At 47.4% G+C, this 71,683-nt stretch overlaps 1 protein-coding gene across 1 annotated transcript; it reads left to right on the plus strand.

Moving 5' to 3' along the window:
* The first annotated feature begins 203 nt into the window (after positions 1–203).
* LOC125429202 (POU domain, class 5, transcription factor 3-like) lies at positions 204–23,510 on the plus strand. Its single transcript, XM_048490092.1, has 5 exons — positions 204–824; positions 19,714–19,825; positions 22,049–22,191; positions 22,588–22,749; positions 23,223–23,510. Exons 1-5 carry the CDS (start codon positions 204–206, stop codon positions 23,508–23,510), a joined length of 1,326 nt encoding a protein of 441 aa, XP_048346049.1.
* Positions 23,511–71,683: the final 48,173 nt, after the last annotated feature.

A 71,683-nucleotide genomic window follows, 5' to 3' on the forward strand; every position in this document is an offset into this window, starting at 1 on the left:
GTGGTGTCTTGGCTTTGGGGGACTGCTTTTTGGGGCTGGCTGCCTAGAAACCCTGTTGGTATTTTGCTACTTTTTTTGGGAGGGGGTGCGTGTGTGTAATTTTCTGGATCCCGTCTGTTTCTTCCTTTGCTCTTTGTTTTTTTGTGTCAGGTGTGAACTCTACTTCCTAGACGCCTCCGCGGCATTCTTTTTTTCCTGACACCATGGCAGGGCACTTGGGGCGAGAGCTGGGGCGTTCGTACCCCTTTCCCGTCCAAGGTCTCCACCTGAACCAACTACCAGCTGTCCCCCATCATGAACCGGCCGGGGGCTTCTTGCCTGAAGCCTTCAACGGGGCAACTCCTGGACAGGGCTATGTATTTAAGCCCGACTATGGGCCGCCAGGAGGGATGATGGATGCCCTCCCTGGTGGAGGAGATGCTCCCAGGGTTTGGTACCCTTTACCGACAGGTATGGATGCTTGGGGTCACCATCCGGGGATGGTGATGGGGCCTTATGGGGTCGTTCAGTCTGGGGAGGCCTGCCCAGGCCCAAAGCCAGACATCAAGGTGGAACGAGACTGTGATGAGCCGGGGCCCTACTTCGGGCACCCCTGGGCAGGCGGCTGCGTGCTGCCTCCCACTCCAACATTAGCCCGTACGGCACCCAGCAGCAGCCAGGAGACGGTCACCCCTGACTATGATATCCAGCCTCCCAGCAGCCCTGCGAGCGAGCAGGATGAAATTGGCAGTGCTGACAGCAGCCCCCAGAGCGACGGCAGCCAAAGTCCCGAGGAGCCCATGGTCTCTGGAGAGATCAAGGAAGAAGTGGGCAGTGGAGACGAGGTAAGGAAAGGCTGAGGCCGTTAAAAGCCTTCTTTCACCTTTACAGATGTGGAATTCCAGCTGCTCTAGAGGTTTAACAGCTCACTTCTCCAGAGGCACCGAACTGAGGCTTTCCCTAAGTTTTGGTAGCCCAGGCAATCCTTTCCAAGACTTCACTAAGAGGTTATCTGCCTGGGTTAATAATGGTCTGTAGCCACGTGCGTTCTTGACTTCGGTCTGTTTGTTTTTCTATTCAAGTGTGACCACGTGTTTGAGTCAGTGTAGTTTTTAGGAACATATTGCGGTTAACAGTTTTCTCCGTGCTGCGTTGCTATAAGGCTGGTTTGGTTTCTAGGTTCGTGATGGTTGGCAATTAAACTTGTAGGGCTGGGAGGGGGACGGAATACTAGGCCTGTATTTGCCAACCCGGAGCCCAAATCTCTGTTTAAATTGGGAAGATTTTGGGGAGGCCGGGACTGATTTGCCATCTCTCCTCCTTCGCCTGCTTCAAGGGGTTGTTGTCAGGGGAATCAAATGTATTCATCTGCAGCCAAACCTGTATTAAGTGTGGTGTGTGAGGGAGGGATTTGGGGTGGTTGTTTGTCCTAATTAGTATTTTAAAATGCCTCGAACCACAAGAAGGAAATACATTTTGCAGATAAAAATTATTGGGACTTTGAGAGGACTCTGGTAAGTCATATCAAGGTCCAATATCATGGATGCTGGATGGCTTCCTCCTGTTTGGGGCTCCAGTATCTGATACTACCTCTGGAGGCAGACCAGCTAAGAATGGTGTAGAAAGCCGAACTTCATCAGGTGCAGTTTTCCCCTTCGAACGGCTGCCATAACAGAGGAATCCACAGCCAGTGGAACCATGCTGGTTTCTAGACCTACTGCTAATTCTTTCAGACTGATTTTTGCCCCTCAGGAATTGGGATGATTGTGATCTACTTTGTTGGTTGGCTGTAAGGTGGCAACTTCTGCTAAGGAAACCTTGTAGAGACAGGATCTGGAAGGCCCCAGACTGTGAAAGAAGCTTGATGGCTGAACTTGGGCCAGTCAGACAGGGAGAGTGTGGTGTAGTGGTTAAGAGCAGTGAACTCTAACTGGGAGGACTGGATGCTTTCCTCTCCTCCACATAAGCGTCTGACTCTTATCTGGTGTTCTGGATTTGTTTCCCCGCTCTTGCACATGAAGCCTGTTGGGGTGACCTTGGGCTAGTCCCAGTTGTCTCGAGAACTCTCTCAGCCCCACCTGCCTCAAAAGGTGTCTGTTGTGGGGAGAGGAAGGGAAGGGGTTTGTAAACTGCGTTTAGACTCCTTCAAGATAGAGAAAAGCAGGGTATAAATCCAAACTCTTCTTCCTCAGATACTCTCAGGCTAACCGAGTTGTGAGGATAAAATAGAGGAGAGGAGAAGAATGTAAGCTGTTTTGGGTCCCCAAAAACACAGGACTCTGCACTCTGAGAAGTTTATAGTCTGAAAAACAGGAACGAGGGAGAGGTCAGGGTGAATGTTAATTTCATGTTTCAGATGACCAATGATGCAGTTATTCATCTTTTTTAAGTATTAAGATGCTAGCTACCATACAATGACAGCCTCAAAACAACCCTGCAAGGGTGGTGGTTCAATATATCCCTTTCAGCAGGGGGGCGGGAAACTGAGGTTGGGGGAATAATTACCTCAAGACTATCTCTTAAAAGTGATAAAGGGACTTAATCAGGGTTTCCTTGATTGACTCTAAAATTCAGATGCCATGCCTTTTCCTTCTCCTGTTTTAGAATAGGATGACCAGAATGGTATATATTGTATGGTTGGGAAATTATAACGCTCTCTTCTATATTTTGTGTCTTCTGGAGCAGAATTTTTGGGGATTTTTGTAGGCAGGTTTGAGCTCTGGAACCACTGTTTAGCCATTAAGCTAACTGTTCCTGCTGCTAACAAGTATTTCTAGATAGGAAGAGCTCGGCCAAAGTCCATCGAGTTAATCATCCTTTTCCAACAGTGGCCATCCCAGTGGCTCTGGGATGCTTGCAAGTGGGACAAAAATGATATAGCTCTTCCCTGTATTTTAGCCTCAGCAGCTGATATTGAGAGGTGCACTGCCTCTGGACATGGAGGTTCTACCAGGCCACCTTCATGGCTAGTAATTATCTTTCATGGAAGGTCCCTTGTCTTGGTCAACAGCATACATGCGTACGCTTCCCCTTCTCCCACCTCAAATCCTCTATTAAAGCCATACATTTGCCTACATCTGATGCTGGCTGATTCCAAAATCTGTGCTGGTGAACGAATATTTAATGCACTCAGTGAGGAGTCTGCTTTACTTTGGAAACCTTGAGAGTACACTTTAACAACATAATTCACTGTTCTACATTATGATTCCCCTCCCGCTCCCAAACTGAAATACTTGTAATGTGCTCCAATCCCTCTTGAAATTTAACCATGGGTTTGGAAGGGTGTCATTTTTTTAAGCACTGCAGTACAGGAAAGAGGAAAAGCAAGCGAACTAAGCTTGAAGAAGAAGGAGGAGGAGGAGTTTGGATTTATATCCTCCCTTTCTCTCCTGCAGGAGACTCAAAGGGGCTGACAATCTCCTTGCCCTCCCCCCCTCACAACAAACACCCTGTGAGGTGGGTGGGGCTGAGAGAGCTCCGAGAAGCTGTGACTAGCCCCAGGTCACCCAGCTGGCGTGTGTGGGAGTGCACGGGCTAATCTGAATTCCCCAGATCAGCCTCCACAGCTCAGGCGGCAGAGCGGGGAATCAAACCCGGTTCCTCCAGATTAGATACACGAGCTCTTAACCTCCTACGCCACTGCTGCAGTACAGGAAAGCATCTGTGTCTGCAGTTCTACTGGTACTGGCATAAACTGCATGTGTCCTGTGAAATTTACCTCAGGACTATGTAGCCTTGGAACCTGTTTTAAAGTTAGACTTGTCCTAGAATTCATGGCACCATGAGGAAGGGAGCATGCTGGGAGCAGAAGCCGGGTTGTGGTCCCCCCTCTCCTGCACCTCCCAGCATTTTGTACGGTGTATTCCTCCATCTTCCCTATACTCCCTGCTCTAACCCAGTCTTAGCATGTCAGAGGTTGGTAGAAATGATTTCCTAACTGAGGAACATGGGCTGAGTTCAGATTGCCACTCCTGGGAAGTAGTTTTTCCTCTTTCCTGCACCTCCACTATGATTCTGAGGGTGATACGGCTGCAATTTCCACAAAAACAGCTGGCTTGAAGTCCAGTAGCCCCTTACAGACTGATAACATTTTTTTAGGTATAAGTTTTTGAGAGTCAACGCTCTCTTCATCAGATATGTGATGAAGTGTCTGGTATGGGACCAAATCTTGTCAGTCTGTGAGCACGGGGTTCGAATCTGTTCTACTTCATACCAACATGGCTGCTGCCCTCTGAAACTGACAATGACATATCTCTGAAGATATGGAGCGGCAGGAAAAGACGGAAAAGAGTAACCCGAGCGGTTGTGGGATAAAACTAGAGGAGGGTGCGGGGGAAAGTGTCTGGAATGAAGGCGGGTAGATTGAGCCTGCCTCGAGGCAATTGGCTCAAATGTTTTGGTTTTAAAGAATCCCAAGGTATTCCACATGTCTTTTAGGTCATACTGGCTAATTCCTGAGACTGACGTGATGATTAGGAGCTCCCAAGAGAGTTTCGAGATACCGGGACAGCTGTGCAAATGTATTGCTGTTTAATGCTTAGGCTAGTTTACCTCAGAACTTGTGGAATAGGTGATTTTATGGAGAACGGCTCAGATTCTCCAATTTACATCCTGTGCAGATCTTTAAGTCTTTCTTACCATGAGCCAACTGAACCCTTCTTTTGTGTGTGCGGGGTGTGGGGTAGGGGTGATGATTTGCATTCCCTTGAGGGTCTTCAGTAAGCTCTGGGGAGCCCCGTTGGATAAGATTCTAAGGATCCATTGACTGTAAATATTTTGTCACCGTCCTGGAGTTCCCACTAGATTCCTGCTTATTAAAAATGGCAGCTGTTATTGAAGCCTGAAAGACTTGGACAGCCCATTCATCTTCGATCCATTCTACCTCTGCTTTCATCCAGTAGATGAGAACATATCTCTGAAGACTTGGAGCCACATCAACCATGATGGGGCTCTGCTCAACTTGGACTACGGTTCCCATCATCCCCTGCCAGCATCATGCTGGCGGGGGATGATGGGAACTGTAGTCCATGACATCTGGAGGGCCGCGAGTTTGACACCTGTAGAGAGACTGTAAAAGCAAGCTGGTTCAAATGATGCACATATCAGAAACACTACTACCACGGCCGGCAGACAATACAGGTCTATCAAAACTAGGACAAAGAGGCTTAGAGACAGCTTCTACTCTAGAGCTGTGGCTATGCTAATAAACTCCGTGGCTTCGTGTCGATGTGTTTGGGGCTGTGGAGGGATGGGTGGAGGAAGGGGAAAGTGAGGATGGGGTATGAGTCTGAAATTGTGTGCATTGAGGAATGCTGCTGTAAATTTCGTTGTGCATGCACAATGACAATAAAATGCTTATGCTTATAGATAAAGGTGCTTGATGGGTGAATATATGGACATGGTCTTACTCGCTCTGTTCTCATGTGTGAGAATCTATGAGTTGGCTGTAGAGATGTTGAACATTAACTGAGCAACACTGCTACCCTTTCTGTTCCCCTCCTCTGCTCCCTCCCCTGAGAGGGTTGCTCAAGACCTGTCTGGCTGCTTGTTTAATCTGAAGACCTGAGAGACACCTTCTCCAAGTAGGGCTGAGTTAAGATAAACCAAGGCACTAAGCTTTGTCAAGTTTAAGAACATTACTGCCCAAAATGATAATTCAGTAATTGTTAAAATTTTATCCAGAGCCCTCTCGTAATTTGCGGCCCTGAACTTCGCCTTCCTGAGCTTGTGCAGAAACCTCTCTGTTGTGTCCCCAGGTGTTGCAGTTAACAGAATTTGTTGGGGAGGGGGAGGAAGGGCTCTCCCAGCAGCCCCTTGGTCATTACCTTCTCCCCTCCCCCCTTTTTACGGGCGTCTTGCAACATCTCTCCTGACGCAGGAGATTTTGTGTAATAAGGGAAGATCCTCTACTGCATAGGTGTCAAACTCGCGGCCCTCCAGATGCTATGGACTACAGTTCCCATCATCCCCTGCCAGCATGCCGCTGGCAGGGGATAATGGGAAATGTAGTCCTTAACATCTGGAGGGGCGCAGGTTTGACACCTGTGCTCTACTGTTTGCCTGAACCCACTGAACTGACTTTTCTCTTTCTCTACTATTTATTTATTGTATTCGTTTATATCCCATCTTTCTCTGTAATGGGATCCCAAAGCAGCTTACACAATTTCTCCATTTTATCCTCACAACGATCCTGTGAGGTAGGCTAAGCTGAGAGTGTGAGACTGGCCCAGTGTCACCCAGTGATCTTCCGTGGCAGAATGGGAATTTGAACCTAGCTCCTTGTCCAAAGTTGTAACCACTTCACCCTGCTGGCTCTCTGTTTTCATGGAGCAGCAGTGGCGTAGGAGGTTAAGAGCTCGTGTATCTAATCTGGAGGAACCGGGTTTGATTCCCAGCTCTGCCACCTGAGCTGTGGAGGCTTATCTGGGGAATTCAGATTAGCCTGTGCACTCCCACACAAGCCAGCTGGGTGACCTTGGGCTAGTCACAGCTTCTCGGAGCTCTCTCAGCCCCGCCCACCTCACAGGGTGTTTGTTGTGAGGGGGGAAGGGCAAGGAGATTGTCAGCCCCTTTGAGTCTCCTGCAGGAGAGAAAGGGGGGATATGAATCCAAACTCTTCTTCTTTTGTTAAAATAGAAAGATGGAGCCTACCTAAAACTGAATCATGTGGGGAAATATGCACTCTTGCACATGTTTGTGGGTTAGATATCGCCGCCTCCATTCCATGGAAAATAATGTTCCTTTGCTGTTCTAGTTCCTGGCCATATTGACCATATTTGTAGCACCGTAAGTTTCACTTGAACAAAGTTCCCCTGTTCCTATAATCCAATCTTTCTTTTGCAGGGATTATTTCAACTTCCAGCATTTAGCAAAGGTGTATCTTGCTGTTGTTAATAAAGCAAAGCACAATGTTGTTCCATTTTTGTAGAACAGAAGATAAGTAGTTGAGTAACCAGCTGAACCTTGAACTCTGTGCCCATGTTCTTCTGAAAATGTATTAACCATTTTCCAAAAATGCTTTGCCTTCACACTGTATCACCAAAGACAATAAATAAGCTCTTGACTGATCACAAAACCAGCAAATATTAGCACAATTTTTGCAGATTCCAAATAGCCCTAATGGAGTCACATATATTTGTGCAACGTTTTTACAAAAAAAAATCTCTGAAAAGGAACCTTACTGAAAACAAGCAACCTTCTGCTAACAAAAAACCCCCCAAACACTTGAACTTAATTCATAACCCGGTGCTTTTCTTCCACTTACCGGTAATATATTTTGGAAGCTGTGAGAGGATTCTAGTAGGACTGAATAGAATTTAGAAAAGGTGTAATTATTATTTTCCCACAAATACTCTTCAAATGCACTTATTTTGTTCGTGATGTCACCCCATGAAGCTTAAAGGTTTGAAAACGCTGTAAATAAATTTGGTGACATTGAAATAATATTCTACTGTGTTGAATTGCTGCTTATTGTCGCAGTATCTGTGCTTTGTCAATTAACTCAGGTCAATGTCCTCCCTTTTTAAAACACTGTTTTGAACAGCTTTCCTTAGAGACCAGCTCATTACTGCTAAGGCCAACATGCAAACTTCAGAGATTAACTCGCAACACATCTTCTCCCAGATAATCAAAAGATTGTCAATAGTACTCGATCTGTAAGAATTTTTTTTTTGGCCAATTGGTCTTTTTCCAGAAATAACCAAGCCCCGTAAAGGTACTACCAAAAGCTACTTGCTCTAGCCTTACATCTCATTTTATTATTGCTATTAATTTTACCCAGTTGGCCAACTATCGCCATTTCGGTGCCTGGGAGTTCATGAACGGCCTTTTTCTTCCCTGCTCCACTCAAATAACAGGAATGCTGTTTTTTTTTTAAAAAAATGCGGGTTCTGAGAATTCTAGATCTCCACTTGCAAAGCTGGGTCAGAGATCTGGACCTGACAGCTGATATGGATCTGCGGCCATTTTGAATTCTGAGCGGGAGTAAAAATGGCTACTGTGTGGGAAACAGTGAAATTTGGAACCCCTTATTAGCGGTGCCAAATGGGGGCCCAGGTGGTTTAAGGCCAGAGTAGACTCCAGTACTTCATCTCACCACTATGTCCCGTCATCCCGTCAGAGATCTGAACTTGTTAACTTTAGCTATTGCCTCTGTTACACTTTTTGACTCTGAGCTCTCTCTGAATCTGATTAAAAAACGAACAACCACAACTCTAGAAGGGCGAGCAGTAGGTTGCAATCTGTCTCGGGAAAGCAGCCTTGAAAAGCAAGCTGGGTAGCTCTGGGGTTCTGAATCCAACCATCTCTGCCCTCTTGACCACCAAGAACTGCCTAGAGTGGCCTTTTCAAATGCAAAGGGATGTGGGGGTCGCCACATGTTTCCCAGCACAAAGGAAGGACTTTGGTGGGAACACATCAATGGGCAAACAGGCTTAGCTGCCAGAGAAGCTGTCAGCACGGGGCTTGTCAAAAGGAATACTTGCTTTCAAGAACAGAAAGGACTGCTTGCAAACAAGTTTTATGCTAACGGAGCCTGAGAAACTCCTCAAAACTTTCACGGCTTTCTCCTGGGGCATCCTAGCTCTATCCTTCACTTTGCAATTGAGAGAGCAGCTTCTCTTCCCCCAGCCCCCCTTCTCCAGCAGGTACCCCCTCCCAATCAATTTGTCGCACGAGGCAGATGCTTGTAGGTGATGGAGATGGAGCACCAGATTCCTCAGAGCAAAATTATATTTGGGTAGGGGAGCAAAATGAATGAAGACACAGGTTTATGACAAACTGGGGACCTTGAAACCCAGCCCTAGATATGTAGCAGCGCTGGTCAAAGCAACGCTGTACATGCTTCAAGGCACTTGTTACCTGATTTCAGTGTTCACGTGTTTAGCCTGTCTCATCCCTGTACATGCAAGATCTTCCAGTTTGTTAAATTAGAGTTAGACCGATGCCTGCTACGAAGAATTTGTAAAATCCTTATCTCCTAGCACAGCGGTGGCGAACCTATGGCACTCCAGATGTTCACGGACTACAATTCCCATAACCCCCCCCCCCCATCATGGCCATTCGCGGCCTTGGCCCTGCTTATCTGAGGGATCGTCTCTCTCTACACCGCCCTTCTAGGCCCCTCTGCTCGTCGGAGGCGGACCTACTGGTGATCCCTGGCCCCAAGGCGATCCGGCTGGCCTCTACAAGGGCCAGGGCTTTTACGGCCCTGGCCCCTACCTGGTGGAACAGGCTTCCAGGTGAGATCAGGGCCCTGCGGGACTTACAAAGTTTCCGCAGGGCCTGTAAAACGGACCTGTTCCGCCAGGCGTTTGGCCAGCCGGGATGATGTCAACTCCGCCATAAGAACATCTGGCCTCCCGTGGGTACATAAAGGGGGAAGGAGGGGTTGTTTAGTATTTTATAGTATAGTACAGCCATCTGTAGTTAGTATTTTATATATTTTATTGTAAATTATGTATTTGATGTTTTAAATTGTTTTTAGTGTTGATGGACACCGCCCTGAGCCTTTGGGGAGGGCGGTATATAAATATAAATAATATAATAAATAAATAAATGGCCAATTGGCCATGCTGGCAAGGGCTGATGGGAATTGTAGTCCATGAACATCTGGAGTGCCATAGGTTCGCCTCCACGGTCCTAGCACAAAAGTGTTGTGTGTATTGTTACTTCACGACCCTCTGGAGCTAGTGCTTCAGGACTGAGGACAAGGTTTGGAACTGTGAGTGTATGTTTTGAGGGGGCAGGGGAGGCTGACGCGAAGGGCGGGAGTCATGAAGTGGCAAAATGGGCAACGTATCTGTGGTGAGATTTCTTTGGTTCCTTCCGAGGCAGAATTGGGAGGAGTAAATTGTGTGCATGCCTCACTTGTGCTTTCTACTACCTTGCTTTTAAATAATATGTGAAGCTCCTTCTAGATTTTTTTGTGAGATTGGAAAGTGGAGATAGACATTTTGAGTTCAGTGGGAAGGTGGATTTCTTTTGGAGGCTTGTGGCCTTCTAGGCTGAAATACCTGGGGCTCAAGAACTTTATATTGTGTAATTTTTGTATTTACACCCTACTTTCCCCTCTATTGTTGTCCCTCCAGTTTATCTGTACAATAACCCCGTGAGGTAGGTTAGAGAGAGGTCCTCCACTAAGAGAGGTCCTTCACTAGAGAGAGGTCCTCCACTGTGAGGTAAATTAGAGAGAGGCCCTCCATATCAGAGTGAGGGTTTAAACCTGGGTCTCCCAGATTCTAGTGCCGTGGCATGGCCAATTGGCAGGGGCTGATGGGAATTGTAGTTCATAACAACTGGAGTGCCAAAGGTTCTCCACCACTGTTCTAGTGGGACACTCTAAACCCGTGGCGGTGAACCTTTGGCACTCCAGATGTTATGGACTACAATTCCCCTCAGCCCCTGCCGATTGGCCATGCTGGCAGGGGCTGATGGGAATTGTAGTCCATAACATCTGGAGTGCCAAAGGTTCGCCACCACTGCGTCTAAACCAGAATTGCGAGGAACCTCGCGGCTCTCAGATGTTCAGAACTATTCCCATCAGCTAACACATAACCAATGGTGGCCATGCTGACAGAAAAACTGATAGGGAATTGTAGTTCCTGAACATCTGGAGAGCCGCAGGTTCCCTACCCCTGGTCTAAACCAAGGGTCTCCAATCTGGCCCTCCAGATGTTCATGGACTGCAGTTCCCACCAGCTGTGCCAGTAGGCCGTTCTGGCAGGGACGGATAGGAATTGTATGAACACCTGGAGGGCCATAGGTTGGAGACCCCTGCTTTAAACACTGCATCCTGCTTTGTGATCTGGTCTTTCAGGCTTTGTGTGTTATGAGCCCCTGTAACTTTTTGAAAGTGATCTCTTGAATGGTAGCTTTGAAAACTGCCCTGGCTATGGAAACCCAGATTTCCCTTCTGTGGTTTGGCCACCTCTGGTTCTGGTTCCGTGTCTTAACAGCAGCCTGACATAGAGAAGAAAACAGCTGTTACCTTTCATGCTCCTTCATCTGTTGAACTTCTGTTACGGGACAGGAGCCGTGCCAGAATGTGAGGTGGCAACTCTCCATGGCTTTCATTCAAAGGGTTATAGCAGGGGTCTTCAAACTATGGCCCTCCAGATGTTCATAGACTGAAATTCCCATGAGCCCTACCACTTGGCCATGCTGGCAGGGGCTGATGGGAATTGTAGTCTATAGACATCCTGGAAGACTCCCGCAGATAGTTGAACTTTCCCTAAATTATAGTGAAGGCTAATCTCAGGCTGATCTGAGAACTTGACCTTATTTTATCCAAAACATTCTTCCATCTGTTCTGGGCAGCTGTTAACTGATACTCACCAAACGTAAGATAAGGAAGATGCCTTTGGGGTTTTGTGAAGAGCCGTGGAAGCTCCATTCTTACGTGGGCGCAAGAGATCTTATCAGCCCACTCAGAGATACTGGACGCCCACCCTCAATAGTGAATCCTTGGGCCGCAACCCACCCCCTGCAAAAACCCTTCATATCAACCCCCGTGCTGATTCTGAAAAGGGATACCTTCATCACTGATTAGCTCCAACAGTTTTGCAGCACTTTCTGAACTGTTCAGAGTTTTACTGTTCTTCAGTGTCTTTATTCTCTTATTTACCCTGTGTGCTTACTTAGGGTGAATTTAACTTCTTTGTAAAGGAGCAGCAGTAACTTCAACTTTACTTCTACACCATCCACACGCAGTAACAAGCAGTGAGGAAAAGCAGTGGCTGTCCCAGTGTTCCTTGCAACATCAGGACAGATGCAGTGATCACCCCCGCCCCGCCCCCAAGTCTTTCTGCCTGGAAGATGAATTTTCTCGGTTCCTGAGCTGTTCTTGCTGTCCATTCTAGCAGCTCTGGAGGAATTATGGCTGCTCTAATGGAGAAGTGTCAGTGTTAAGGTGGTGTTTGCTCCCCCATCCCAATTTTTACCTTCCAGTCGTTCCACCCCGCAGCCCCTGGGATTGGGCACAGATGCTGTATGACACCTCCCAGTCTGGGGAGTGTTGTAGGGTTGCCCATGGATCCTTCCTGATGCTGGGCCACATCACTGCCCACCTTCCCGTATTGTCCAGAGGTTGGGGCAGCCATCTTTCTAGAGCCTGGGGCAGCCATCTTGTTCTCCCCACTGGTAGCTGCAGTCTTGCTGGGACCCTCGACAGCAGGAGAAAGCCCTGGTACTCCCTGGCTCCCTCCATCTTCCCACCACCATCTTCCCACCACCCATGAGTGGGCCGGGGCCCTTGATTCGTTACTGTGAATCCCCTCTCTATCAGAAAGATACCTTGCAGTTGGTGGGGGCATGTTCAACCCCCATGGTGTTGCTTGGCGCCCCTCAGACAACTGAATGGTTGCTGTGTTCACTCTCTGGTGGCTTTTCACCTGCCAGGAGCTCCTGGTTGCCATAAGAACATAAGAACTAGCCTGCTGGATCAGACTAGAGTCCATCTAGTCCAGCACTCTGCAGTGGCCCACTAGATGCCTTTGGGAGCTCACGTTCAGGAGGTGAAAGCAATGGCCGCCTGCTGCTGCTGCTCAGAAGGCACCCTGGTCTGCTAAGGCATTTGCAATCTCAAATCAAGGAGGATCAAGATTGGTAGCCATAGATCGACTTCTCACTCCATAAATCTGTCCAAGCCCACTTTTTTTAAAGCTATCCCAGGCTAGTGGCCATCACCACACCTCCTGTGGCAGCATATTCCAAACCACCAATCCTGCGTTGTGTGAAGAAGTGTTTCCTTTTATTAGTCCTAATTCTTCCCCCCAGCATTTTCAATGAATGCCCTCTGGTTCTGAAGTATTGTGAGAAAAGAAAAATTTCTCTCTGTCAGCATTTTCTACCCATGCTTAATTTTATAGACTTCAATCCTTATCCCCTTAGACATCTCCTCCCCAAACTAAAGAGTCCCAAATTCTGCAGCCTCTCCTCATAAGGGAGGTGCTCCAATCCTTCAATCATCCTCATTGCCCTTCTCTGCACTTTTTCTATCTCTTCGATATCCTTCCACCCCATAATCCATCTCTCCATTTTCTACATCCATTAGTAACATGAAAATGCGCTCCCAGTGTGGATCCAACCTCTCCAAACGTCCCATGGAAATATGTTCTAAATCAGGGGTAGGGAACCTGCGGCTCTCCAGATGTTCAGGAACTACAATTCCCATCAGCCCCTACCAGCATGGCCAATTGGCCATGCTGACGAAACTTGATGGGAGTGCTGGATTCTATTTATCTAGTGGAAAACCCTATCTAATTCTAAACAGATAACAGCGTGAGGATTCCCAAAGTGTGTACTAGTCTGCCTTGAGAAATTGAGATGATAAATGGGAAATATGTGCCACTCTGCGCTGGTGCTACATCGGATGCTCCCTTGACGGCATGCTTTTCTCTGCTAATAGCGAATATAGCTGTTGAGAAATATACTCCGTTGCACATTTCCTTCCGTGTTCTTTCAATAGATGTGAGCTTGCATATAGTTTGGCTGCTTGTTATTACATTTCCATGAAGACATAGAGAATTCAAACTGTCCTGGGGAATTCATTGCCGTAAGTATGATTAGATGAAAAAAAAATTAGGCCAATTAAGAGGATATGTCTGTCAAAAGCCATGGCCTGTGATGGCTGAATTGAGCCTCCATGTTTGGCAGTAGCATATCTGCAGTGCTGGATGTTGAGGAGAAACGATAAGGAGTGTGCAGGAGAGAGCTGTTATTGTCATTGCACCCTGTTTATAAGCTGCTTTGGGGTGTCTGACTGCTTTTGGAGACTTCACAAGGCTAGATTTATTTGGTTGTGGTGGGTTTTCCGGGCTGTGTGGCTGTGGTCTGGTAGATCTTGTTCGTAAGAACATAAGAAGTAGCCTGCTGGATCAGACCAGAGTCCATCTAGTCCAGCACTCTGCTACTCGCAGTGGCCCATCAGGTGCCTTTGGGAGCTCACATGCAGGATGTGAAAGCAATGGCCTGCTGCTTCTGCTGCTCCTGAGCACCTAGTCTGCTAACGTTAGGAACAAGATCTACCAGACCACGGCCACACAGCACGGAAAACCCACCACAAACTGTTGAATCCGGCCGTGAAAGCCTTTGACAATACTAGATTTATTTGTTTATCCTACACCTTCCCCTCAGTGGAGACCAAAGTGGCTTCCTCTCTTGCTTCTGTTCATGCTCACAGCGACCCTGTGAGGTAGGTTAGGCTAAGCATATGTGAAGGACCCAGGAAGTTTCTGTGGCAGGAATGGGAATTTGAACCCTGGCCTCCCAGCCCAACACTAACTGCTACATTGGACTGGCTCTTGGTCTGATCTGAATCTTGAACCACCTTGATGTGAACCTCGGACAAAGAAGAAAGGCAGAATATAAACGTTTGCTCATGGGCCTTCTCCATCTCCAGAACACGGCAGAGACGGCAACTTTGAAGGCAACTTTGAAGTGTGAAAATGCGTCGGCCTTTGAACGTGCATAATCGAGGGGCGTGATTTCGTCTTTGCAAGAAACATTCCCTGCAAATGAAGCTTCGGGAATATGAGGAGATTGAGAAGCTGGTATCTCTTGGCCTTTGTGTTTTCTTGTTTTGGGTTTCTGCTGGAGAAGGGGCAGAGACTTTGATTTTTAAAAAATCCCAAATCCTGGGAGAGAGACTTCAATGGGCCATTAGGGTCAGACAGAAGTCATTGCTCAGTGCAGACTCTTGCATAACACACCGCTGTAAGGATTAGTTGCTGATGGCTTGGCCCGAGGCTGAAATTGAACAAGTCTGCTCAAATAGAGAAGATATCCTCTTGGATCTCGCAGGCATTTCCACCTGGCCCTTCTTGTTTACTTCCCTTGTCTCCCACAGAAAGAGAGGCTGGGAATTCTGTGTATTAGCTGGATTTTTTTCCAGACGATCTCCTCCCATCAGAAGAGACCAGTAGGAAGAACTGAAGCGCTGGGGTTCCAAGTAAATTCTCTTGGCTTTAGGGAGCTTTGTCTGTATCTTGAACATGCCTTCTCCTCTAGATCTGGTGGTCGGTCTGTGCATTGGGGGTTGATCATGTTAAGCTTTTAAAGTCTGAATTTCCTTTTGGTCAGGGTACATAACCTGAGAATTTGGCAGGAATGCAACAGTTTCTCAGATATGAGACACTGGATTTTTAAAAGGCTAGCATTAAATATTTTAAAAACCATAACTGGAAGAAGAAGAAGAAGAGTTTGGATTTATATCCCCCCCTTTCTCTCCTGCAGGAGACTCAAAGGGGCTGACAATCTCCTTGCCCTTCCCCCCTCACAACAAACACCCTGTGAGGTAGGTGGCAATACACCCCTTTCCCTGCAGCATGAATGTTCTGTGGGCAAAGTGGCTTCAAAAGCAAACAAAGCGAAGGTCCATTGGGGTGGGAAAGTGAGGTTCACTTGAGTATAGTCTGCTCTATCTGCTCGGAGTTGTTTCTCATGGAGTATAGTCTGCTCTACCTGCTCGGAATTGTTTCTCCCACACACCCCGGCTTCCTATCTAGGCATTCAGGTAATTGGGGTAAGCACATCGACTGTGTTCTGTAGTGGTCTTGGTGGCTGTCATGAAGACTTTCTATCACAGTGGTTCTCAACCTGGCAGTCGCGACCCCTTTGGGTGGCGAACGACCCTTTCACAGGGGTTGCCTAAGACCCTCTGCATCAGTGTTCTCCATCTGTAAAATGGATAAATGTTAGGGTTGGGGGCCACCACAACATGAGGAGCTGTATTAAAGAGTCGTGGCATTAGGAAGGTTGAGAACCACTGTTCTATCAGGTGTACACCTGGAGTTTCCCTCTGGTAATTCAGTTACCAAGTGTGTAGGGCAGTGGTGGCGAACCTTTGGCACTCCAGATGTTATGGACTACAATTCCCATCAGCCCCTGCCAGCATGGCCAATTGGCCATGCTGGCAAGGCTGATAAATTAGCAATCCACTGTATCTGGAGTCTGGGTCACTCCCTGCCAAGAATAATAGGAATACTCTGTTTGTGCTGCTTGTTTGTCCTGACTTAATGGTTGTTGATAACTACTGGCAAGTTTTCCCATTAGGCAAGTGAGAAGCAGATGTGGTTTGCCATTGCTTTCCTCTGCAGAGTCTTCCTTGGTGATGTTGCTCCCCCACCTGCTTAGTTTCAGGTATCTGGACAAGATCAAGCTACGCCATTCCTCGTTCCTTCCTTTTCCTGGCCTACCTGTGGTCATTTCAAGTTAAGAAATGGATGGAGATCCTTCTTACCCCGTTCTGTGGTATAAATCAGGCCTGTGCACATTTGGAAATTGAGTTTTTTCAGTAGGACGTACCCAGTGTTCACCTGACATAAATTACTTCATAGCAAAAGGAGTGGCCCTCAGGAGATATTGCTGTGTGTATGTGTGGCTGCATCCCCACTGTCAATGTCTGATAGCGGTTTTCAAAAGCATGCAAATTCAGAGCATGCATTATTGTTGTGGGTGGAGAGGTCTTGCAAGCGTGTGTGCGAGAATTTTATGTGCGAAGCAGCCCATACCAATCAAAGGAAACTCTCACAATACTAGAACCAGGGGGCATTCATTGAAAATGCTGGGGGGAAGAATTAGGACTAATAAAAGGAAACACTTCTTCACGCAACGTGTGATTGGTGTTTGGAATATGCTGCCACAGGAGGTGGTGATGGCCACTAACCTGGATAGCTTTAAAAAGGGCTTGGACAGATTTATGGAGGAGAAGTCGATCTATGGCTACCAATCTTGATCCTCCTTGATCTGAGATTGCAAATGCCTCAGCAGACCAGGTGCTCGGGAGCAGCAGCAGCAGAAGGCCATTGCTTTCACATCCTGCACGTGACCTCCCAAAGGCACCTGGTGGGCCACTGTGAGTAGCAGAGTGCTGGACTAGATGGACTCTGGTCTGATCCAGCAGGCTAGTTCTTATGTTCTTAAAGGAAAGCCATATTCACCCCTGAGGAGAAGTTACACTGTTGAATCCACTTTGGAAGGGTGAACTATCTGTTCTGATCAGACTTGGAAGAGTTTGGGGGGAGGGGGAGGATCTCGGAAGCCCGGGCAAGCCTCAGATCTCCCTACTTCTTGCTTGATTTCATTGACTTGGAAGGACAAACAGTCCTTGGCCAGAACTTAGCCTAGGACCATAGTGGCAAACCTTTGGCACTCCAGATGTTGTGGACTACAATTCCCATCAGCCCCTGCCAGCATGGCCAATTGGCAGGGGCTGATGGAAATTGTAGTCCATAACATCTGGAGTGCCAAAGGTTCGCCACCACTGGCCTAGGATCTCCCAGCCAGCGTTCCAAGGATCCAGGGGCTTCTTTGGAAGAAGGGTTGGAATTCAGGGCGGGTCTCTCATGGGCCCAGCCCTTCATAATTACTTTTAAGGGGTAGACCCAGCCCTCCCAAGCTCTTATCTAGGCAACTCCTTTAATCTTTTACTTGTGTTGGGTTAAGGGAAAACAATAGAAATTAACTTGCATTTACATCAAAAGATTGTTTTGCTGTTGTGGATTATGGCTGGTAAATAGAGGTGAGCTCATCCTTTGAGTGGGGGAAAGGACTTTGCCCTATCTTTCCCTGAGCTGGAATTTCACCCCTTCTGGCAAATTCTTGGGAGTGTTTCAACAACCCCACACCCCCAATGGTAGATGTTCTTCCCTTAGACATTTTATAGCAGGGGTCCCCAAACTACGGCCCGGGGGCCAAATGTGGCCCCCTGAAGGCATTTATCCGGCCCGCCAGGTAGCAACATGATGGCTCCATTCATGTGCAGTGGGGGCTCGAGGGAAGGAGGAACTGGCCCCAGGCTGTTGATTGCAGTTACATGATGGCACCCCAAATCTCCATGCATTTTCTGACCCAGAGTTGGAAACCTTACATGTGGCAACGCCTGCTCTGCCCTTCCCTCTCGGCTACTCCATGTGTTGCTCTCAGGCTTTCTGTTCCTCCTCACTCCCTTTGGCATCAGCCAGGCTGGTGAATCGCTCGCTGGCTCTAGGGAGGAAGAACCCAGGAAGATACCTAATCCTGGGTTAGATGGAATGCTTCATTGGGAAAGTTCTGCTTTTTTTTTTACAGGGGAAGTTATTGCACAGCCTCCCCAACAATATTTGGAGCCCACCCTGTACTTGACATACTTTGGTCACTGTTCTAAAAATAGACCATGACAGAAAGGCTGAAAGGTGAAATCAAACATTTTACAATCATTTGTGCATAGGAATTGGTTCATAGTTTTTTTTAGTCCGGCCCTCCAACAGTCTGAGGGACAGTGAACTGGCCCCCTGTTTAAAAAGTTTGGGGACCCCTGTTTTATAGCGTTGCCAGCACAGGGCTGGGGAATTTGTCACGAAGAGAACCTCGATAGTCGCTGTTGTGGGCTTTCCAGGCTGTGTGGCCATGGTCTGGTAGTTCTTGTTCCTAACGTTTTGGCTGCATCTATGGCTGGCATCTTTAGAGAAATGTCATGGTAAGGTGTGTTTTTGTATCACGGAGAGAAACATTTGTTACTTTGATATACCAGTAAAGATGCCAGTCATAGATATGGGCAAAAGCAGGGCTAAATAGACTACCAGCCCGTGTAACCTATGTGGCTCTTTAACCAGTTGACTGAGGCATGTTCTTATGTTCTTATGAGGCCTTGAAAGCCTTCGACAATACTTGGAACATTGATACTTGAAAGCTCATAACCTGGAAATCTTGTTGATCTTTAAGGTGCTACTGGATTTTAGTCAATCTTTTAAAAATGCTTAAAGCAGAGGTGGGATCCAGCAGGTTCTCACAGGTCTCCGAGAGTAGGTTATTAATTATTTGTGTGTGCCGAGAGAGGGGTTACCTGGTGGTGATTTTTGCCGCGTGATTTTTTGCCTTGAATTCGCCCCTCCTCTCTCAACAGTAGCCTTGAGGGCAAGCAGTCTAGCAGGAGGTGCACCGGTGTGCGTGGCAGCCTGTGCCTGCGTGCATTCGTTTCCCGCCCAAGGGCCGGCGCAGCGGCTGCGTCCTTGCCACAGCTCCGGAATGCCTGACCACGCTCCCATTGTGCCCCGCCCAGCCCCATTGGCGCTACGCCACAGTTTGAATCCCACCACCATGGGAACCTGTTACTAAAATTTTTGGATCCCACCACTGGCTTAAAGCATTATTATCTGTGAACAGGTGGTCCAGTTTTAGGGACGGGGTCTGGCTCATTGGCAGAGCCTCCGCTTTTCATACACAAGGGTCCAGCTTAAACCCCCAACTTCTCGAGTTTAAAAGAATGTAGCGGTAGGTGATGGGAAAGGCTTCGGCCTAAGACCCGAAGAGAAGACCTTGCTGACTTTGGTAGGCCAAAGGTCTGGTTCAGTATAAGGCTACTTCAAGTGTAACCGACCAAGGAACATGTCTGCCCTGTGGTGTTTCTCCTGCTATCATTGATAGCAAGAAACCTCTTAAAGATAGCAAGCATTAAAAGCCGAAATAGTTATAGGGAGAGTGTTAGGCCCTCTTGGAAGGAAGCTGTCCTAAGGCGGCCAGCTGTGTCTTTAAAAACTTACTGGCCCTTGAGCAGAACCACGGAGGAAATGGGAACCAACACAGTCTGTCGTAAACCGGCTTTGTTTAGCTGACAGAACACTGTCTTGCTGGTCAGGCCAATAAAATGCTAATTTCTTGTGCTAGAAGCTATGTGAGAAGTGGGGTGGTGGAGAGAAGCATTGGTTTTATTTTTATTTTTTAACCGAAGCCCCTTTTCCCTCTTTTCTTGATCCCCAGGACATTCCCACCTCAGAAGAACTGGAACAGTTTGCCAAAGAACTGAAGCACAAGAGGATCACTTTGGGCTTTACTCAGGCAGATGTAGGACTTGCCCTAGGGGTGCTGTATGGTGGGTAACTCCACAAGGTGCCGGAAGTAAAGAGATTTTGATTTCCCGGAGGAAGGGGCTGAATTGCTCTGGAGTAGTAGAAAAGTATACTGATAAATAAGCATCAAGTTCCCAGGATAATTCTTCTCCCTTTCCTAATAAACCCTCTTTTCTTCTGACTTTCTACACTTACTTAGAACCGCCTAGAGCCCTCCGGGGATGAGGCGGTCTATGAAGTCCAATGAAATAGATGGATGGATGGATGGATAGAGGATAGATGATGGATAGATGGATAGGAGGATAGATGGATAGGAGGATAGATGGGAGGATAGATGGATAGATAGGAGGATAGATGGAAGGATGGGAGGATAGATGGAAGGATGGGAGGATAGATGGAAGGATGGGAGGATAGATGGATGGATGGGGGGATGGATAGATGGGAGGATAGATAGATGGATAGGAGGATAGATGGGAGGATAGATGGATAGATAGATAGGAGGATAGATGGATTGATAGAGTAAGTAAATAAATAAGTAAATAAATAATTTTATAGTCAATGATGGATTTAATCTGAATATGAAGTTTATCTGAATGGAGTTTATCTGAATATCAGAGTGAACAACTTCGGGAATGGAGAGTTTAAAGTATTAGCAGTTCTGTCATTGATTGCTTTGCCTCTTCTTCCTAATAGAAATGTCGCAGAAGACAGTAAAAGTCAAGATTTAGTTCAAGTTTTCAGTAGGTCTCCGCATGGGGTTTTCAGATGCAAGGGTTTGTTTTTTTGCCATACAAAAATGTGATTTGTTTTAGCCAGATCTTGTATTTGTGTAATATCATAATATCATAATAAACACCTTTGGGGTGCTTTTGGATAATCTTTTAAATATTCCATATTTCATTTTAAAAAACAAAACAGCAGTGGGCCCAGATTTGAGCATGTTACATTCCTTTTGAAATCCATTCCTTGACCGACCAGGCGTTGGTTTCAATCTTTACAGCCTTTCTTCACCTGTGGCCTGCATAATTAAAAGAAAGTCTCTGTTGGCATGACCTTGTTCCTCTGGAATGCCTTGCCTGAGGAAGTGTCAGGGTTTTGGAAATGTTACAAAAAGCAGTTCCATTTAAGAAGTCTCTTACGAGAGAATAATTTTTGCTATGGCTTCTGCATTAAGCATTTCTTGGATGGACTTTTCCCTATTGAGCTGTATGTTTAAAACTACTGGAGATGTTAGTGATCTAGTGATCTGTGCCAATATCTATCTTGTTAAGCACCCCTTTGGGGGGCAGCAAGGAAACAAATGCTGTAAATAATAAATAACATATTGGTCTAATGCAGGGGTCTGCAACCTGCGGCTCTCCAGATGTTCATGAACTACAATTCCCATTAGCCCCTGCCAGCATGGCCAATGGCCATGCTGGTGTATCTGTGGGTTCTGTGGGGCAGAATTTGGAATGAGTTTGCAACAACAAATTTAAAAACAACAAAATGGTTTACTTTCTTAACATATAACATATAACATCAACATTTAACATCACACTTCAAGGTTCTGTTCAGGTTGCATTTTCAAGTCCTTATATTTACAGTCTACTGATACTGCCAAGTCCAATTCTTCTTTGCAAGTGCGTTGGCTCCTGAAGACTCCAAGGGCTTGATGAACAGGATTCAACATGATGAAGGTTTCCAGGAGAACTCTCACCCATTACGAACAAAAAACCCAAGGTCCGAGTCTGGTAGCCTTGTCTCCTCCAAACTACATGAGCTCTGCAGCCTTCTGCTGAGTCTCCACCCCTTTCTGGGTCAACCCATTCTGAGCATGGGGGTTACACTGGCAGGTGCTAATGGGAATTGTAGTTCATGAACATCTGGAGAGCCACAGGTTGCAGACCCCTGGTCTAGTGAAGAAGGGAGCTCTGTGGTGCAGCATGGTCAATTGCAGCATGGCAGCACACCTGAGTTCAATCCTGACGGAAGTTGGTTTCATGTAGCCTACTCAAGGTTGACTCGGCTTTCCATCCTTCCAAGGTCGGTAACATTAGTACCCAGCTTGCGGAGGGTAAAGTGTAGATGATGAGAGAAGGCAGTGGCAAACAACCCCATAAACACAGTCTTGCCAAGTAAATGTTGTGATATGATGTCACCCCATAGGTCAGCAACCACCCAGTGCTTTCACAGGGCTATGCCTTTTACCTAGCACATAACCCAAGCTGGATTTGTTGTTCCCAAATGTTCCTGATTTCCTGCAGGGAAGATGTTCAGCCAGACCACCATCTGCCGCTTTGAGGCCCTGCAGCTCAGCTTCAGGAACATGTGCAAACTGAAACCACTCCTTCAGCGCTGGTTGCATGAGGCCGACAGCAATGAAAACCTGCAGGAGGTGAGCTACCAAGTGGGGAGATGCGGGGTGTGCCTCGTGTGTTTGATCGGGGCATGATTGTGGGTTCCTTGTTTTGAGCTGGGGAGGGAATATCCCTCAGTGGTAGAGCATTTGCTTGGGATGCAGAAGGTCTCAGATTCAACCCCTTGTAACGAGAGAGGCCTGTTGAGACTCTGGAGAACCTTTGCCAGTCTGAGTAGACGGTGCTAACTCAGATGGACTGATGGAATAACTTAGTATGAAACAGCCTCGTGTTTTCATGAATCCTTTGACGAACCTCAGATATGGCGTCTGTACAGCTGCACGGGAGGGGGGGTGCAGGTGTGTAAGGGTCCATCCAACTATTTGCCAGTGGTGTTTGCAACATCAAAGCCCCGTTGCTTGACACAGCTCTCCTCTGTCTCCCAGATGTGTGCTGCCGAGTCCGCCATGATCCAAGCTCGGAAACGCAAGCGTACCAGCATCGAGACCACCGTGCGGGTCTCACTTGAGGCTTACTTCCTGCGTTGCCCGAAGCCCAGCCTGCAAGAGATCTCGCAGATTGCTGATGACCTCAACCTGGAGAAGGATGTGAGTGACACCCCCCCCCCACTCCCTTACACAGACAGATTGGTGTAGTGGTTAGAGTGTTAAACTCACAGGTGTCAAACTTGCAGCCCTCCAGATGTTATGGACTACAGTTCCATGCTGGCATGGGATGATGGGAACTGTAGTCCATAACATCTGGAGGGCTGTGAGTTTGACATCTGTGAACTAGACCGAGGTTCGAATCTTCACTTCACCACAAAACTGCCCTTCAGCTGGTCATCTGTTGGCCTGACTAACTGGGTAAAAATTAGCAAGAATCGTATGTGCCTCTCTGAGTTCTTGGAAGAAGGGCCAGATTAGAGGGAGGAGACTCCGGTTGATTCTTCTGTATACCAAAGGGGCAGATTTTGACTTTTTTTTTTGGCATAAAGTGGCACCTCCGTGCCCTGCAATGGGGAGGGGGTGTTGCTTTGGAAGTAATCTGTGCGTCTCTCCCCTTCCCCTTCCCTCCGCAGGTTGTCCGTGTTTGGTTCTGCAATCGCCGCCAGAAGGGCAAGCGCAACCTAGGAGCCGGCTCGCGGGAGGATTATGACAGCGCCGCTCTGCCGCCGCCTTTCCCACTTCAAGCTCAGGGCCCGGGGCTCAGCCCCACCCACCACCAACTGGCCGCCCCTCCTCACCCCCAGGGCTACAACACAGCTGCCTTCGCTGCCCTTTACCTCCCCCAGTTCCATGAAGGAGACCCCTTTGTTCCCCCCACATCTGGCTCCCCAGTTATGGGTCACACAATGCAATCGAGCTGAAGGGGTCCTCGGCCGACCTCTCTTTTTTCCTACTTTTTAAAATAAAGAAATAATTTTAATCACAGGCCTGGGTGTCATTTTGGCACCTTTAGATTCTTGTTTTTTTTAACCAGGGGGATATTTGGGGAGGGGGAGGGGCTTAGTTTTTGGGGGGTGGGGTTAGGGATGCAGGGCTTCTTGGTGTGTTTTTGTTAGTTGTCCAGGGAACATCTGTAAGACTTCCCGTCCCTCTAGAGCCGTGGTGGCGAACCTTTGGCACTCCAGATGTTATGGACTACAATTCCCATCAGCCCCTGCCAGCATGACCAATTGGCAGGGGCTGATGGGGATTGTAGTCCATAACATCTGGAGTGCCAAAGGTTCGCCACCACGGCTCTAGAGTATGAGGGGAATTAATATCTAATTTACTGTATTTGTGGTTCTAGACCGCTTTCTTATAACCACACTGAGCTGCGAGTTGCTTTTTCAAAAAGGTGTTCTTGATTCTTATCTGCTGTTCTTCATTGAAGCTCTGATAATTTTGCTTGGAGAGCGTCAACCAGGAACGTTAGGATTTCTTATCCCCGTATAGCAAAGAATGTACAGTGTTCAGGATATGGAACCTGTTCATTCTTAAGGGAAGAACTTTTAAATGACATTCTGCCGTTGAAGTGTGGAATTTAGAAGTACTTTAAGTATAGCCACCTCCACCACAAATGGCACAACTGTTTTTGAACTGTCCCGCTGTTAAGGTGCGGTTGGGAATGTTGTGGCCTGAATTGCTTACCCTGTGTGGGAAAATATAGGCTGCAATCTCTTGTCCCTCCTGACAGCTAGTTTTTCCCCCTCCTTTCTCTGTTGGAAGGCTATTCCAAAACGATGTTGTCCCGAATTGAATTCTGTCACGTGTTTAATGTACTTGCATGAACCTGTACTTGCATTCATTCCGACTATGTATTTGTCCCACGGAAGCTCTAGAATTAACAATGAGCAGAATCAGAGTTTGTTGGTTTACAGAATCCTTTTCGGCTCTCCTGTAACTCCACTGTTCCTTCTCAGTCTATATGGAGAAAGATCGATTAGTTTCGAAGCCAGTGTGTTGGTTGTGCGATTTTGAAAAGTGCAGTGTCTTTTCAAGGCTCATTGGCTGGATTAGGGAATGACTGAATCCACAATGCTCCTCGGAGCTGTAAAATACCTGCGTCACCTCTAAAAGGTGTGGCATAAGATACTAAAGCAGCGCATCCCTCCGCGGGTTTTGAATGGAATACGTTTCTTGCTCAGTTCATGGATCTCTTAAATCTTCTGCAACAGTCTCAATCCAGTAGGAAGTGTTTATAATTTCTTCCTCACTTCTTACCCACAACCCTTTACCTACCTCTTCAATATGTATTGTTTTCTCTGGTGTGTTAAGTGGGGAAGGTAATCTTTTAAAACGAAAATTAATGATGATTTACCTTGTGATTGTGACATTTAAATTTGTTCTTGGTACTGTTGTATGTATACAGCTCTCATAAGAGCCCCCGATTAAAATTGTTAAACCTTATATTGTGTGACAAGTTGATTTACCTTGTGATTGTGACATTTAAATTTGTTCTTGGTACTGTTGTATGTATGCAGCTCTCATGAGAGCCCCCGATTAAAATTGTTAAACCTTATATTGTGTGACAAGTTGATTTACCTTGTGATTGTGACATTTAAATTTGTTGTTGGTACTGTTGTATGTATGCAGTTCTCATGAGAGCCCCCGATTAAAATTGTTAAACCTTATATTGTGTGACAAGTTGATTTACCTTGTGATTGTGACATTTAAATTTGTTCTTGGTACTGTTGTATGTATGCAGTTCTCATGAGAGCCCCCAATTAAAATTGTTAAACCTTATATTGTGTGACAAGTTGTCTAGCAAATTAGGAGAATTCTTGGTGATGTGCAGTGGACACTGTTTCGTCCTTTTCTTCAGTTGCCCCATGAAATCAGGTTTTTATATCAGTCTAAAATCAACTTCTGCAACAGTGTCCTACAGTTCCACACGTCTCTTTCTTTGCCTTTCCCTTCTGGACTTCATGGTGACCAGTGGGATACCAACCAATTGAAAAATGGGAACCAAGCCTGCCCTGCTTTGTAATGCCTGTTGCCCTAGGAATGGCTTTCTCTTTGAAAGCAGCTGCAGGGCCTTTTTGGTGGTAGCATCCAACAGTTCTGTCCCCATCTCAAATCTAGTTGCATGGGTAGCAAAACAGCATGTCTTTTGACTGAGGAAAAGCTGCTATGTTCAACCAGCCTGAAAGCAAAGGGGGCAAGGAGAACGGTGGGTGCGTGGAGGGGAGTGGCTGCTTGCTATTGGCTAGAACAGGGGTAGGGAACCTTTAACACTCAAAGAGCCATTTGGACCCGCTTTCCACGGGAAAAGAAAACACTTGGAGCCGCAAATAATTTTTGACATTTAAAATAAAGATAACACTATATATATATATACGGGGGGGGGGGGTGGTTACCTTTTACTGTGCTCATTCTGAGAAGCACATGGATGCACCCGCCCTGCTGCCTGCAGGGCGGGCAAGGATGGGGCCGGCGGCTTGGCTCGTGGAGCCACAGCGCAATGGCAGAAGAGCCGCATGCGGCTCTCGAGCCACAGGTTCCCTACCTCTGGGCTAGAACCTCAACTGGGGGTTATGATGCAGGAATTTAAGGAGGAGGAACAGATGAGAGTTGCAAGGAAGGGGGATGGGTGGATGGGTTGGATCACAGACATTAAAGGCAATCCTTCATTACAGCCATACTTGAGCAAATATTCCCATCCTGTAGAGCAGTGGTTCTCAACCTTCCTAATGCTGCAACCCTTTAATACAGTTCCTCATGTAGTGGTGACCCCCAACGGATAGAGGAGCAGTGTCTCGGTTCCTAAGACCATTGGAAATATGTGTTTTCCGATGGTCTTAGGCAACTTCTATGAAAGGGTCGTTTGTCCCCCAAAGGGGTCACGACCCACAGGTTGAGAACCGCTGGTGTAGAGGATCTTCCTAGTGTTTTATAATTGAGCACAGAGGGCATCTGCTTCATGCTACTTTGGGCTTTTGCGAGCACATCTATATATATAAAAATCTTATCAGTGCTTTTTTCTGCTGACAGGTAATCTCCCAAACTACTAGACCGATTGCTTTGAAATTTTCACACAATGTCGCATTCGCGTGCGGCCAGGTTTCCATACTGTTTCTATACCTCCTGTTGTGTACATGTCACAACTGTGCCAGTTAATGTGTACATGCCACACCTGTGACAGTTGGAACCACAGTTTTCCACAACAGCGCCATCTGCTGGCCGTCAAAGCAACTCCCTCTGATACAAGGGAAACAACCATGCCTTCTTTGAAAACCACTGCCTTATGGAGTAAAAGGGATGAGGTGGGCCATCTTCACATGGCCCACCCACCCTAGCAGAGGAAGGGGAAGGTGAGGGAGGGTCCAGGGGTTTGCTGGACCAAACGCTCTGAAATTTGAACACAACTTAGCTCATGCCTCCCAGCGTGTTTTACGCTAGATAATTTGCCTGCAAGGGAAGGGAGTGGAAGGGACAGGACCAGCCACCTGCACATGGCCCACCCACCCTAGGGAGGGACCGGCCGGGTTGCCATGCAAGGGAATGGGAGAGAGGGAGGGGAGCGAGGGGCCCCTCCCCTCCCTTGCAATCATTGTGCAATGACACACGTTCGAACCGTTCGCTTCCCCTTTTCTTTTCCACTTCACCAGACTCAGCCACAGCAACGCGTTGCCGGGCCCGCTAGTCTTTTTATAATAGTGGATGGTTTCAGGCACTTTCCCCCTTCACAAACTTCTTCCTATAATGATTTGTCTGCCAAAGATGCTCTGTCCCATGCAAAGTTCTTTAGGGGTCTACCCATTCCACTGTCATGCTCCAAACACACACAGAGTCCGGAGCACATCTTGTCTTCTACTGAGGATCATGTGGTAAAAGGTGGTCAGTAATTGCATGCACGCAGTCAGATGTGTTGTTGAAGGCCAGAATCAATCGGTTGTTGTGGGTTTTCCAGACTGTGTGGCCGAGGTCTGGTAGTTTTTGCTGCTAACATTTTGTCCACATCTGTGGCTGGCATCACGTCTTGCTACACGGCTGATCTACTCGGTCTTCTTGCTGATGACTCCCAGCATTCCTGAAATAACAGTTTAAAAGTCTTTCTGAATAGCTGTGCCTCACATGACTGAACCAATGCCCAGTTGTGCAGTGGGAGTCCAAGAGAGGACAGACGAGTTGGGAGCTGGTCAGTGAAAACTCTTACTTTTATTAACATGCACCCTTGAGAGATGCTGAGTTTGCAGTTTGGGTTTATTTCGATTTATTTCACAACAGTAATGCCCGTTGTGAAGCAAGCGATGCTGTAGCAAAGGGGGAAAACACTCCTTCCCTCCGAAAGATGAAGCAACATGACGGAACACACCATTGACAACAAATCTTATTTTCCCCTCCCTTAGCTATAGGAGTCTTTGGTTATTATATCCATCGATCTTCTTGCTGGAGAGTTCCCTTGAGAACAATACACATCGCTTATTTTTGATTTCGGCATTTCAGAAAAGCAAAGTCTGTTGCAAGTGGTGGCTGGAAATAGCCTGAGAGTCATCCCCTGGCGGATCAGTAGCGAAGACATTTTGAAGCAGGATTTTTGTTTTTTAGTGTATCGTTTGCTCTTCCTTGGAGTGTGATAACAGTGGTCCAAAATTGCTGGGTCAGGGGCTGGAGGGCTAAAAAAATTGTCTTTTTCAAGCATCTCGCTTGAAGGAAAGGTGCTAGTTGTATTGTGTATGGGGGTGGGGGGGGAGTTCCCTCAGTTGTTTGCAGTGGGCCTCTGGAAGGCTTGCCAAGAGACAAGAAGACTTCTACTCGGTGACAAGGAGCAGCAGTGGCGTAGGAGGTTAAGAGCTCGTGTATCTAATCTGGAGGAACCGGGTTTGATTCCCAGCTTTGCCGCCTGAGCTGTGGAGGCTTGTCTGGGGAATTCAGATTAGCCTGTACACTCCCACACACGCCAGCTGGGTGACCTTGGGCTAGTCACAGCTTCTCGGAGCTCTCTCAGTCCCACCCACCTCACAGGGTGTTTGTTGTGAGGGGGGAAGGGCAAGGAGATTGTAAGCCTCTTTGAGTCTCCTACAGGAGAGAAAGGGGGGATATAAATCCAAACTCTTCTTCTTCTGCCTGGCCTAAGGCTACAGGCCGTGGTAACTGTGGATACATCTTGGAAGCAAAAACCTCAGCACCGTGAGGAAGAGAAAAGTTCCCTTAGAGAAGGGGCTAGTACGTACACGACACTAACCAGGTAGATAAAAACCCCTCCCGTTTTTGCAGGTGAGAGCATCTCGCTTGAAGGAAAGATGCTAGTTGTCTTGTGTATGGGGCCGTGGGGGGAGTTCCCTCGGTTGTTTGCAGTGGGCCTCTGGAAGGCTTGCCAAGAGACAAGAAGGCTTCTACTTGGTGACAGTTTTGTTGCTATTCCTTGCTTAAGGGGAAAACACATGAAAGTATGGGGGAGTGGGGAAGCTTATACATGTATTTGTATGTTTCCATCTCCAATTACAGGCTGGAAAGTTCTGGCAAGAACCTGTAGGGGGGAAAACACCCCAGGCTGCAAGGCGCCCTCCCTCCCCTCCCTTGCATGCCACCCCTCCCTCCCTTTCCCCCTTCCTCTGCTAGGGTGGGTAGGCCATGTCCAGAAGCTGGGCCCCCTCCCCTTCCCTTCCTTGCATGCCACCCCTCCCTGGAGTGTCAAGTACTGGGTAAAAATAAACCCCAGGGTGTCTTGTTGAAAACACCTGGCAGCGAGGTTTAAAACACCCCTGGCACCTTGAGGGGTGAGCATACATACTTGAAGAAGAAGAAGAAGAGTTTGGATTTATATCCCCCCCTTTCTCTCCTGCAGGAGACTCAAAGGGGCTGACAATCTCCTTGCCCTTCCCCCCTCACAACAAACACCCTGTGAGGTAGGTGGGGCTGAGAGAGCTTCGAGAAGCTGTGACTAGCCCAAGGTCACCCAGCTGGCGTGTGTGGGAGTGCACCGGCTAATCTCAATTCCCCAGAGAAGCCTCCACAGCTCAGGCGGCAGAGCTGGGAATCAAACCCGGTTCCTCCAGATTAGATACACGAGCTCTTAACCTCCTACGCCACTGCTGTTCCTTGGCAGCCAACATTCTTAACTGCTTTAGAAAGTCAGCGGCATAGTAACTACAAAGGCAGTTCTGGCAACTTACTTGTATTTGGATTCTGCCAGAAGAATGACACATAGTCTGAGTTAATTTCATGGTTTGTCAACCTGACTTGTCTGTACACCAGAGGACAGAGTCAACAAATAGCTCCCGTGTGGGTCTCTGGTCCATGAAATCTAATGCTGCAACAAACAAACTTGCCTTTAAGGTGCTCTGAGTTTCTGCTGTTGTCCTGGAAGTGATCCTTATTTGTGCATCTGCCCCAGGGTGATTTTTACATAAGGAGGGGGTGAGAGAGACGGCTTGCCCTCTACTTCTTCCTGTCAAGCATCCTACTTGTCCCAGAAGTGAGCCAGTCTGGGAGAAAAATGTCTGTGGTGGGGAGAGTCCAATTGGGACCCAATACAGGTCTCACCCAGACAATTATTAAAACCTAAAGGCATCCAGGAAGTGTGGCTGAGTGGATAGAGAGGGATAACGGACAGTTTGGTGTCGGAAAAGCTCCTGAGACCAGTGAATCCAACAGAACCTAGCCCAGGGGTCTGTAATCTGTGGCTCTCCCAAAACTTGTTTTGCTATCCACTGGCTCCTTTTTGGTTGGGACAATAACATTTTTTTAAAAAGAAGCCATGTGAACTCCTACCTCCCCCCTAATCAGGAAACAAGATCCAGAATTCAAAGCTAGGACTTCATACCAGAAACAAGAGTTCAAACAACGAATCTAACAGGCCTTGAACTGAAAATCAGACAAAATACCTTAACAATGTATTGTCGAAGGCTTTCACGGCCGGAATCACTAGAGGGCTGTGTGGTTTCCGGGCTGTATAACCGTGTTCTAGCAGCATTTTCTCCTGACGTTTCGCCTGCATCTGTTCATTTCTGACTACACAGAGAAGCCATTGAAATCCACAAGCATATGGACAACTTCAACAGAAAGGAAGAAACTATAAAAATGAACAGAATTTGGCTGCCAGTTTTGAAAAACACTAGAGTCAAGACAGTGACTAATCAGCTCCACACAGACACAGGATGACTACAGATAATCAAAGGGAACAAAGGCCAGGCTACTTCTATTCAGATCCCCTCACCTATTGACCTTGTTATCTTCATTGTCACTCACATGTTACACTTCATTGTTACTCACTTGCCAGGGCACTCCTATTCAGATGCCCTCACCTATTGACCTTTACTCACAGGTATATATAGTCCACTTGCTTTCCTTTCCAACTATCAGATCCTCTGAAGATGCCAGCCACAGATGCAGGTGAAACGTCAGGAGAGAATGCTGCTAGAGCACGGCCATACAGCCCGGAAACCACACAGCCCTCTAATACCTTAACAGTTTCCTTTTTCAGCCTTTTGTATCTGCCAAGGTCAGCTTTGGCTTCTGAAAGCTTATACCCTGGAAAATGCTGTTGGTCTTTAAGGCGTTGCTAAATTTGGATTTTGTCCTACCACTACAGTCAACTGATTTGAAACTTTTCCCTCCTTGTAGCCTTACAGGAAAACAATGAGCCAAAGCTTAACTCCCTGACTCTCTCATGTCCAATCCTGAAGTCAGTTCTTTTTGAATCAGAAAGAACAATGGAGAATGCTCTCAGGTCTACCGTTTTCAGGGACAGAATATGCACATCTTTCTCATATTCCTCTTGTAACTGCCCCAGCTCCTGCCTCGAGCTCTCCGCAGCCTCCTTGGCCTTCTGCAGGTTGGTGCATGCTTCCTCCAGCTGCCTCTCCATCACCACCTTTGCCTCTAGCGCCCCCTGCAGGCACTGTGCCGTCTCCCTCGTTTCCCTGAGATCAGACTCCGCTGTAGAACGGAAAGGGTCCAGGAACAGTGGTGTACCTAGGCAAACTGGAGCCCTCGGCAAAACCTGAGTTTGATGGCCCCCCCATGGGTGGCCACCCTCCCCCACCATGACCAAACAATGATTTTTTCCACCAGGTCGTTTCAAAGTCACCATCACATTATAGTACATGCCCCAACTCACAAATCTGAACACAGCAGGGGGTACCTGCTGTCAGGGGTGTCATTATTAAGATAGCAGCACCAAAATTTCAGAGTATCTTCGTGAGACCCTACTGATGATGCCACCCAGGTTTGGTGAGGTTTGGTTCAGGGAGTCCAAAGTTATGGACCCTCAAAGGTGTAGCCCCATCTCCTATTAGCTCCCATTGGAAACAATGGGGGATGGGGGCACTCCCTTTGGGAGTCCATAACTTTGGACTCCCTAAACCAAACCTCACTAAACCTGGGCGATATCATCAGGAGAGTCTCCCGAAAAATCCCTGCAATTTTGGTGCTGCTAGCCTAAAAACTGCGCCCCCTGCAGGCCTAAAACAGAAAAGCACTGAAAATACAAAACAATCCTACAAATGAACCTGCATTTTTGGCGCCCACCACAAGGGGGCGCCCTGGGCAACTGCCCACTTTGCCCAATGGGAGGAACGCCTCTGTCCAGGAAAGATACAGAGAAAGTGCTTCAAAAAAGAAAGAGGACCTCCCACCCTTCCTCCACCCCCACCCCACCCCACCCCAATGCAATTGTCCTGGGCTCCCGAAGCACTTAAGACTCTTTCTACACCCGGCTTCAAGGTGACAGAGAGAGTCTCATTGAAAGTGATCAGCCTGCTTCCATGCAGTGCTACTTCTGACCACAGGGGGGCACTCACACAGCTAAAGTCTTCTCTTAAGTAGAGAAGACAGGTACGTCAGTTAGAAGGCTGTGCTCTTTTTAAAAACACTTTCAACTCACTTTTCTCCTGAGGAAAAAAGGAAGCCAAACTGGGCTCAGAGCAGAGGTGGGATGCATCCTATTCGCACCTATTCGGTAGAACCGGTTATTAAAATTTTCTCGGTTCGGAGAACCGGTTGTTAACTATTAACTCCACTAGGGACAAGGGGGTAATCTCTGTCCCTGGGTACAACAAATCTCGTCAAGTGCGAAATGCAAAATCGCCCCCCAGGGCTCCCTGCGGCCCCCCTTCCCCCAATGGCACCCCACTCCACCCCTACCCCCCCACCCCACTGCGCCCACCCCCACACACTTACCTTCATTTCAGAGCGAGATGGGAATTGGCAGACAATCCCTAACTTGTCTCTTCTGCAGCCAATAGCTTTTGCCCTTAACAAAAATGGCTGCAGCAATAGCCAAGTAAAAGAGAACTCCGCCTTGGGCGCATGCACCCTGTGTCCTTGCCACAACCCCGCCCAGGAATGCCCCACCCCCGGAATGCCCTGCCACGCCCCCGTTGTGCCCCGCCCATCCCCATTGGCGCTACGTCACTGTTTGAATCCCACCACCATCGGAACCTGTTATTAAAATTTCTGGATCCCACCACTGGCTCAGAGCCTTTTTCTGTGACACACCAGATTTCTAAGTATAGGCCCTTTTCCAGCCATGTAATTCTCCCCTCCTGCAGCTTGCACAACACCTGCAAGAACGAGACCTAGGTCAAGTCACTATTGTCCTGCGCTCCAGCCACTTCTTTTCAATAATCTGTGCCCCCCGTTGAAGCTCCGTCGAGAGCCGGTCTTGTTCCTCATGCAGCACCTGTAACTCTGCAAGTCTTTGTAAGGTGGATGAAGCCCGAGGGGGAAACCACCACGAGAGGCCAGAAATCCAGCGGCAACCCTGTCAATAGTGGTTTGGCGGCACCGTTTTCAGACGGCGAAGGATCGGTCTTAATGACTAGATGTCTCCTTTCCTCCCCAAAGACCAGGAATCCTGGTTCTAGGTTCCATTACACAAAACCCAAATGCTTCCCCTATGAACTTTCCTCAGCAGCAGTTACCAGAATCCCAGGGACACCTTGAATTTCGGGTTGTGCTGTGTACCCAAAGGGTGTTCCATTCCTTCCCCAAATTCCCAGCAGGCACGCCCTGTCCCAGCTGAATGTTGCCCAAGTCATGATGTTACAGCAGGGTAACGGGTTCAAAATATGTAAGACAAAAAGCTTAAGCCGACAAAGGAATAAAATCAGATCAATATTTTATTCACACCAACAGACGGGCAAGACAGCATCAGGGGAGCACACTTTAAAATGGCTGCTGTTTCTTACTTTTATAGGTTACATCAGAATAGCAGTAAAAAGAATACACCCTAAAGTTCATCATCATCAATCAATCATTTGAAAGGGTGGGGATGGGGCAAACTAGTGCCCTCTCCAACCAAAGTTAAGCTCAGGACAGTGTAAGGTGAACCCCAAAAGGTGATTTTAAAGAGGCCTCTCTGCTAAGCCGGAACCTACAGAGTTAACAGCTCTGAAAACATTTATTTTTCTGAAAAGCATTGTTCTTGCGAATGTGCCAAAGATGCATGAAGCCTTAACCGCAAACTGCTTGCCTTGTAGAAAACAAGTTAAGCTATATCCTGCACCCAAAAACTTGCTAAAACCACCAAAGTTTCTCTTAGAAATACTCTTTGATGTTGTGTTCTTGTGATTCTCAGAAAAGCCACCTGCTCTCTTCTCCTCCTGACCCCCTCCCCAGGGAGCTTTGCTTCATGGTTATCTGTGACATGTATCTATCTCAAACTATAGCTAGAGCCAACAAACTGGTCGCTAACCACGTATACCGGAACGCATCCAAATTCAGACAAGACATAGACAGGAAGACTAATTAGCCAATCATTAATTCAATGCTGCTTGTTGACGTATCATTATAAAAATGAATGTATCGCTTGCAAAAGTCGTCCTGGACCCAACTAAGCCTAGTTGTTAAGAGCTCTGGTAATAAACTTTCACTGATTTTTCAACCATTTGCCTTTTTGCAACTGAATCGCGTGGTCTTGTGACTGACACTCAAGGGGCAGAGTTGTCAACAGCTCACAGTATTTTCTATTAAACGGCCAGATCTGACCCTTCCTACCCTTTCTCTGCTCCCTGGTGCCGTTCTCAGTACTCCCCACAAACAGCCCACAAAGAAGTGGCAGACATCAGACATTGGTTGAAGTGTTTGAGAACAGGTTTATTTCTGTCTGCGCCACCTTTCAAGGCCCAAGAGGCCAAACAATCATTTACAATGTATTGAGGATTTGGGCCAGGAGGTGGCTGATGACCACGTCTTAGAGATTCTCTGGAAAACGCGCAGCGTCAGACTCCGGGGAGGTTTCATTTGGAAGTGCCGAAGGTGACTTCCCATTACACAAATCCTCATCACAGCAGATTGCGTAGGGTGCAGGGCCCTTGGTTTTGGGGTTTTTTTTTAATTGGTCACAGGTCTTTTTTTTAGCACACATACTCCAGAAAATCTCTTTTTCTGCAGTGGAAGAAAAAACAAAAAATGTAAATACACAGACAGGTTTCCTGTAACTTTTTGAAATGGAAGGTATTCAGACCATTAGACTGGGTGAACAAATGTGCCTTTGACATCATGGATTCCGGAAGGAAAGGGTTAAGACAGTTGAGGCAGAGGGGAGCGTGTGGTATTGTCCACTGGTCCATTTCCAGCAGTTTATCTAGTGCTGGGGTGTCGAACTCATGTGTGACGATTGCCGGATATGATATAAATGTCACTTGGAAGGGCAAGGCTGGGGGGGGGGGGATGGGAGGCGAGGAAGGCTGCCTTGAAAGGACTTTTTCCTGCACCTGAACCAAGCTTCTTAGGAGGTGAATCCGAGGAACTAGCGAAGTTAGTGGTAGACAAGGAAGAAGTTCTGGCAGCCATTGATAAACTAAATGCTACCAAATCCCCTGGCCCAGATTGCATTCATCCAAGAGTTCTTAAAGAGCTCAAGCATGAAATTGCTGATCTTCTCACATTAATATGCAACTTATCCCTGAAATCAGGCTCCATCCCTGAAGACTGGAAGATGGCCAATGTCACACCAATCTTTAAGAAAGGGTCTAGGGGGGACCCGGGAAATTACAGGCCAGTCAGTTTGACATCTGTTCCTGGTAAATTAGTAGAATCTATCATTAAAGATAAAATTATTAAACATGTAGAAAAGCAAGACCTGCTGAGGAAGAGTCAGCATGGCTTTTGTAGAGGCAAGTCCTGTCTTACAAACTTACTAGAGTTCTTTGAGGGTGTAAACAGACATGTGGATAAGGGGGAACCAGTGGACATTGTCTACCTGGATTTCCAAAAGGCTTTTGACAAAGTTCCTCACCAGAGACTGTTGAGAAAACTCAGCAATGAAGGAATAAGAGGGGAAGTCCTCCTATGGATTAAAAACTGGTTGAGGAACAGGAAACAAAGGGTGGGTATAAATGGGAAGTTCTCACAATGGAGAGATGTAGGGATAATTGACTGGCCCTCCATACTTAGGGGAAATTCCCAAGGCTTGGGGTGAACAGGCTGCGATCTTGGCTGAGTAAAAGAAAAGTCTCTCATGATCTCTCAACCTATCACTAATTTGGGTCAAAACAAACTTTTCATTACTGTTTTGTAATGCGATTAAGTCAATTCCAATATTCCTAATTTTTTGAGTAATCACTTTAGACCACTTAATATCGTCTTGTTTTATTTTAAAATGAATCTTAAGCCAGTACTTTATTGTAGTAATCCAGGCCTTCGTCTCAATTAGGGATAAGCCAGATTCAATAGTTACACTATTGGGAACGCCCATAACTCTTCTCAGAAAGCACGATTGAACTTGTTCAATTTCTGGAGTGAAGGCTTCAATCCATATGGGAATTCCATAAAGGATCTTTGGTATGACCTTGGTTTGAAAGATCTTTAGAGCAGCCTCCAGTGATTGACAGCCCTTCCCATAATAGAATTGACCAATACCTGAGGAGCTCTCTTTACATCATTAGAGGGCTTCATTTTTATAACTAGGCTGCCCACACTGCAGTCTTTGCCCTGTGTGTCTGGACTGCCTTTGGTTTGGTTGCGCTGCGTGTCACCTGCTGAACCTCTCTTCTTGGAATTCAATGTGGGCATTGGACTCTGCCCTTTTGGGCCCCTTTCTCTACAAGACAGGTAGCCATCACCCTCCCTGCGATGACCTGCTCTTTTCCAAACTTATCACCTCATCACTTTCTAGATCCTCGAAATCTCCCGAATTCTCCCTGCGTTAGTGTTTTACCAATTGTCCATGTTTATGCTTATCATTTTATTTTGTCATAATAAAAATGGTTAAACTTCACTTTCTGATCTCCTGTCATTTTCTGATGGAGACAGACCCCCAGTAAACATTTGTGGCCTTAGCAGACCAGGTGCTCAACAGCAGAAGCAACAGAAGGCCATTGCTTTCACCTCCTGCATGTGAGCTCCCAAAGGCACCTGGTGGGCCACTGCGAGTAGCAGAGTGCTGAACTAGATGGAATCTGGTCTGATCCAGCAGGCCAGTTCTTATGTTCTTATGTTCTTATAATAAGATTGTTCCTTGAAAAATAACTTCTTAAGGAAACTAAAGTGGTTTAGAGCGCCTACTAGTGTACTGATTGAAGGGAACCTCCCTACCAAGTATATATTTATTATTTGTTATTATCATATTTATTATATTGTATGATCACCTTGAGACTATGGTAAAGGAAAGGGAATAAATGCAAATAAATAGAAATAGAAATTGTATTTATAGGAAGGAAATCTCTGAAGACCAATGCTAGGAGGCGGTTTCACGGGCACACCTTGGGCTCGCTGCCCTATTACTTGGCCTTCCAGGGCGTACGGTTGGCCACTATGTGAAACAGTATATTGGACAAGGCAAACTACTGGTTTGATCCAGCAGGGGTCTCCAGATGCTGAGCCCAGGGCCCCACTGTGAACTCCCTCTCAATTCAGTCAGCCTTCAGTATGTATTCTTGCTTTGTACAAAGAAATGACATTGGATAATAGGAATTCTGCATCTGTCAGTACACCCCTGGTTGAATGTCACAATGGGGAGGAGAAATACATATTCAGGAGATTCTGAGACACAAGCTCAAGACCACTTACAGGTTGTTATTCTGGGATGTATATGGGAAGGGGGTGGTTGTGGAACTTACTGAATGAGAATAGATCTGCGCATCTCCAAGTTTTATATTTGGTCTTGCAGACACCGCCTCCCTCTACACACTTGCCCTCTTTATATGCTTCGCATTTTTTACACATCAGACTGTTTACTGTGAAAGAAAAACAGATATTTTTAGACAGGCAACATATACAGTGCTTAGAGAGTTGCATGAGGATGATGGACAGCCAGAGTTCAATCCCATTCAGCTCTGAAGCTCAGATGCCCTTGGGACAGTTTCTGACACTAATCTACCATACAGGGCTGTTGTGAGGATAAAATGAGAAAGCAGAGACCACCTGAGGCAGCTTGAGCTCCTTGCAAGAGCAGTGGACCAGATGTGGTCAATGAAAGGCTCTTAGACAGCGTAGAAGGGGGAAGGGGGGGAGAGTTACGGGCAGACAAGAGAAAACAAGTCCATTCTCTTTTCTCAATAAATGTGAAGTTCTTCTGTTCAAGACTGTACCCTCCACCTCATCTAACAGCATAAATATCCCGTTTCCCTCACGTAACTCACCAGCAGTCAGGCAGAATAGAACAGAAAAGACCAAGACCAGAATTCTCTTCATCTTTGGGTTTTTTTGCCAAGTGCAGCTGAGGATATGACCAATAAGGCAGGCGGAGGACCTTCGTCTGACCAGGGAGCTGCCCTCTAGCATGAGGACTACTTGAAGGAGAGAATATATCTCCTCATGAAACTGGAAAGAGCCAACAGGATGAGGCAAGAAGCAGGTGTGGAAATATCTTCTATCTGGAAACGGATAATGAGATCCTCTTGTGCCCTTCCTGTCACAGAAGGAGTTGCATTATTTTTTGGGAATACTTGCATGTGTTAACTATCTTCATGAAGAAACCCCCCCTTCACACACATACATTTAGTTTTAAAAATCAGTCTCCCTCTTAGCAGAAGAGAACTTATCCAGGTGTCCTTAACCAGGGCCAGGAGTTTTTCAGTCTTGACCCAGCCTGGTAGACCTCTCAGTCAAATGAGGCCAGGGCCCTGTGGGACTAAGCACAGCTCTGGAGATGTTCAGCCAGGATTACTGTTGAAGACAGTCATCTTCTTCTAGTTGGCTTCCTCTACCCCCCTCCCTCACTTTCCCCTTCCTCTCCTTTCTTCTCTTTTATCCCCTTTCTCCTTCCCGCTCCTACGTTGGCTAGTTTTTTCGTCCATTAAGATGTTGTGGTTCCCCACACTGCATATGAATTCAGAAATCATTCATAATCCGGGACCCCGTGATCGGGGTGCTACTATCGTTTATTAAGAATGAAAAGCTTTAAATGTATATGTATGTTATTGATGGCTTTAATGACAATAATTTTATACTTTTAGCCACCCTGTGCCCAGTTTTAGTTGAGAAGGGCAGGATAAAAATATCAGTAAGGAAGGCAGGCAGGCAGTGGCGTATCTACCTAGGGACAAGGGGTGCCTCTTGTCCCCGGGCGCCACTCTTCTGGTCACGGGGGCCCCCGCAAAATTGGCCCCCCCATGACCAGGAAGTCCTGCTGCCTCGTTGTGACCAGGACTTCCTGCTGCCTCCAAGCACCCTCAACCCCCCCCCCCGGACTCCCTTCTCCCTCCCTCCCCTCCCCAGTCAGAAGAGACTGAAGAGCCCAGCTGGCAGAGGGAGGGGAGGTGGGCACCCTAGACCTTGCCCATGTCCATGGTGACCCCATGTCCATGGTGACATGGGCGGGGTCAAGGGGTGGAGCCTGGGGGCATCAGGGGGCGGAGCCGGGTGGCGGTGGGGCAGAGCCTGGGGGGCATCCTGGAGACAATTTGTCTCCAAGCGCCACTTACCCATGGTGCGCCTCTGCAGGCAGGCCCTGCGGAGAGCAGGAGTTGGCATACAACTTTACAATGCTGGACTACTGTTATTCCCATGGCCCTCTCAATGGCAGCTAGCATCATTACGTAGCATCAGTAAAGGCTGTATGATTTAAAATGCTTTGCTTAGTAATAATTTGCAATTATCCCAGATGCCTTATAAGGTGTTGGACGTGGATGCTTTCAGTACCTGATGTATGTCAAATGTGAGATTAAAAGACACCAAATGTTAATTTGGGTTTCCTTGATGCTAAGCTCTCTTTCCCTACTCAGGCACTGGTCAACTAAGTCCCTTTACAGTGCCTGTCAGGCCTTAGCGTTAGTGACACTGAAACCCTTTATCCATGCAGATTAGTGCAATTTCATATTATTGTCTTAGCGGCAATCCTATCCATAGCTGAACAACGGAGCTGAGTTGAAGACCAGGTGCTTGGGAGCAGCAGCCGCAGAAGGCCATTGCTTTCACATCCTGCAGGTGAGCTCCCAAAGGCACCTGGTGGGCCACTGCGAGTAGCAGAGAGCTGGACTAGATGGACTCTGGTCTGATCCAGCTGGCTTGTTCTTATGTTCTTATGAAGGCTTGAACATAATTTATTTGTATTGGCATTTAATTGTTCAGTTGTTAATTGTTTAGTTTTGATTGTGTTTAGTTGTATTATGATTTGATTTTGTTGTACACCGCCAAGAGCCCTTTGGGGATAGAGCGGTATATAAAACTAAACAATAAAATAAATAAATAAATAAATATGTGCAGGGGGGTCAGGGTCTGCGGGGGGGGAGGTGCCGGCGCTATACCCTCCCGGAGCCCCCGGAGCCCAGCTTCTTCCCTCCCCGGGCCTTGTTCCCCAGCGCAATTTCCCCAAAAAACTCCTCCGCCGGGTACCATCCATCAAAGTTTGTAAAGTCCTATTGGCAATCCTGGCCATAAACAAGGAAATGTCCAGCTAACACCTTAGCTAGAATCTGACACCTAGAAGGGACACAATATTGGAGATATAAGACTGTATCTTCTTGAGTTATGACCAACAAGGGGGCTGGAAAACAGAAGAATTAAAATTCCTTGGCGCGGTGGGAGAGGGGTCCCTATTGAGGGTCTGGAGGAAAGAACAGGCACATCGGAGCTCTCTCGTGATGTTTGCCATTGCCGTGTGGAGCTGCCTGGACAAAGACTCAAAGGTGAGCAGCAGTGGCGTAGGAGGTTAAGAGCTCGTGTATCTAATCTGGAGGAACCGGGTTTGATTCCCAGCTCTGCCACCTGAGCTGTGGAGGCTTATCTGGGGAATTCAGATTAGCCTGTACACTCCCACACATGCCAGCTGGGTGACCTTGGGCTAGTCACAGCTTCTCGGAGCTCTCTCAGCCCCACCTACCTCACAGGGTGTTTGTTGTGAGGGGGGAAGGGCAAGGAGATTGTAAAGCCCCTTTGAGTCTCCTGCAGGAGAGAAAGGGGGATATCAATCCAAACTCCTCCTCCACCTCCTCCTCCTCCTCCTCCTCCTCCTCCTCCTCCTCCTCCTCCTCCTCCTCCTCCTCCTCTTCTTCTTCTTCTTCTTCTTCGTCTTCGTCTTCGTCTTCGTCTTCGTCTTCGTCTTCGTCTTCTTCTTCTTCTTCTTCTTCTTCTTCTTCTTCTTCTTCTTCTTCTTCTTCTTCTTCTTCTTCTTCTTCTTCTTCTTCTAAATGGGAAGCTCTTGGAACACTGTGTCCACTAAGAACAAGACCAGCATGTACAGAGTGAGAGAAGGTAGAACTGCATGTTGGCACCTTTCTTTTGCAATTCTTGCTCAGGCCGTTGCTGGGCAGAGATAATGTGTGTGGACTTTTCACTTTTTATAAACCCTTTACTATTTGAATGCTGGTGGTTGTTTGTTGTGTTGCTAAACTTGCCCAATGAAGAGTCTTTGTCGAAAAGACACCTCTTTCTTGGCTGCTTTGAGCCAAGTTGGGTTGTTATCTTCCTGTTGTGGGCAGGAAGCCCCTGCTTGTGCTCCCAGATCTCCTGTTGGCACACAATATTGAGGGGGAACTGTGTGGAACACTGCTATGCAGCACTGCTACGTCACTTCCTACCAACAAATAAGATGTCACCACATTGAGCAACGTTCTAGGAATCCTCCACATCTCTAAGGCAAAAACCATAGAGATCTAGAAGTGCCCTCGAACATCACATAACACAGTGGCCTTATTTCCAGTTTTGTAGCCAGAAATGAAGTTGCAGCATCAGAACACACCAGCTCCATTGGAGTCACATCCTCTCTCCAGTTACTAGGTCAGGGCTGGCAACCCTGAAGGTAGAGCTCATGCAGACTCTGTAGCCTGACCGGAACCCAGTCCAGGAAGCAGCAAAAGGTGTACGTCATGCCCATCTCCTCCTTCCATCTGGGGACCCTTGCCAGTTTGGTGCCCCAAAGTGACCCCATGAGTTGCTTGGCCAGCAAATGGACCATCCTACACAGGGCTTTCCCCACCACACATGCAGCCAGCTACCCCCCAATGTGCGCCAATCTCTGAAACCAAAAAGAAGCCACACAGAGAATTCAGGGGTCAGTTAGGCAGCAATCTATCTATCTATCTATCTATCTATCTATCTATCTATCTATCTATCTATCTATCTATCTATCTATCTATCTATCTATCTATCTATCTATCTATCTATCTATCTATCTATCTATCTATCTATCTATCTATCTATCTATCTATCTATCTATCTATCTATCTATCTATCTATCTATCTATCTATCTATCTATCTATCTATCTATCTATTTCCTTAGATTTTTATATCGCCCCATCCCCGAAGGGCTCTGGGCGGTGTACAACATATATATATATATAGATAGATAGATAAAACACCGCCCAGAGCCCTTATATATATATAATTAAAACATTAAAAGCAGTGATAAAACATTAAAAGCAGTGATAAAACCATAGAAATTAAAATTAAAATTAAAATTAGAAGTTAAAACATTAAAAGCAGTGATAAAACCATAGAAATTAATTCTAGTAAGTATACAACAGATCTCAGTAAGATGGAAGTGTGAGTGGCGTCCAGCATTCCAATTTTAAAATTCCCTCTTCACCAATAAGGCGGGGGGGAATGGCAAGTCTCCTCGGATGACAGACGGCAATGTCTCCTCGGATGACAGACGGCCCAGATGTCGAGGGCCAGAGGAGGGGGGGCACAATCAGTGGCTGGTTCCTCCGGCGGAACAGCTCCGTCTTGCAGGCCCTGCGGAACTCGCTAAGGTCCCGCAGGGCCCGGACAGCTGGAGGGAGAGTGTTCCACCAGGCTGGGGCCAGAGCCGTAAAGGCCCTGGCCCGCGTGGAGGCCCGCTGCATCGCCGAAGGGCCAGGGACCACTAGTAGATTGGCCTCAGCTGATCTGAGAGGCCGTACAGGGACAGATGGGGTGATGCGGTCTCAATTGACCATCCTGCCTGGACTGTTCCCTCAGCCTGTAAAGGGAGGGGACTGAAAGGCCAGATGGGAAAGTGGGTTGTGAGCTTTATGTGTGGGGCTGCGAAATGGTTTATTGCTTCCAGAGTGCAGAAGGGAAAGCCATAGAGGGCACTGCCCATGGTGTTTGGAGCTTGCACACGAGTGTAAAAGCTTTCGTTCTTTTCTTCAGTCGAGCGTGCAGAAAATCCCGGCTGCAGGAGTTACACAGAGAGGGTCAATTAATGGGGAGAAATCCAAGGACATGCTGAACTGCACAAAATTATGACTTGGACAACTTTCAGCTGGGACAGGGCGTGTCTGCTGGGAATTTGGGGAAGGAATGGAACACCCTTTGGGTACACAGCACAACCCGAAATTCAAGGCCTCACTGGGATTCTAGTAACTGCTATTGAGAAACATTCAGTTCCATCCATCCAGAGTGCAGAAGGAAAAAAGGGGGGCAGCTGAGGTCCCCATTGAACGATTTGCTGGGGAGACCAAAGAACTTAAGCAGAGGAGGAGGGAATGAACTCCAGTGGGAAAAGAGGCCCCTTCCGCACATGCAGAATAATGCACTTTCAATCCACTTCCAACGCACTTTGCAGCTGGATTTTACTGGGTGGAATAACACAATCCACTTGCAAACAGTTGTGAACGTGTATTGAAAGTGCATCATTCCGCATGTGTGGAAGGGGCCAGAGCAGTGGTGGGATTCAAATAATTTAACAACTGGTTCTGGTGGTGGGATTGAAATAACTAAACAATGTCTGGACTACAAGTCCCAACATGCCCTAGTCCCCACCGGGGCGCTGTGGAAGCGGGACACCCCCGCGAATAGGAACCCAGGGCAGGAAAAGGGATTACAGCGATTGGGTGACACGAACGTTTGAACTTGCCTTAAATGCTGGAACTGAGGGGGAGATCCTCAATTCCAGCACCCTGTAGCTAGGGCGATGCAAATCAATAAAGTTTTCCGGTTCAAGTTAACGTTGTCTGAGGGTGTTCAGCCTTACAAACAACTGTTTACAAGCACCATTTGAACAACCGTTTCTGCCGAAGTGGTGCAAACCTGTTGAATCTCACCACTAGGCCAGAGTGATGCCCTGTGAAGTCTCTGGAGGCAAAACACCACCATCCTGCTTCCACACAGACATGGTTCTTCGTTGCTCTCATTGTTTCTGCCTGTGCTGGGGCCAGAGGCGGGATCCAGCAGGTTCTCACAGGTTCCCGAGAGTAGGTGACTAATTATTTGTGTGTGCCGAGAGGGGGTGACTAATGGGTGATTTTGCCACCTGATTTTTGCCTTAGTTACGCCCCTCCTCTCAGCAGTAGTGCGCAGAAGTTGAAACAGTCTAGACTCTAGCAGGAGGTGCACCGGCATGCGTGGCAGCCTGCGCCTGCGTGCATTCGTTTCCCGCCCAAGGAGCGGCACAGCGGCTGCGTCCTTGCCACAGCCCTGCCCAGGAATGCCCCGCCCACGGAATGCCCGGCCATGCCCCCGTCATGCCCCGCCCAGCCCCATTGGCGCTACGCCACTGTTTGAATCCCATCACCATGGGAACCTGTGACTAAAATTTTTGGATCTCACCACTGACTGGGGCCTCAAAAATGGAAACGGAAAAGTTGGGAGGAAATCTTCCGCATGCTTTCCAGGCCTCAACTGTCTTCACCTGACATTTCCCCACAAGACACCAAAGTGTTTTTTTTCCCTTTTCAACAACTGGCAATAGCAATAGTTCCCAACCGTTGTTTTAAAAGACAAGCAGCCTAATCAAGAGCCCTGTGGGGCCAGGGACGGCACCTTCGTGGCACTGCTATGCCACCTTCACAAGACGATTTGCCCCGCCAACATCTGGACTGGACTGTATGTCTCTGGCACTTTTAATGTCAAAGTTGGTTAGTTATTAAAATATTAAGGGTTCCACACTCACAATATCAAATCGTAATTCAAATATTGGCTGAGCAGGGCTCCCTCGTAGGTTGGATTTTGGAGATCTTCCAGATTTATAGCTGATCTCCATACTCATTCTGGAATAACACAACCATTCTGGACAGTGGTGGGATCCAAACATTTTAGTAACAGGTTCCCATGGTGGTGGGATTCAAACTGTGGCGTAGCGCCAATGGGGCTGGGCGGGGCATGGCGGGGGCATGGCCGGGCATTCCAGGGCAGGGCATTCCTGGGCGGGGCTGTGGCAAGGACGCAGCCGCTGCGCCGGTCCTTGGGCGGGAAACGAATGCACGCAGGCGCAGGCTGCCACGCACGCCGGTGCACCTCCTGCTAGACTGCTTCGAGTTCTGCGCGCTACTCCTGAGAGGAGGGGCATAACTAAGGCAAAATTCACGTGGCAAAATCACCAATTAGTGACCCCCTCTCGACACACACAAATAATTAGTCACCTACTCTCGGGAACCTGTGAGAACCTGCTGGATCCCACCTCTGATTCTGGAGGATGGTCCGCAGTACTGTGCCCCACTGAGGTCTTTCCCTCCCCAAACCGAACCCTCCCTTGACTCAAACTCCCAAATCTCCTGGAATTTCCCAGCCTGGAGTTGATAGCACTATCCCTTCCTGTTCAATAGAGCAAGATTGACATCCAGTTGCATCTTAAAGGACAACTAGATTTTCCAGCTTATAAGCTTTTGAGGGTCAATGATCCTTTGACTCTCAAAATCCTATAAATCCTGTTGGTTTTCCCAGTGCTCAGGAATTCAAATCTTGCTGTTCTCCTGCAGACCAGCACACCAACTGACTTGAAACGATTTTGACAAAAGAGTTGCATTAATGCCAGATGAAGCCGCCGCCTCATAAATTACCTTTACTTGGTAAACTAATAAAAAGGATTTTTTAAAACAAAGGTCAACCTCACCAACATGGCTTTGATGTTGTTCCTCCCTGCATTATCTCTTTGAAACAACTCTGGGGAGTAGATTAAGCTGAGGTTGTGTCATTGGACCGCGATTAGCCAGTGCCTATCATGAGCAAAACCACAATTTGAACCTGCACTTCCTAGATCCCAGTCAGACACTCTGCCAGCTGAATCCCACAAGTTCTGAGAGGAGTGGCTAAGATCAGGTGCACTCTGATCTGGAGGAACTGGGTTTGATTCCCTGCTCTGCTGCTGAGCTGTGGAGGCTTATCTGGGGAATTCAGATTCGCCTGTGCACTCCCATAAACACCAGCTGGGTGACCTTGGGCTAGTCACAGCTTTTCGGAGCTCTCTCAGCCCCATCCACCACACAGGGTGTTTGTTGTGAGGGGGGAAGGGCAAGGAGATTGTAAGTCCCTTTGAGTCTCCTACAGGAGAGAAAGGGGGGATATAAATCCAAACTCCTCCTCCTCCTCCTCCTCCTCCTCCTCCTCCTCCTCCTCCTCCTCTTCTTCTTCTTCTTCTTCTTCTTCTTCTTCTTCTTCTTCTTCTTCTTCTTCTTCTTCTTCTTCTTCTTCTTCTTCTTCTTCTTCTTCTTCTTCTTCAACCCCCTTGGTTTCTAAAAAGCCAAGATTGTTTCTGTCCTCTGTGTCTGTGCTTCCTTTAACGACAGTGAGGACGCAGAGGAGTTCACACTGTTCTTCTTCCCTTCGTTTTATCTTCACAACAACCCTGGGAGCCAGCCCAGTCAGCCCGCAACCTTGTGTAACACAATTTGGATTCACACCCAGATCTCCTTGGTCTCCTACTTTCACAGATTGGCTATATCCCCACCCCCCGTATGTGCAGCTGGCACTTTTTTGCTTTATTGTGAGTAAAGGAGATACAGATGCCCTATCCTGGTAGACAATGAAATAGAAAAGGTCCACTGCATTCTTTGCGGGATAAAAGGCCATTACTTAGCCTAGGGCCGTGGTGGCGAACCTTTGGCACTCCAGATGTTATGGACTACAATTCCCATCAGCCCCTTCCAGCATGGCCAATTGGCCATGCTGGAAGGGGCTGATGGGAATTGTGGTCCATAACATCTGGAGTGCCAAAGGTTTGCCACCACTGGCTAGGGGAATGTTCAGAATCTGGGGGGGTGGGGAGTGAGGGCCCCCACACAGTGGTAACAGACGTCTCTCTGTGATTCCAGTGAAACCAGTGCGGTGAGCCTTTTATTTCTCTGTGGATCCTGCCTCAGATAAGTTGCGTTGAGGGTTTCTCTATTGTTGAGCCTCTGCTGAAGAAGACTTTTTTCTCTTCAGGTTGTTGGCAGCCCAAAGGCATGGTTAGTCACATGCCAAACGGGCTCGGGCACTACTTTCACTTAATCCCTCCTGGTACTAGATCAGAGGTGGGATCCAGCAGGTTCTCACAGGTTCCCAAGAGTAGGTTACTAATTATTTGTGTGTGCCGAGAGGGGGTTGCTAATGGGTGATTTTGCCATGTGATTTTTGCCTTCGTTATGCCCCTCCTCTCAGCAGTAGCGCGCAGAACTTGAAGCAGTCTAGCAGGAGGTGCACCGGCGTGCGTGGCAGCCTGCGCCTGCGTGCATTTGTTTCCCGCCCAAGGACCGGCGCAGCGGCTGCGCCCTTGCCACAGCCCCGCCCAGGAACGCCCCGCCCCCAGAATGCCCGGCTACGCCCCCGTCATGCCCCGCCCAGCCCCATTGGCCCCACACCACAGTTTGAATCCCACCACTATGGGAACCTGTTACTAAAATTTTTGGATCCCACTGTACTAGATGTCTCACTTGCAACACATCCAAGACTGCAGTTCTATTCATTTTTGTGGCTATGGCAGATGGAGCCATTGGTACATAGAAACACTATGATTACCAACAGGTGCAGATATAACTGCCACGTGTCTTCATTAAAGGATGAATGAGGTTTTGGGATCTTTAGGAGGCAGTTGAAGAGAGTTTTATTTAGGATTCCGTTTGACTCACACAGGGTTTTCGAAAAAAAAATTACTGGAAGTTTAAATTGTGGTATTTTCCTTCTATCAGCCACCTCGAGTTCTGCAAGGTAAAAAAGCAGCTAATAAATGTTTTAAATAAATGTTATTTAACTCCATGCCAGTTGCCCATTTCCACACATTAAGCACCTATTAAAGGGACAGGGCATTTTTCTCTTTCTCCAAGCCTACTGGCAACTCTAACAGACGCATTCCGTAGCACATTTGCATAATTTTCTTGTCAATCGGTTGCAGCAAAAGAAAACAGAAATCCGGTGGCACCTTGAAGACTAACAACATTTATTCCAGTATGAGCATTATGTGTGTCAGAGGGGGAAATGGATCCCATGACATGAAACAAGAAGGATTTTTGCAGGATTTGTGGCAAACAAGTCAAGTCTCACAGAACCTGGTGACATGTCCCAGCGAAGAAGAGTTGAAACACTAATATCCAAGCCACTCCTCCTTCTAATACTGAGGTTGATGGTTGAGTGCCTATTAGTTGGAAAGCCAATTGAGGCCATCCCCAGGTGCTCACAGGTAGAGCATTCGCTTTGCATGCAGAAGGTCCCAGGTTCCACCTCCAGCATCTTCAGATTAAAAGAATCCTGTAGTTCGGGTTGTTGTGGGTTTCCCGGGCTGTGTGGCCATGGTACCCATATCTGGTTCCCATATCTTTTTGCTGTGGTGAAACCAGCTGGATGTTGGGCAGGGGCTGATTTCCATGACCTTTAGCAGCAGTGACCTCTGGGCTCTTGTGACATCACAGTCCCAGCTTGGCAAAGGAGGCCTTGTTACCATGGGAGCACTGCTAACTTCACAGGATGGCAAGCTCAGGGGCATTCAGTCCAGCAACAGGAGGAGGTGGGAAGAGGAGGGATCCACGAATGGTCCTGGGGTATGGTCTCTCCAGCCTGGAAGGGTCAGTGTGGAGTGGTACCCAGGGGGTCAGAACAGGACGTGGTGCAGGTGGGCTTCCATCCCCACTGAGCTGTAAGACTTAAACTGTGCTGTGAGGACTGAAGATAAAATTCTGGACAGGAGACCCCAGGACATTGTGGAGGAAGTGTGAAGATCAGTAGTAACTGATGAAAGAATAATTAATGTATTTTGGTGTGTTGCCTACAGGGCTCGTTGTGTGCTCTTCCTTCCAGAGAGCAGCCAAGGGTCCTGGGAAGGAGAACCCAATAGGCTGAAGTCAAACTGCCCCTGAGTTCTCAAACAGGCTCGTAGGTCCTGAATCTCCCTCTGTTTCTCCACCAGGCAACAAGCGTGTGGCTCAAAGCGGACAGGGGAGGAGGCGAGTGGAAGCACAGAAGAGGAGGGTGATCCTGTGGATGGGAGGAGATCAGGAAGGCAAGTTCTCCTGCGGGTGCGGAGACTTGTAATGTAGGCAGCTGGTGACTCATGACCTGAAGCCTGGATGAATGGATGAATGAATGTTTAACTATAAGTTTAACTAACTAACTAACTAACTAACTAACTAACTAACTAACTGAATGAATGAATGAATGAATGAATGAATGAATGAATGAATGAATGAATGAATGAATGAATGAATGAAAGGGGGATGGATGGGGGTTTTCCATTGCTGCGAAGCTTTGCTTCCAGCGTAGATTACTGGCGTGAATGGATGATGAATGGGTGAATGGGGGATGAATGGGTGAATGGGGGATGAATGGGTGAATGGGGGATGAATGGGCGGAAGTGATTGTAGAAGCCAGTCTGCTTACACTGTTGCCACCCTGCAGGGTTGTGTGAAGCTGGTCTTTTGGAGAAGCCGGGCCATGAATATCATCAAGAGGACAACAGTGCTGCTGCGGCGCTCCTTCCTTCCTTCCCCTCTGGATTCCCTTTTTCTTGACAGAATGCAGCACAGAGTGGCCGTGACACCCATCGTAGCTGTTTGTCTTGCCAATCAAGAATGTCAGAAACTGGGTGTCATGGACATTATTGACACTGAATGGCATTTCATAGTGGATTGTGGGAAAATCTCGCCTGCCCCAAAGGATGAACATGGGCATCGGTACCCCAGTTCCAGATTTACCCAGCAGATGCACTCTGTCATTTGTGGACTTCCATATTTTTGTTTTTCATTAAAACAATATCTACTAATGATACTGCAGTATTATATATGTCTAATAAAGCAACTATGTACAATAAATTCCTGGTTTTCTACTGATTTTTGCCATATTCCTCTGACACATTTTGAGTATTTTCTTTAAGGGTTTCTAGTGGAAACATGAAGTAGCTGCCCCCTGGGGTTTTGCAGCGCAAAGGGCTGTGTGAACTAGTCCAGTCCTTCCTATCCAAGGGATTTTTCCACCAGATAAGATTCCACAGCTCAAATGGCTGAGTGGGGAATCAAACCCGGTTCTCCAGATTTGAGTGCACCTGCTGTTAACCACCACACCATGCTGGCTCTTGCCAGAGCGTCTGGAGGATCCCTAGGGTGTCATGACTTTGCTCTACCGCCCCATTTTTGCTCCAACTGGATGGTTGAGGCTGGCTGGCAACATTCACCAAAGTTCCTCTTTTTGCCGTCAGCATCACCATGGAAACATGCAGAGTTCCTTTTAAGAATCTTTCCCCCCAATTGTCCTGCTAGAATTTTGAAAACAGAACTGAGATGCCCTTCTAGATGAACTGGCTGGCATCCAGCAGGATAGTGTCTTCCATCCCCTTGGAACGAGAGATTCTCTCCTGCATCCAATTAAAGGACACGTTGAAAGGCTTTTTCTTGTGCAAAACTAAACAAGTTTCCTGTGCAAAACTAAACAGCAGTTCTCCTGGACTGATCTGTTAAACAGCCTTTAATCCTGATAGTAAAAAAAGAACGAGGGGTTATGAGTTAAGAACATAAGAACTAGCCTGCTGGATCAGACCAGAGGCCATCTAGTCAGCACTCTGCTACTCGCAGTGGCCCACCAGGTGCCTTTGGGAGCTCACGTGCAGGATGTGAAAGCAATGGCCTTCTGCTGCTGCTGCTCCTGAGCACCTGGTCTGCTAAGGCATTTGCAATCTGAGATCAAGGAGGATCAAGATTGGTAGCCATAGATCGACTTCTCCATAAATCTGTCCAAGCCCTTTTTAAAGCTATCCAGGTTAGTGGCCATCACCACCTCCTGTGGCAGCATATTCCAAACACCAATCACACGTTGTGTGCAGAGGCGTTCCTCCCATGGGGAAAAGTGGGCAGTTGCCCAGGGCGTCCCCTTGTGAGGGGCGCAAAAACTGCAGGTTCGTTTGTGGGATTTTTTGTATTTTCAGTGTTTTCCCATTTTTGGCCTACAGAGGGCGCAGTTTTTAGGCTAGCAGCACCAGAATTTCAGGGATTTTTCGGGAGACTCTCTTGATGATATCACCCAGGTTTGGTGAGGTTTGGTTTAGGGACTCCAAAATTATGTACTCCCAAAGGGAGTGTCCCCATTCCCCATTGTTTCCAATGGGAGCTAATAGGACAGTGGTGGCGAACCTTTGGCACTCCAGATGTAAGGGACTACAATTCCCATCAGCCCCTTGCAGCATGGCCAATTGACCATATTGGAAGGGGCTGATGGGAATTGTAGTCCATAACATCTGGAGTGCCAAAGGTTCGCCACCACGGTAATAGGAGATGGGGCTACACCTTTGAGGGTGCATAACTTTGGACCCCCTGAACCAAACTTCAGACTTGGTGGAAAAAATCGTTGTTTAGTCACGGTGGGAGAGGGTGGCCGCCCATGGGGGGGGGGGGGCATCAAACTCAGGTTTTGCCCAGGGCTCCAGTTTGCCTAGGTACGCCACTGGTTGTGTGAAGAAGTGTTTCCTTTTATTAGTCCTAATTCTTCCCCCCAGCATTTTCAATGGATGCCCCCTGGTTCTAGTATTGTGAGAAAGAGAGAAAAATTTCTCTCTGTCAACATTTTCTACCTCATGCATAATTTTATAGACTTCAATCATATCCCCCCTCAGACGTTTCCTCTCCAAACTAAAGAGTCCCAAACGCTGCAGCCTCTCCTCATAGGGAAGGTGCTCCAGTCCCTCAATCATCCTCGTTGCCCTTCTCTGCACTTTTTCTATCTCTTCGATATCCTTTTTGAGATGCGGCGACCAGAACTGGACACAGTACTCCAAGTGCGGTCGCACCACGGCTTTATATAAGGGCATGACAATCCTTGCAGTTTTATTATCAACTCCTTTCCTAATTTTTGCCCCTATGTGCATCACTTTGCATTTTGCTACATTGAACTGCATTTGCCATTTCTTAGCCCACTCACCTAATTTATCAAGGTCCACTTGGAGCTCTTCGCAATCCTCTCCCAGGGGTTGCCAACTTTTCCTGGGGAGGGCTAGCTTTCTCTCTGGGTAAACCACTGCCAGCACCTGACTGGGCTCCCCAACTTCCTTTCCAACCCTGAGGCCTAGCCTCAGTTTCCCCTAGGTTCCCTCTCCTGGGTTCCTCGGGGTAGATTGAAGGTCCCTGGAGGAAAAGCTGCCTGACAGCTGACAGCCTTCCTCTCCCCTCCAAGATGGTTGGGCATTCGTGTTACAGAAAACAGTTCTCCACCTCTAAGGTTTAAAAGTATTTATTAAAAAATAAAATGGTTACTAGTATATTTTAGCACTGCACCAGATTGAGCAAGGGTTTCCAAAACAAAGGAGATGTAAACACAAATCCTCTGTCCCTCTCGCTAAACAGACCCTTGCAGTTGTTGTAAATAGGGTAGGCCCTTGAAGCTTAGAAGGTTGCAATTCTCAAACCGTTCTCACTACCCTGGCAGGCCGAGTGAGCTCCCTGGATGAGCACATGGTTCAAAAATGGCTGCTCTCTGCGCAGCCCCAGCAAGAGGTCTGTTGCCTTCAGTGACCCAGCAGAAAGGGCGATTTCCCACTGACGATTAATCCTGGGATAGTCTCCTGAAATGTCCAGGTTTCCTCGTGATCTCCCCGCTGCCAAACCATGGAACTCAGATCAGTACCGTTTCTGGTGCTCCCCCCACCCCCCCGCCTTATCCCTGGATTTTCCTGAACCTGTGGGTATGTGCAATGGGAGCTCATAGGAAATGGGGCTACACATTTGAGGGTCCATAACTTTGGCCCCCATGAACCAAACTTCACCAAACCTGGGTGGTATCATCAGGAGGGTCTCCTAAAGATACTCTGAAATTTTGGTGGTGCTAGCTTAAAAATTGCACCCCTGACAGCAGGCACCGCCCTCCCCCCGGGGGGGAGCCTTGACATCTTCCCTAGAACCATGCTCCAGTGAGGATGTTGGAACCTGGATGAAAAGGTGCCGATTCTTTTGAAACTTGGTTGTATCTAGATAACATTTTCAGTGGGAATTCGGTCAAAGAGAAGAGAAAGAGACCTCGCCCCTCTCTTCCAAGCAATTTAGAAGAAGAAGAAGAAGAAGAAGAAGAAGAAGAAGAAGAAGAAGAAGAAGAAGAGGACGAGGAGGAGGACGAGGAGGAGGAGGAGTTTGGATTTATATCCCCCTTTCTCTCCTGCAGGAGACTCAAAGGGGCTTACAATCTCCTTACCCTTCCCCCCTCACAACAAACACCCTGTGAGGTAGGTGGGGCTGAGAGAGCTCCGAGAAGCTGTGACTAGCCCAAGGTCACCCAGCTGGCGTGTGTACAGGCTAATCTGAATTCCTTGCCCCACCCTCTTTTGACCTGGTCAGGCTGGGTCAAGATATATTTTCCCCCTAGGTCAGGTAACTCTTCCTGATGTTCCTCTGGAATTTCTAAGTCCTCCAAATCTATGATACCTGATTGGAGAAGGGGAGGAGAAAAAAGGGGGGGAGGAGCTATTTTCCACAGAGATTATATTCCTTTTATTAAGCAGGACAGAAAAAAAATACAGGCGTGAAAACCCCACAACTACTGTGGAGTTAAATGCTAAAATTAATCACTGCATAATCATATTACGTCAAGAAATGGCTTTAAAAGCAAATGGGATTTCAGTTTGCTGTTTCACTGCTTTTTGGGGGTGGGGGAGGAATCAAGTTACAGCCCGTTTATGGTGACCCCTTGTGCGTTTATTCAAGGCTAGGGATGTTCAGAGGTAGTTTGCCATTGCTTGCCTCTGCATCACGACCCTGGTGTTCCTTGGAGGTCTCCCATCCAAATACTTGACAGGGTCGACCCCGCTTAGCTTTGGAGAGCTGACAAGATCAGGCTCGTTGGGGTTATCCAAGTCGGACCCTCCCCGCTGTCAGGGATTATCAAACGTCCAAGCGACCCACTGAAAAAACATCACCCAGACTTCCTCTGAGTCATCCCTCCAGAGAAATCTGATTTGCTTGTCCAATCCAATCCAAAAACTTTTATTAGGCATAAACCAGAAGTACCATACATTCCAAGTACAAAAACAGGATCATTGTTATATATCGTGTAGAACGTGGATTAAAAATGTAGCAACTGCTTCAGAAATTTCTACATTAGGGCTGTTCAATTGCTTAGACATTTTTAGTTTGTCGGAGAGAAACATAAATTCTAGAGGCAGTAAAGCTCCCAGATCGATTCTAATATCATTATGCCTCGAACAGTAAAGCAGGATATGAGGGATTGAGTCCGTAGCGTTGGGGCAGTACCGACAACAACGCTCACTTTGTGGGATGTTAAGGAAACAACCTTGAAGATAGACAGAGGGGAATGAGTTGCACCTTGCTCTTGTCATGACCCATCTGCACTTATAATTAACAAGCTGTTCTAAATATACAGCAGGGCTAGATTTTGGGGGTGTGATCCCAAAGTATAGAGGGGAACAGGAGCTTTGTGCAGCACTCAGGAGAGATTGGTATTCCTGGTCGTACAGTCTGATCTTTAGATGATGGTAAATTTCCGTGGCAGTAAGCATATGAAGAGACTCCCATGAGAAACCCAAGGAGAAGATTTTTTTTTTCAATATGGAGCCACCACTTCGAAAACTGAAGTTCCCTCATTTCTAGCAAAGATAAACTTTTTGGATCTGTGCAGAAGCATAGACGCAGCCAAAACTTAAATGTTACAGCCCATGCCCTAGTTTCTAATAAATGTTGCCCTGATTCCAGACAGAGCACACCATAAGGGACACAATGTGGGGTGCCAGATTTGCTTGTCACAGGACTGTGTATTTATATATATATACAAATCAATCTTCTCTTTCTCTAAATCAGTTCTATCACAATCATGTGGTTATTATCTAAACCGATTTTTTCATAACTAAATATGAGATTGTCAGTGTAAGTGCAAGTAAGCCAATAAGCGTGTGCGTATCAGTTCCATCTGACAAAGCAAGATGAGGAGGCCTGCCTCGAAGGAAGAGCAGATCTGAGAGGCTTCTCTAGATCAGTGGTGGCGAACCTATGGTACGGGTGCCAGAGGTGGCACTCAGAGCCCTCTCTGTGGGCACGCACAAACAGAGTGCCCCCCTCGCATTTAGGCTGGCCTGGGCCGCTGGGCTTGATTATTAGCATTAAACCTAAGACCTAGTTTTGGGGAAGCAGTGTAGGTAATCCTGTTAAGCGCTATCTATCTATCTATCTATCTATCTATCTATCTATCTATCTATCTATCTATCTATCTATCTATCTATCTATCTATCTATCTATCTATCTATCTATCTATCTATCTATCTATCTATCTATCTATCTATCTATCTATCTATCTATCTATCTATCTATCTATCTATCTATCTATCTATCTATCTATCTATCTATCTATCTATTTCGATTTATAAACCACCCCATCCCCAAGGGGCTCTGGGCAGTGCCCAACATTGATATATACACAATTAAATAGGGTTCACAATAGTGACCACACAACCATCGGTATAATAACGAAAATCCATTAAAAACTATTAAAACAGCGGTTGACACATCAATTACAGGCGTCCTATAGCCCAGTTCATTAAAATCTCCCCAAAAAGAAGGAGAGGCCAGACTCCTCTCTAGAAGGGTAACATAGATGGAACCAGTGGTGGAATCCAAACATTTTAGTAACAGGTTCCCATGGTGGTGGGATTCAAACTGTGGCGTAGCGCCAATGGGGCTGGGCGGGGCATGATGGGGGCGTAACCGGGCATTCTTGGGCGGGGCATTCTTGGGCGGGGTTGTGGCAAGGACGCAGCCACTGCGCCGGTCCTTGGGCGGGAAACAAATGCACGCAGGCGCAGGCTGCCACACACACTGGTGCACCTCCTGCTAGACTGCTTCAAGTTCTGTGCGCTACTGCTGAGAAGAGGGGCGTAACTAAGGCAAAAATCACGTGGCAAAATCACACATTAGTAACCCCCTCTCGGCACACACAAATAATTAGTAACCTACTCTCGGGAACCTGTGAGAACCTGCTGGATCCCACCTCTGGATGGAACCCAAATTCAGATGGTAAAGGAATGCATAAAGCAAAGAACTAAAGCATGATCCTTTACCTGGGAGTAAGCTTGGTTGCTGGCAATGGGGCTTGCTTCTGAGTAAACCCTCCTAGGGTCATGATTCACCCGTTGGAAGAGTTGCACGGTTGCTTCAAAGCAAAGCCACTGACTACCACCAAGCTTACTCCCGAGTAACGCACACCTCGGAGCCAACCTTTTTTTTCTAAACTAAAACCTCAGCATTCGGGTTAAATTGCCATGTTGGCACTTTGCTACAAATCAGTGGGTTTTGGGTTGCAATTTGGGCACTCGGTCTCGAAAAGGTTCGCCATCGCTGCTCTAGATAAACTGGTTGGCATCCTGCAGACTCAGTTCCCTCATCCCCTTCTGTACGGTATCTTCAATTGCTTTTTTCTCGGATTGAGACACCTCCGGCAAGGCCGCCGTCAGCCCTGAAGAGATCTTCTGCACTCTGGCCTGGATGTTGCTCTCAAATTCTCTCTTCTTCTTGACCACCAGATCCTCTATGGCTTGTCGAGCGTCATCGCACCCTGAGGCTAACTTCAGGCGCTCGGCCTGGAATCTGGAATCAGAAGGTTCCATAGAGATAAGCCTGCCGAGACTGCTAATCTTGTCCATCAGGTATTTGGAAGATACCTCCGTGTAGGTCTCAGATATCATGTGGACCAAATGTGCCACATTGGAAGCACTGAACGCCTGCTTATAAATCATGTCTTTCACAAAGTCGTTGCTGGAGTAGTTTGCAATTCCTTGGACGTTTCCAGCGGTGGTTACGAATTCCGCAATGCGACGGCTGAGGCAAGACTCGATCAGGTTGGAAATCATCTGGAAAAAACGGACCATCTTCTCCCACTGCTCCTTCACTCGTCCCAAGGCGTCCAAGCCTTTGATCAGCATCTTCCTGGCCGTATCGAAGTCAATCTCCTTGGTCTCACAAGCCCTCATGGCAACGAGGATCTCCGTCAGCTCTTCATTCTGCTTCTTGAAGTTTTCAAAGCTTCTTTGGTACTCTTCTTCCGTGATCTTTAGCATTTCTTGACTTTGCGCCATTTTGAAATGAGCATTGGTCATCACTACCGACCCACTCATTTTCTGCTGACAATTGTCTTCGTGTTTTGCCAAGTTGGGTGTTTTGGGAGCAAAAGGCGGTGCCCCTGTGCGTAGTTTGCTCTTGCTGTCAAATATTTCAACTTTGTGCACTAATTTTTTTATTTTTTCTTTCAGGCTCTTCTCCTTCCTGTTTTTCTTTCCAGATGTCGCTATTTCGGCGAGCGTCTGACAAAGGCCAATGACAGAATTGCATATTTCCTCTGCCATTTTTTTCACGCTGCAGTCCTTTTCCTGATGTATCTTCTCTAGCAGTTGCTCAGCCATTTCTTTTGTCCAAGAGGACTTGACTTGCTCGTCTTTTTCACTGTAAAGGAGGCTCATGTTGACGTTGCCTTCTTCATCCACAAGCTGATTCAGAGTGTCTCCCAATGAAGCCAGCTGCACAGAATGGGAGCAAATGTTGCAGACCGCTATGGGGTCATCTTCCGCTGCACCGTTTGCCTCAGCGCCAGCGTTCTCTTTTTCCCCAGCCAGGTATTTACACATGTCAGCAGTCAGGCTGGCAACTGCACGAGGCACGGTCGTCATGGTTTCCGTCAGGCCTGCAACAAAATTCATCACGACAGCTTCCCAGCCCTCTGGGATGCTGTCCATTGCCTTTCTGTAGTCTTGGTACGTTTCGTCCACTTTCTTTCTGATGCTCTTGTAGTAGTCTTCTGCCTCGTTCCTCGCTGCCTCTGCTGCTTTTTGTTTCAGCTTGAAACCCTCCAAGGCCCGCCTGGTTTCTTCCAGCTCCTTTTCGTACCCGCTTTTCGAACTCAAGCAGGCTTCCAGGAGTTCTTGGATCAGGCAGATGACATCGCTGAATGTCCGCTCAACCGTCAAGGCGAGCGAAGTGCATTCGTCGGCGATAGATTTCATGGTGGCCAGCTGCCCAGGGAGCAGTTGCTGAACCACCTCTGTGTCCTGGAACAGAATCTGGACGATGGTTTTCATTTGCTCCGGGACGCTCATGGAGAGGAGTCGGATCTGATCCATGTTTTTGTGAGCAGTGTTAAAGGCTGCCCAGCCCTTGTTGCTCACCTGCATCAGGCAGGTGAGGAACGAGTCTGGGTATTTGATGTACTTAAATCCCCCCGGGGGTGGGTTCTTATTGATAGAGAAATCCCCTTGTCCGGCTGAGATGCATGCCAGCTCTCCTAAGATGGCAATGGAGAGGGGGGCAGGCACCAGGTACTCCTCCCAGTTGGCATAGGGTTTCATGATCAGTTCCGTCTCCTTGCGCACATTTTCAGCTTTGCAGATGTTCAACAGGGCTTTGACGACATCTGTTTCTTTGCGTTGCGCAGCCATCTTTTGCCTGGAGGAAGCAAAGAGCAAAACAAAGTAAGGGGCTTTCCACATTGAGACAGGAATATATAGCTTCCCCGTTGTTGCAGTGGCTGTCAGTGCAGAACAGCAGCAGTGGGGCTTCCACGTGTCCACCTTTTCCATGGTGTTTCTGCCTCGAGTCCCCTCGCTCTGGCCATCCCAACCTTTCCCGCCAGGCAGTGACGGAGCTACAAGGGGAAGGGGGGTGTGCCCAGTCGCATGCCTGGGGGTGGAAAATTGCCCCCAGAGCCCTCCCCCTTTCCCCTCCCTCCTGCGGCACCCCCTTGTGACCTCCCCACACCTCCTTCCCACACTTACCTTAGTTTCTTTCCATTTTCTAGAACTTTTTCAGGCTGAAAAAAAGGCCTATTCACAGTACAGGCTAAAAATGGCCTGAGGAACTACAGTTCCCAGGAGATCTTGGGGATAACAAGGTCTCCTGGGAAGTATAGTTCCCATCAGGCCGTTTTTAAGCCTGAACTGTGAATAGGCCTTTTTTTCAGCCTGAAAAAGTTATAGGAAAAGGAAAGGAACTAAAGTCAGTGTGGGAAGGGGGGGAGGGGGTCGCCACGGGGGGACCTTGGGGTGGAAAATATAGACTGCGCAGCTACGCCTCTGCCACCAGCGCTTTTTTGGTTCTTTTAAAAATTAAACTAAAATCTCCACAAGAAAAGGTACTAGAGACCTACTTAAAAAAATTAAACTGGGAATTCATCTGACCCACCGCAGATCCATATACCTAATTCCCAAGAGTGTCCCCCTGCCTGTGGATACCTAAATCCACAGATGGGGGCACACCAACTCCCAACAAGTTTGTCTGCAGACTCAGGTGACCCCTTCAGTCTGTAGAAAAACCTGAAAAGTAAAAAACAACAATCAAATAAACCGGGGTTTAAATTATCAGCAGTGCAACCTTCTAGCACACTTGGGAAAGAATACTCTCCACTCAAGATGTTCTTTCCATAGGAAGGTTTACTTTTGCAGTTGCAAGGTTACACAAGTCTATTCTATACAAGACTATCAGACTATACAGAACTCTTCAGCAATAACAAAGTTCAACACACACTGAATTCAGTCTCTGTCTCTATCTCAACTTAGCATAGCATATACAATGCATACATCAGGGATACTTTTCCCCGCCTAGGCCACAGTCTCTCATTGGTCTAGAATTACAGTTGAATTCACCAATCATATTAAAGGTCAATCTTTGCTACTTTTGCCCCTAGACCAGTGATGGCGAACCTTTTCGAGACCGAGTGCCCAAATTGCAACCCAAAACCCACTTATTTATCGCAAAGTGCCAACGCGGCAATTTAACCTGAAAAAACCCCTCGAGCAGGGGCCAGCCTGCTGTAGCTTCCAGCAAGTCCCACATGTGCTGCTCTGCACCTCTCTAGCATCTCTGCTGCCTCTGCTCCCCCCACGCGCCGGGCAGTAGCTGCTACCAGGCACCGGGCCCACCAGCCGAGTCCTCCCTGCTCGCTGAGGTGCACGCACATCAAGGCCAGTGGCCCAGGCCAGCAATTTCCCCCCCACATAACGAACTCTGTGCACGCGTGCCCACAGAGAGGGCTCTGAGTGCCACCTCTGGCACCCGTGCCATAGGTTCGCTACCACTGCCCTAGACTGACTGTCTCCGTCGTCTGGGTTTTGCAAACTCCTGCTAACTTAGAATATGACCTTTTTGTGAACGTTTCATTCTTTTTTATGTATCATGACATAAATTCCCCCACAAACTAAAAAAAGCATCCACACAGACTTCACCTTCTTTTGGTGTCTGCCTCTGACCCTACCAGCCCAATGAGGGAGGGGGTAAGCCTTGGACAATCCCAGGCTCTCCCAATCTGGCCTGTGCAGAGTGTGGATTGCTGCTTCTGTAGGGTCAGCAGTGGGGAGGAGATGCTGACCCTACAGATATATACTAATATATATTATCTACTAATAGCAAAGTCAGCTAAATCTTCAGATACTTAAGTCTGAGGACTGGAGCCATGAACAGACAAGACAGATCTTTCAATAAACCTGAAAAAAAACCCAGGTTTGTAGAAAAAGGAGAAATATAACAAAAACAAATCCAAAATGATAACATTTTTGTGGTAGATTTTGAGGAGGGCTGAGTTTGGGGGAGGGAGAGGCTTCAGCCAAATATAAGGCACAGAGTCCACCCTCCGAAGGAGTCATTTTCTCCAGGGTAACAGAACTTTGTGGTTTAGAATTCAGTTGTACTTCTGGGAAATTTCCAAGAAATGCCTGTGCCCACGCTTAATGAGGGACATTAAAATTATAAAAGAGAGAACTCTGAATGATAGGTTTCCAGACAAGAAACTAGTTGTGCCGGGGGCCCATTCAAAAGGCCCCGTGGTATACCCTGAGGCTGAAAGGGAAAAAGCATCTCAAAAAGCATCTGGTCGCCGCATCTCAAAAAGGATATTGAGGAAATAGAAAAAGTGCAGAGAAGGGCAACAAGGATGATTGAGGGACTGGAGCACCTTCCCTATGAAAAGAGGCTGCAGCGTTTGGGACTCTTTAGTTTGGAGAGGAGACGGCTGAGGGGGGATATGATGGAAGTCTATAAAATTATGCATGGGGTAGAAAATGTTGACAGAGAGACATTTTTCTCTCTCTAATACTAAGAACCAGGGGCATTCATTGAAAATGCTGGGGGGAAGAATTAGGACTAATAAAAGAAAACACTTCTTCACGCAACGTATGATTGGTGTTTGGAATATGCTGCCACAGGAGGTGGTGATGGCCACTAACCTGGATAGCTTTAAAAGGGGCTTGGACAGATTTATGGAGGGAGAGTCGATTTATGGCTACCAATCTTGATCCTCCTTGATCTCAGATTGCAAATGCCTTAACAGACTAGGTGCTTTCGGGGAGCAGCAGCAGCCATGAAGGCCATTGCTTTCACATCCTGCACGTGAGCTCCCAAAGGCACCTGGTGGGCCACTGCAAGTAGCAGAGAGCTGGACTAGATGGACTCTGGTCTGATCCAGCTGGCTTGTTCTTATGTTCTTATGTTCTTAAGCAGGAGCTAAGACAGCTAGAGCTAGTTTGCCAGAAAATGTGTGGTGAAGTGGTAAGAACATCTTATACGATGCTTATGAAAGCCCATCAGATGGTAACTGAGGCAATAAAGAGAGGATGCTTCGTGGCATGGAATCACATCTGCAAGCACTCATTCAGTTCAATTGTTTAGGGTAATTCGGCAACTGACAGCCTTGTCTGAAAGGCCCCCAAATTGTAGAAATCCATCCATTAGCTATGAAGTTTTCGTGAGCTTTTTTTGCAGGTAAGATCTTATCACTTCACTAGAACATCGTTGGTTGCCGTGTTGGACCACTTCAATTGACTCTCCCAAGACAAAGTGGACAGGGTCCTGAGGGCTGTGAAGCCACCAACATGCCTCTTGGGACCTGTACCCAGGTAAAGGTCAATGGGGATGTGCTGCGGAGTCCTTTGGAGAATATTATCAATCTATTGTTGAAGGCTTTCACGGCTGGAATCACTGGGGGGCTGTGTGGTTTCCGGGCTGTATGGCCGTATTCTAGCAGCATTATTTGAAAACACAGAAATTCTGACAACCACTACGTCAGACTACACAGAGAAGCCATTGAAATCCACAAGCATATGGACAATTTCAACAGAAAGGAAGAAACCATAAAAATGAACAGAATTTGGCTGCCAGTTTTGAAAAACACTAGAGTCAAGATAGTGACTAATCAGCTCCACACAAACACAGGATGACTATAGACAATCAAAGGGAACAAAGGCCAGACTACTTCTATTCATATGCCTCACCTGTTGACCTTGCTATCTCCATTGTTACTCACATGCTACACTTCATTGTTACTCACTTGTCAGGCCACTCCTATTCAGATGCCCTCACCTATTGACCTTTACTCACAGGTATATATACTCCACTTGCTTTCCTTTCCTACTATCAGATTCTCTGAAGATGCCAGCCACAGATGCAGGTGAAATGGCAGGAGAGAATGCTGCTAAAGCACGGCCATACAGCCCGGAAACCACACAGCACCCTATTATCAATCTGTCCCTAAATACAAGGACCTTCCCTGAGAGACTGAAAGAGGCAATGGTGAGACCGCAGGTTTTCTTTTTTTTTAAAGATCTCTGGATCCTTTAGATCCTTTCACATTTTCCTTTCCCGGGCAAGGTCGTTGAGAGTGGCAGTGGAGCAGATCCAGGATTTTCTGGAGGAAGCCTTAGGTTTGGATCCAATCCAATCTGGTTTCTGCGCTGGCTGTGGGATGGAGATGGCTCTGACTGCCCTCACAGATGTCCTCCGGAGACACCTGGACAGGGGTAGGTCAGCACTCTGTTACTATTGGATCTGACAGCTGCATTCAACTTGGTTGATTCGTGACATCTTGATCAACCATCTTGCTGACACTGGGATTCATCAGCCAGCTGTAAAGAGGCTGCCCTCATTTCTCCAGGGTCCGGGACAGAGGGTAGCAAGTGGTGAGAGAATCTCTGCCATGCTTTGGTATGTTGAGTACTGCAAGGGGCAATTATCTCACTGCTTTTATTCAACATCTATATGCACCTTCTTGCCAGGTTAATCTGGAAGTTTGGGATGGGTTGTCATCAATAGACTGATGACACCCAGCTGTATCTGCTGATGGATGGTCATCCAGATGCAGCCCAAGATGTACTGGCCAGGGCTGGATGGGCAGAGGGGGACCAAATGGGCCTTTTGTCTGTTCAAACTAATATATTATGTTTACTGTAGGAATTCCATTTCGGGGGGGGAGGAGGATCCAGGCATGACAAGCTGGGGGCTGGAATAGAAGGGAGGGTAGATCAGGCCCCTTCCGCATTGTAGGAGTTTCCACCTTGATCGGTTTCTTGAAGTGCCCCACTCCGGAACCGCACAGATGTAGCGGCCGACCGTCTGACTCACTCACCCCCCCTCTTTGCCGCTTGAATCTCCGAGCTCGGGATTGGGGTCGAATGACTACGGACTCGGCTGTGCTCTAGCTGAGCAAAATATCTCCGTCTATGCTTAGCAACGGCCTCTGCCTGAACCTTGGCCGAAAATAATGAAGCAGCATATCCACCACCCTGAAAGACTTTGTGGGCCGGGCATGGGGGGAAAATATGTTGTGTATGGCTGATTCCACACAGGCAGTGCCTCTGCTAACATTTGCATAGTGGGAGCATGGACCAGCTGGGATTGCTGGGACCCTGGAGGTAGGAGGCAGCACGGTTCGCACAGAAACAGCTGAGAATCCACCCCGCGAATCCACTCCCATTCAAGAATCCCCACCTGCAGCTGCTGGGATGGGGATGTTGCACTGGGGTACCAGGTCTGCCTTCACGGGCGCCTCTTCCAGCCCCCCCACCCCACACTTACCTTATTGAAACAGTGCAGGCTGGAGAAGTGGTCTGTTCCCTTCAGGCTGAAAACTTCCCAGGAGACCTTGCGAGGCCCAAGGTCTCATGGGAAGCATAGTTCCCCAGTAGCAGGCCAAGCCAAGCCTGAAGGGAACAGCCGCTTTCCAGGCTGAACTAAGGTAAGTGTGGGGATGGGGGGTGGGGGCGGGGGCGGGGCGCCACCGAAGGGGTGGCAGAAAACTTAGAGTGCGCACCAGGCATACTCTGGCCCAGCTATGCCTCTGCCTGCAGCTAGCAATCAGACAGTGCACCTCACCACTCTACATCCTCATTCTAGCTGGGTGACCTTGGGCTAGTCACAGCTTCTCGGAGCTCTCTCAGCCCCACCTACCTCACAGGGTGTTTGTTGTGAGGGGGGAAGGGCAAGGAAGCCCCTTTGAGTCTCCTACAGGAGAGAAAGGGGGGATATAAATCCAAACTCTTCTTCTTCTTCTTCTACATGGAATACCCATTCTGAAATAGCTGCCTTAATCACTAGAGGATGATATATTTGGGACCACCCAACATGGCTGGTTTCTACACAGCTCAAATATAAAGATCTGAGGAAGCTATTTATCCGTTTTGGGGAAAGAACTTCACATGGGGCTCTTCCCCAAAAATGGGTTCAGCCTGCTATATTTCCCTCAACCAGAGTTTTACAAAAAATCTGGCATTTTTTTGAGAAACCAAAGGAGCCATAGCAACCCGGACTGTTTGCACTTGCTTCCTGGAGGGGTGAAATCTCCAGTGCAAAGGCAAACAGGGGAAACTGGGTTCATTAATAACGTGCTACGCACATTATTACTGTGCTGTGCAGAAACCACCATTGTGTGATTAGCCCCAACTTCTATGGCAGCCATTTTGTGGTTAGGTGCATCCCTCTCAGTGGCAGCCATTTTGTAGGTAATGTGGTCTTATTTTAAGTTTAATGGTTTTATTACTCAAGACTTCAGTCTAAGAACACAAGGTTTGAAAAGAAAAAAAGATGATGTGAACCTCCTGTTCTCAACATTATAAAAGTTTCCGCAGGCTCAAGAAAGGTAGGGATCCAGGAGGTGGGCTGAATGGAGCTCTTGTTAAGAGCTCCAAGGCTTCCCTCACTAAGGTCGATTCCGCACTTGCGTTATCGACCTAAGTTTGAGCTGCGTTCGACCTAAGTGCTCCGCACAACCACTGGGATCGACGTGGTTTTGTACCAGCTTAAGCCCGATGTAAAGGGTGGAAATTTCCGACTCCAGTTGGGAACTACTACCTTTTCAGGGAACCACGCTCGAACTCAGCTCGATTCCAGTAAAGTGCGGAATCTCTGGTGCCAGGAGTCCCCCATTCAGCCAATCACAGCTGAGTGTTTAGAACGTAGCGTACAGCTGGCCAATCAAAAAACGCCACCGTCCCTCCATTCCTGTGGCAGTTTTTTTATAACGTGTGTGGGGGTTGATGGAACATGGCCGGAGAACAGTAGCCAATTGGAACGGAGGGGCGAAGAGGCACAGGTTGATTCCGCCCTCCGAGCTGGGATCAAGCTGGTTGCAGTGGGGAACAACAATGGCTTCGACCTAGGTTAGTACCCTTCTCAGGGAACTGGGTCGAACCTATTTTACTCGTGTGCGGAATCGCCCTAAGAGAAGTGCTTGTTGTGAGCTCTGGTGGTTATCTCACTTTGAGGTGTTTTTGAAGAAAGTAATGTTGGCTGAGAAGCATAATTTATTTTCTCCTCACCTCTCTCAAGAATTAGAGACTTTATATGACAGGGAATACTACAGGCCTAAGACTGAGCTATGAGCTTCTCATTCTAGCAAGAACACTGAAGCTTCGCAAGCCTTTAAATCGAGCTCCCCACCCTTTTAATATTCCTGTTATTCTTCTTTTCATATGAACTTCGCTCTTGACCATTTACAACTTGGTTGTGTCGGGGCAGAGGCATATCAGGGGGGAATGGTGCCCAAACAACCCCTTCTTCAGGCACCCCCCACGCCCCCCACCTGGGGAGGGCATAAGCTGGCCTGCATGGAGGGGGGGGGCTCGGTGGCATGCGCCTGGGGACATGGGTGACCCCATGTCTCTATAGGCCATATGCCTCTGGTCAAGGGGATTGTATCTAGTTGATTGAGATGCATTCCTAATGTAATTGCTACAAGATATACGTAATCAGTCTGATATATGTTACCAGTGCTGTAATGGGACATTCTTTCTTTGATCTTTGCTTTATGGCTTCACACACCGAGTAGAAAACTAGGCTTACCCCTGACACTTTCGGTCTCACGGGAAACGGGATGTTTCCATTGTCCTGCGGGACAGGAGGCCAGGTGGCTTTATCTCTATCTATTGCCAACCTTGGGGTGCCTCAGCTCCGAAATAACTCTTTCACACATTCTCTGGGAGAACAGGAGGAGGGATCAACTTCTGAAAAAACAGGAAACCACAAACCAAGTTTTCCAGAACTGGCTCTGACAAACTGGGTGCTTCGTTACCTATCAATAAACACTGCTGATCAACCATACAGAGTCCGTTTATTTCTTCAAGGTCTGAGAATGAATAGGTTGCAATGAAAATTCTCCCTATCTCTGTCAGGAGCTATACTGGGATATATTGAGGAGTGAGTAGAAATATTTATTCAAGATAAAAAGCTTGTAGACCTGCTGGTAAGCTTGATTATTTACAATTGTGCTTTATAATTATAATTTACTGCCAGACTAAACTGATTCTTAAAAGATATACAGCCCCTTCCAGTTAGGGAGATAAAGAACACATAAAGAGAGGGCAATGACCAGCATATCAGGAAGGAAAGTGACTGGAAAGATTTGTTTTTTAAAAATTGTAATTAACTCCACACCAATCTCTTTGTGGCCTGCTTGGACACTGAAATTAGTTTGATTGCTGGAACGTGAGCAAATGAGTGGTTGGATCAAGGATCTCCTCCTCCCCCCCCCCCCAATTTTTCTTTTTTTCCCTTTTTTTATTTTTAGTAAGAACAGAAAGAGAAAAAAAACATCAAGAACAGTAGAAAAGAAAATGGATCTTTTCCTGCATACAATTCCAGGCATTGAGGGAGTTACAGTCTACACAATCATAAAATAATCAACAACTTTTACAATGTTTTGAAAAAAATTAAATTATGATTATATGAATGACAACATTGATATGTGATTGGTATCATCCCTTTCTAGAACTATTTCTTACAAACTATGTATCCTGCTTTCAAAGCATCCTCTTATTATTATTACTCATTCAGTGTTTCCCTTCTTAACCCTTTTTACTATAGTTTGCAATACACTAAGCAGTTATTAGTAGGTTGTGTTTTGCCCTCCAAGTGACTCTGGTTCTGGTGCCTAGTACTTGACTAGGACAGAGTGGGGGAGACACAAACCAGGTTCAACGGTTCTTACAATAGGTTTATTACTTAAGAGAATCAAGACCCTAACTCAGGGGTCCCCAAACTTTTTAAACAGGGGGCCAGTTCACTGTCCCTCAGACTGTTGGAGGGCCGAACTAAAAAAAACCATGAACAAATTCCTATGCACAAATGATTGTAAAATGTTTGATTTCACCTTTCAGCCTTTCTGTCATGGTCGATTTTTAGAACAGTGACCAAAGTATGTCAAGTACAGGGTGGGCTCCAAATATTGTTGGGGAGGCTGTGGAATACCTTCCCCTGTAAAAAAAAAAGCAGAACTTTCCCAATGAAGCATTCCATCTAACCCAGGATCAGGTATCTTCCTGGGTTCTTTCCTCCCTAGCAGCCAGCGAGCGATTCACCAGCCTGGCTGATGCCAATGGGAGTGGGGCGGAACAGAAAGCCTGAGAGCAACACATGGAGTAGCTGAGAGGAGCGCGGAGCAGGCATTGCCCCATGTAAGGTTTCCAACTCTGGGTCAGAAAATTCATGGAGATTTGAGGGTGCCATCATGTAATTGCAATCAACAGCCGTTGGAGCCGGTTCCTCCTCTCCCTTGAGCCCCCACTGCACATGAATGGAGCCATCACCACCATGCCTGGTGGGCCGGATAAATGCCTTCAGGGGGCCACATTTGGCCCCCGGGCCATAGTTTGGGGACCCCTGCCCTAACTCCTCCCTTGGGTCTATCTAAATCAGAGTACTTGCTTGTCTTGAGCAGGTTTGAAGCTGTAGACTGTACCTTCTCTTGGCTGCTTTCAAGAAAGTCCACTATGTCTTGCTTCCTTTCAGTTCTTTCAGTCTTTGTCTAACTTAGCTTGTGCTCTATGGACCACCATATACTAATATGTACGTCACGAATATTCCAGTCTTCAACTACCCTTTGGCACCTCACTCTGACTGACTGGCTAGAACTAAAATAGGGGATTGCTGGGTAAAGAGGGAAACTGCCTATTGGGAAATGTCTTAAAGAGACAGGGGCTAACTAAAATACCCTCCTTTAGAAGACTTAACAATGAACTAAAACCATGCTAACTATGTGTCAGGGTCGCGACCCTCACTTAAGTTTCTGTTTTGTGTTAAGTTTCTGTTTCCCCAGTTATCCCCGTTCCCGCCACTGGGAAGGACCGCCCACTTCCACCCATATATATACTGGAACTGAGGGCAAGAACTGTGTATACATCCCAGGCTGGATAGGCGTTTTTGAGGTTTTTTAAAATCATCAAATTTAGTCTGTGTGGCAGAACTGAAAATAAACCTTGCACTGCAGAATTGTTTACCAACGTCCATTGCTCTAAATGACAGCACCTTATCAGTAGGCTGCCTGTATTATATAACTAAATGTTAAAGCGACTTCACCGCTATCATAGCAATGCAGGGCTCCTCTAATGAGTAATAATAGTAGAACGTCAAGAGGTTTGCAAAGTTAGCAAGAAGGGCACTGATAGCTACTGCCTTATCTTTAACAGCTTAACCGGTGGGAAAGTTTAGTGAGTCTCAGGAGAGCCTCTATATGATGCTGCTGCCCCCTTGCCACCTGGAGCCAACAAGATTATGCAAACAAAAACATGAAATCATTCATGACTAAATCGTATGTATGCTTCATCTCTGCACTTAACAAATGCATATTTTAGCAGAGGGATGATAGGCATGCTCACTCTTGTTTATTTATCCAGGAAGACATGACACAGTTGCGGTACATTACCTTTGTTTATCTGCTTTGACTTCGGATACATTCACAACTGCTCCTATACTACGGTGACCAGACGTCCCGCTTTTGGCGGGACAGTCCCGCCTTAAGACAATTTGTCCCGTGTCCCGCGGGTTTTGAAGTGTCCCGATTTCTGGGGCGCAAGGCAGTGCGGCAGCCTCCCGCGCATGCAGCCGCAGGAGCGCACTGCCTTCTGGGGTGCTCCCGTTTCCCGCCCTGTGACAGGGCAGGAAACAGGAGCGCCTCAGAAGGCAGTGCACGCGCGTGGGCGGCTACCCACCCACCCACCTACCTGCCCGCCCGTCCCGGTTTACAAAGGTGACCATCTGGTCACCTTATCCTATACCCCATTCAGGATAAAGATGGCAGAAGATTTGTGAATTCATCTGCCATTTCCTGGACTGACTTTGTTCTAGAATGCTCCACTTGGGTCCTGGTGCCTCCCTATTTCTGTCTCCAAGGCACTAGAACCCAAGCAAAGCATTGTACAATGGTCCAGGAAATGGCAGATGAATTCACAACTCTCCTGTCATCTTTATCCTGAACAGAGAATAAAAGCAATAAATATTGATAGGACTAAGAAAAGGCAAACCCAAGTTAAAAGTGTATGTGTATGCAGACAGTGGCATGGGGGTGGGGGGAAATGGCGCCTGGGACAAGCTAGCACCTGGGGAAAAATGGCGCCCGGGCCTCGCCCACCACAGATATAGATGGTATAGATGTCAGGCTGACTGGGCGGTAGTTGTTTGGGTCCTCTTTTTCCCCCTTTTAGAAGATGGGGACAACATTAGCTCTCCTCCAGTCCGCTGGGACTTCTGTTCTCCAGGAATTCTCAAAGATTATAGCAAGCGGTTCTGAGATTACCTCTGCCAGTTTTTTTAATACCCTTGGATGTAGTTCATCTAGCCCTGGAGATTTGAATTCATTTAAAGTATTCAGGTATTCCTGTACTAGCTCTTTATTTATTCTGTGCTGAATTTCCCCTACTGTATCTTCTGATCCTTTTCCCTCCAGTTGAGCACTGCTTTTCTTTTGGGGGAAAAAATGGATGCAGCTTGGAGCTGGATCCAAACCTGGATGCAGGTTGAAACAGGTCCTTGCTTCTCCAATCTCCACATGGAGATCTGGTGTGGTTGGCCTCACCCCCAACATTCATGTGGAGATTGGGCTGGGCAAGCCTAGCTGGCCCCACTCCAGAGGTGGGATCCAGCAGGTTCTCACAGGTTCCAGAGAGTAGGTTACTCATTATTTGTGGGTGCCGAGAGGGGGTTACTAATTGGTGATTTTGCCACGTGATTGTTGCCTTAGTTACGCCCCTCCTCTCAGCAGTAGCGCGCAGAACTTGAAGCAGTCTAGCAGGAGGTGCACCGGCATGCGTGGCAGCCTGCGCCTGCGTGCATTCGTTTCCCGCCCCAGGAATGCCCCGTCCCAGGAATGCCTGGCCACGCCCCTGGCGTGTCCCGCCCCCGTCGTGCCCCGCTACGCCACAGTTTGAATCCCACCACCATGGGAACCTGTTACTAAAAATTTTGGATCCCACCACTGCCCCACTCCCAATCTTCACATGGAGGATGGAGGTGGGGTGAGCCCTGCTCACCGGCGCTCAGCTTGCTCCTCAATGGGGAGTGGCACAGCTGGAAGAGATGTGGTACCCAGATGTGGCTTGCCCTGAGCATCATTTTAACAAGCTATGCCCCTGCACAAAGGGAGCTTTGACCCTGAAGTTCATACCCCCCAAATTTTATTGGTTTCTAAGGTGCTACTGGATTCAGATCTAGCTGTTCTTAATATAGAGTTTCAGTAGTAACCTAGAGTGTCACCTCAAGTGGATGGTATTACATCTGGATTCACGTTGGAAGCATATGTGTCTGTTTCTTCAAGTTTCCAGTCAGTTACCAGTGGTCAGCTGACAACTCTACCTTCAAATGCTGTGGATAGCTTTCCACTTACAAGAAATTATTGATGTGGAAACTGTGAAAGCATGCCTCTTCCCTTAGAGTCTGAAGTTTCACAGTCCATTTCCCCACCTTTCTAATAAGGCTAAAGTCCTGTTCACAAGAGGAGGGGGTGACTGAGCATAACGTAATAGAATTGTTTGACATCAGCACTGTCTAAATAGAATTATGGCTGCTGAACAAATTAATACTTGTTTCTGTAATAAGTTTTTAAAATTTTCTCAACATAAAAATATTCCACTATACACTTTCAGGTGCACTCTAATCTGGGGAACCGGGTTTGATTCCTCACTCTGCTACTTGAGTTGTGGAGGCTTATCTGGTGAACTAGATTAGCTTATGCACTCCGACGCAGCTGAGTGGCCTTGGGTGAGTTACAGTTCGTTGGGGCTCTCTCAGCCCCACCTACCTCACACGGTGTTTGTTGTGAGGGGGGCAGGGAAAGGAGATTGTAAGCCCCTTCGAGTCTCCTTACAGAAGAGAAAGGGGGGATATAAATCCAAACTCTTCTTCTCTTCTTCTTCATGTCCACCACCACATCAATACAAAATAAAAGCAAAAAATACAAAAAAGAACATAAAAAATTCAGACACAGATTTTACAATAACTAGACACAACTTATTATAACTTACTAAATTAAACACCAAGGAAAAAATTTAATGACCGTAAA

The sequence above is a fragment of the Sphaerodactylus townsendi genome, linkage group LG03 (genome assembly GCF_021028975.2).
Source record: "Sphaerodactylus townsendi isolate TG3544 linkage group LG03, MPM_Stown_v2.3, whole genome shotgun sequence".
In the NCBI taxonomy this organism is placed as follows: domain Eukaryota; kingdom Metazoa; phylum Chordata; class Lepidosauria; order Squamata; family Sphaerodactylidae; genus Sphaerodactylus; species Sphaerodactylus townsendi.

Excerpts from the sequence above, each read along its gene's own strand:
- LOC125429202 (XM_048490092.1), top strand. The coding sequence starts at position 204 with ATGGCAGGGCACTTGGGGCGAGAGCTGGGGCGTTCGTACCCCTTTCCC. Across the intron at positions 22,192-22,587 it reads TGCAGGAGGTGAGCTACCAA|ATGTGTGCTGCCGAGTCCGC; the intron begins GTGGGGAGATGC and ends TCTGTCTCCCAG. Across the intron at positions 22,750-23,222 it reads ACCTCAACCTGGAGAAGGAT|GTTGTCCGTGTTTGGTTCTG; the intron begins GTGAGTGACACC and ends TTCCCTCCGCAG.